At 45.0% G+C, this 72,089-nt stretch overlaps 1 protein-coding gene across 1 annotated transcript in view; it reads left to right on the forward strand.

The window, feature by feature from the left end:
- Nucleotides 1-1,589, forward strand: part of pja2 (praja ring finger ubiquitin ligase 2) — a 281,791-nt gene extending 280,202 nt beyond the window's left edge. Inside the window, exon 13 of the transcript XR_011593692.1 lies at nucleotides 1-1,589. This exon is cut by the window's left edge and continues 442 nt beyond it. The gene's annotated coding sequence lies outside the window, so the exon portion shown is untranslated.
- Nucleotides 1,590-72,089: the final 70,500 nt, after the last annotated feature.

The raw sequence follows: 72,089 nt of genomic DNA on the forward strand, positions 1-72,089 counted from the left end.
AAGGTTACAGTGTGAATACTTCATGACTCAGCAGGTGCAAAGCACATAAATCTAAGCAGAGCAAACCTACAATCTTATGCATAAAATACCAGGTCAGTTGTGGAATGTAATTTTGTGATGCTGAGGAAGAGATGGAGGTGTCTGAATGGGTCTGGTGGCACCTTATTATAACCAGCCAATTTGTTGGGAATGTCTTGAGCAAAATCTTTGTAATATACCATATATTACATCATCTAATATTAAGCAGGAGTGTCCAACCAGACTGATGAAAAGTGGATGCCTGCCCAGGAGGTGATATCCTGGAATTGACTAATAAAAGAATGCTTAATCAAGTGACTGAAACTATATCTTCTAGTTTAATAATTTATCCTTTATGTGCTGTTTAGTAATATGGTACTGTTCATAACAATATGTTCACAATGTTTATAAAGTGCTTATCTTGGGTTATATGAAATAACTTCATAGAATTGCCATCATACAAAGATGAACTTAGTGCCCAAGTAACTTGTACAAAAATGAAAATATTTGGACATAGTTCGTTCACTATACACTATGAAGGAACATTTCCATGGGGGTTTGTCTGCCACAACTTTGGCAGCAGAGCCATGGAACCCAAAAAAATAACATAAACATTACCCTGTTTTCCTGGGAATTCTGCTGGTCTTATGCTGAAGCCACGATAGAAGATCAGGAGAACCCCTGCAGAAATTTACATCATTAATACATAGCTTGAGGATTTAGCACATTTATAATTGACGCTACTGTGAAGATTAAAAGCAAAACTTTTATTTACAAATTTATTTTCAAAATGATGTAGTGGTTTATATCTTCCTCTTGTTACTATGGAATATCTCACACTAGTGGATGATTGAGAGCCTTCTAATAGCAGCACTGCTTAAGGAAGGAATTATGTGAACAGGTTGAGGATTCCTCAACAATACACAAAGTTGTACAACAATCAGGGCAAGAGATGGCTTGGGGCATCTGCGTGAAGGATGAGTGCCTTATTGATGAAGTTCTATAAATATAGAAGGTGAAATTCTGCAGGAGTTCTCTCTATCTCATCCGTTGTAACTTAAGTGAATGAGCTGCAGAAACATTAAAAAAAGGCATACCAGGTACTTGGGCCAGCTGTAGCTAGCACCCAATTGCTGTTCAGCTGAAATCAGGCAATTTAATGTAGAATCTGAACTAAAATTAGGTCCTTTTGGTCTGAATATTTTTGCAGTACACTTTGGCCTGGCTCTACATACTGAGCCATTCGTTGGTTAAATAATAATCCTTTGCTGTTCTCATTGCCTATCATGGAAGAATAATGATGATTATGTTCTCTATATATCCTGAGAACAAAAATGCATTAGAGGCACTGAATGAAGTACTTGAGGGGTCTTTGGTGTTTTGTTTGGACGTTACTAAGCAGTCTGTTTCCTGGATTGAATAATTAGTACTAGAAATGAACAGAGAACAATATTGGTATTGCTGTTAATTTAGGAATTAGTTGCTCGCCATGAACTACTAAATGTTATTGACACATTTGTTTGTCCTGTACCCAGCAACCTGTTTCATTATTATCAATTATAATACAAATCATTGCATCATTGCTTGAGGATATTTCCTTGATTATTTTTTTTGTTATTATGCAATTTTGCCGTCTGATTCCTACACCTCAGCAATTTGTTGTTAAATTGTTATTGAATATTTTTATCATCTGCAATTAACTTACTGATTTGATTTTGACTAATCAGATATTTATGTTTTCAATTCTTATTTATTATAAATGTCTCATTTTAGCTGCTCGTTTGTTCTTAAGTAGGGGTTAATTTGAACTGTTTTGGGCTTTTTTCTGCTTTTGCTAATGTTATGTTTTTCAGTGATTCACACATTGTTGAGTATTTCTACATTTTATTTATTTAGAGCATTTAAGGATGATTATTCACATAGAATTATGATATATGTTTCTTTGTAAAGAGTTACCAATGTTATGCATGAGGTTTTTAACTTATTTTATGATTTTATTTAAGCTCTCTACACTCGAAAATATGCCACACATTTACCATTTTATTACAGTATTCTATGGCATGAATAAACTAATGGTTACTTGCTATATCGCTAGAATCACTGGATTCTCTGGGAATTAAGTGGAAAGGCCATAGTCAAGAATATTGTAATGTGAAAGGAGCTATTTCCTGTAACACCAGGGAAAATAGAATATCCAATTATATATAACCTATTTTTCTTCAAATGAAAGGGTAATCACTTACTTAGGTAGCCCCTGCAATTAAGAAGCGTAGTTTCATGCATTGACTACTTGATCTTTCATCCTGACAGTTCTGAATACTCCAACAAGATCAGAAAACAGGGGACTTGACCATGATCGGAATATCACGAAACACATGTTCCTGTGATTTCACATTCCCAAAACGTAACTTATAAAGTCAAACCACCTCAGTGAATGGTTTCATTGAGCAAGAAATGCACTGGGAATAATGGATTTCTCGACTGCATTTGCCCTTTTCAGCCAAAATCTATTTGATATATGGCTCTTATTAAGAGAACTGCCAGGAAAAACTGTAAAGGACTGCAACTTAATTTATAGTGGATAGTCCAAGATCAAAATATTCCAGTGTGTGTGTTACAAATGTTGTCCTTCACAAGATTTTTTCTCAGGTTCAGCATTACTGGTCTCTCCTGTAAATGGACCGACATCCCTTTACATTCAAAAGTTTATCTTTATTGTCCAATATCTAGTCTTATGATAGTATGAACAAGGGCTCATAACAATGAAACTCCTCATTGTGTGAATTGAACACTATAATCTCATACGTGACCCTACATACATTCCTCTTACCTTCTGGAAGGTGTACTGAGGAACTCTCTAATGAGCCAAGGCCAATTGTAAATCAACAAAGACTTATTTTAATATATGAATTAACAGGATACAGTTTACGGTATATTTCAATCTATTTCCTAATACTCATAATAAAAAACACAAGCACACCATCTTTGTTGGCAGGTTGGCCTTACTATTTAATATGCAAAGCAGGTCCTTCTCCACTGCTGGGAGAGAAGTCAGATTAAGCTGCAACTGTCAAAAGGCCAAAAGGCAATACAAGTGTTAAGAACACAGAGACCGAAGAACCCAGCGAGAGGAGAATGCAAAAGGTGGACTAGCAGTGGGGGTGGTTAAGGCCCCAAGTTTTTCTGCAGCTTCTGTGGAGGTGATGTTGACAGAGATAAGGATAATAGGGCAAGACTATTTGGTACTGAAGAGAGGGAACCCCAGAAAAGGGAGCAGGCAGTCAGCATCACATCAATCATCCACAAACGAATATAGTACGGAAATGTTTTAATGAGCTAAGATTAGTGAAGCCAAGAGAATCCACACACGTCATGAAATAATGCTGGAAGCATGACACCTCCACACCATCCATGTCCACAAAGAACAAAGAAAAAGATAAATGAGACAGTTAATATGCGCTGGATTCCTCTCCAATTCCTCCCTCCCCTCCAGTCACACATCCCTCTATCACCAGTCCACTGTTTACTGACTCACTTTTCAAGACCAAGGGTGATGGTGTTTAAGTGAAAGGTAAAGAGCTTGCAATATAGCCTGCACCTGAAACCATAATCACAATGGAATGTCTCTAGTGAAATTCAATTTTGAATTAATCCTTAGCCATTCTATGTATCCATTTATTTGCAAAGGAAAAGGTTGCCAAAATCAATGGCAATGAAATGCACAGGCTTTAGAATAGCATCCATCAGGACCTTGATAGGCATGATGAGGCAACTCTGCAAATATACCAGTGCGGTGGTAGGAGGTAGAGAAGTTGGAGAAGAGTTGTCGGTTCAGATTAGTAATGGAGGATCACATACTGAGTGTTTATAGTCTTCAGACATTCTAATTTATTGAAAAGCCTCTTATCATTGCTCAGTCACTTCTGAATCACAAATAAGAATATACCATCCTAAAATGGATGCCCTTTGCATCCCTCACAAGTGCTGACCCTTTACAGAAAGATCTGATGAGCAGCCACAGCAGCCAATCCTGCATCTGATTCATTGACTCTGCCATGGCACAGTATTCAAGCATCAATCTACATACACCCACCTAAGATGATGTAAAGTGTAACACAGCATTGGTGAACAGAAGGAGCTGGGAGGGAATGATGAAGAAGCAGCCATCTCTCCCCGGGGTGGCAGAAATGACTGAGCCAGTGACCCAGAACTCAGCGATCCAGTCTTCAAAAGGTGTGTGATTCAGGAGCATAGGCAGTGAAGACCATCTCCTGTCTTGGAGATAATGGATAAATTGAAAAGATACACAACCTGCTTCTGCAACATGATGCAGGGCCTGGAGAATACTCTAGTGAGGGAGGCAGTCCAGAAGATATATGCAGCAACAAGACATCAGGAGGAGGTTCTAAGGATGATCATTGTTTCCAGAGTGGTAGTCACAATTGCTTCCACAGATTCCTTTATAGACCAACTGAGTCGTGTCCAGCCCAAGTGGGCTGCAAGGAGTGAGCACAGATGCTGACGTTTTCATAACAGTGACAATGTGGCTGCATCAATCTAGCCCCCTACAATGCCAGGTGTTGTAACGGCTGTCTTGCTCTTTTCGTTTCGTTGCTTTAAACGTTGAATTACGCGCACACTCAGTTGTGGTAAAGGCAGGATCGGGTCTTTTATTCAGACATTCATATGAGCCACAAAACACAAGCCAACTCTCTGCTTGCAAAGGCAGCTCTACAAGAAGTGACACACCTTTCAAGATTCCAGTGTCACTGGTGTCTCTGTGTGTGTGACAAAAGCCAGTTCCATCCCTTATACCTAAAAAGCCTTTGAACTCTGATTTCTTTGCATTTAGACAATCATGGCTAACTGCTTTCTGAATTGTTTAACATACAGATGATGTCATCAAATAGCAACAAGATACACTTAAATACAGACAATTACATGAATTACTACTACTAGTCGCATAGTAACAAGGTACACTCAAATACAGACAATGACATGAATTACTATTATTATTTGCATAGTAACAAGTTATACTCAAATACTTAACATACAGGCAAAGACCAGCCACCAAGCTCATGGTCTACAGGGCCATAGTAATACCTGCCCTCCTGTATGGCTCAGAGACATAGACCATGTACAGTAGACACCTCAAGTTGCTGGAGAAATATCACCAACGATGTCTCCGCAAGATCCTACAAATCCCCTGGGAGGACAAGCGCACCAACATCAGCGTCCTCACTCAGGCTAGCATCCCCAGCATTGAAGCACTGCCCACACTCGATCAGCTCCGCTGGGCAGGCCACATAGTCCGCATGACAGACACGAGACTCCCAAAGCAAGTGCTCTACTCGGAGCTCCTTCATGGCAAACGAGCCAAAGGTGGGCAGCGGAAGCCTCCCTGATAAAGTGCAACATCCCCACTGACACCTGGGAGTTTCTGGCCCAAGACCGTCCTAAGTGGAGAAAGTGCATCCGAGAGGGCGCTGAGCACCTCGAGTCTCAACGGTGAGAGCATGCAGAAATCAAGCGCAGACAGCGGAAAGAGTGTGTAGCAAACCAGTCCCACCCACTCCTTCCCTCAACTACTATCTGTCCCATCTGTGACAGAGTCTGCGGCTCTCATATTGGACTGTTCAGCCACCAAAGAACTCACTTCAGGAGTGGAAGCAAGTCTTCCTCGATTCCGAGGGACTGCCTATGATGACTCTTTATCCCAAAGTCAAGTCTCACTGCCATAAATCGACTTTCACCATGAAGTACTGTAAACATACAGGTGATCAGAACATCTCATTTGAATGGCTAGGTGGCTCCGATTATCTAGCAGCCTCTTTCGATCTTCCTGCTTCAATCTTCCAACTTTTAACCCTTTCAATCTCCAGACCGCGCTGAAGCAAAGAGTTCAGAAATGTGGGCTTGCGCTCCCACACCAGGTCTAGAGGGAACTTATGGTCTGTGCCAGGTATGCATTGAATGCACAAGTGACATGATAAAGGGAGCAGGTCCTGCAAGGATATTAGCATTACTAAGGTAAATGCCACCTCAGTCCTTGATGGTTCCACCAGTACTGAGTGTAATGTATCCACGTTTGCCGACGATACAAAGCTAGGTGGGAAAGTAAGCAGAGGAGGAAATAAAGAGTCTACAAAGGGATGCAGACAGGTTAAGGAGTGGGCAAGGTGGTGGCAGATGGATTATAATGTGGGGAAATGTGAGGTTATTCACTTTGGTACGAAGAATAAAAAAACAGAATATTTTTAAAGTGGCGAAGGGTCATCGACCTGAAATGTTAACTTTGTTTCTCTCTCCACAGATGCTGCCAGACCCACTGAAATTTCCAGCATTTCATATATTAAATGTTGGTGTTCACAGGGATTTGGGTGTCCATGTACACCAAACACAGAAAGTTAACATGCAGGAACAGCAAGCAATTAGGAAGGCAAATGGCATGTTGACCTTTATTGCAAGGGGGTTGGAGTACAGGAGTAAGGAAGTCTTGCTGCAATTGTACATGGCTTTGGTGAGACCACACCTGGAGTACTGCGTACAGTTTTGGTCTCCGTACCCAAGGAAGAATATATTAGAGGGGGTGCAATGAAGATTCACTAGATTGATTCCTGGGATGAGAGGGTTGTCCTAGGAGGAGAGATTGTGTAGATTAGGCCTATAATCTCTGGAGTTTAGAAGAATGAGAGGTGATCTAATTGAAACATAAGATTCTGAAAGGGCTTGACAGAGTAGATGCTGAGAGGCTGTTTACCCTGGCTGGAGAGACTAGAATTAGGAGCATATACTCAGGATAAGGGATCAGCCATTTAGGACGGAGATGAGGAGAAATTCTTCACTCAGAGGGTTGGGATGTTCAGACATTGAGTATATTCAAGGCTGAGATCGATAGACTTTTAAACACGAAGGGAATCAAGGGATATGGGAATTGGGTGGGAAAGTGGATTGGGGTTGAAGATCAGCCATGATCTTATTGAATGGTGGTGCAGGCTCAAGGGGCAATATGGCCTACACCTGCTCCTATTTCTTATGTTCTTATGTACAGTCCCAGCCACCAACCCTGCAACCTCCTGACACGGTGATAACAGGAGTAAGAGGTTAGGGTCATATACGGAAAATTTCATCAACTTTGCTTCCAATTTCCATCCTTCCCTCGCCTTCACATGTTCCATCTCCAACTCTTCCCTTTCCTTCCTCAATTTCTCTGTCTCCACTTCTGGGGATAGGCTATCGGCCAATATCCACTATGAGCCCACTGACTCCCACAGTTACCTTGACTACACTTCCTCCCATCCCGCTTCCTGTAAGAACACTATTCCATTCTCCCAGTTTCTCCATCTCCGTCGCATCTGTTCCGTCGATCCTACCTTCCATATCAGTGCTTCCGATATGTCGTCCTTTTTCCTCAAACGATGATTCTCCTCCACTGTGGTTGACATCCTGACCCCCTACCCCCACACCAGAACCACCTTGTTCTCACCTTCCACAACACCAGCCTTCACATTCAACAGATCATTTTCAACCACCTCCAATGTGATCCCACCACCAAACACATCTTCCCTTCCCCTCCCTTCCACTTTTAGCATTCCGATGGGACTGTTCCCTCAACGACACCTTTTGTCCACTCCCCTATCACCCCCAGCACCCACTCCCCTTCCCACAGCACCTTCCCATGCATCCGCAGGAGATGCTCTTTTACCTCCTCCCTCTGTCCAGGTCCCCAAACACTCTCTCTATTGGGGAAGCAAATGCAGATTGGGTAACCACTTTGTGTTCAGTTTGCAAGCATGACCCCGAGCTTCCAGTCACCTGTCATTTTAATTCTCCGCCCCACTCCCTCTCTGACCTCTCTGTCGTCGGCCTCCTACACTGTTCCACTGAAGCACAGCAAAGAGAACAGCACCTCATCTTTCTATTAGGCACTTTACAGCTTTCCAGACTCAACATTGAGTTCAACAATTTCAGATCATAACCTCTGCCCCATTTTTTCAGACGGCAGCTGTTGCTGATGATTCTGACACATAGATCTGTAGTGTGGGCACATTCTGATTGTCAAAGAAAAAAATTCATGACAGCTTCCAGGGGAACATGCATTCACATACAGAATGATTTGGCTGGCACTACTTACAAACTGCACATTTACAAAATGAAAACCCTTCCCTTGATAACATTTATGGCATCAATGGAACTCTGTACTTGGAGAATTTAAGTGCTTGGTGTCTCCCTGCTCCGGAGTGGATCCATGGGGAAGAATATGAAATCTCTAGCCCATCTGAGCAGACCATCTGTCACCTGTTTAATGCAATGGTTGACTGCTGATTGCCAATGACAAATTTATTTTAGAACTGTAGGGTCACTGTCGAAAGGCTACAGGTGTGGTAGCAACACCTGGATTATTGTAGCATAGTGGTTAAATTATGTGACTGGTAATCCAGAGACATGAGTTCAAATCCCACCACGGCAGCTGTGCAATTTAAATTCAGTTTATTATTTTTTTTAAAATCTGGAATAAAAGGCTAGTGTTAGTAATGGTGACCATGAAACTATCGATTGTCATAAAAACTCATCTGGTTCACTAGTGTCCATTAGCTAAGGAAATCTGCCGTCCTTACCTGATCTGGCCGATATGTGACTCCAGACCCACAGCAATCTGGTTGACTCTGAAATGGCCTAACAAGCCACTCAGTTGTATAAAAAATGCTACAAGAAACAATAAGAGGAATAAAACCGGACGAACCACCCGGCATCGACCTCGGCACCGACTATGAACACGACAACGGCACACCCAGCCCAGTCAACCCTGCAAAGTCCACTTCACCAATATCTAAGGACTTATGCCACAGCATGACATAGTTATACTCACAGAATCATATCTTTCAGCCAATGTCCCAAACTCCTCCATCACCATCCCGGGGTATGTCCTGTCCCACTGGCAGGACAGACACACCAGAGGTGGCGACACAGTGGTATACAGTCGGGAGGGAGTGGCCCTGGGACTCCTCAACATTGACGCCGGACCCCATGAAGTCTCATGGCTTCAGGTCAAGTATGGGCAAGGAAACCTCCTGCTGATTACCACCTACTGCCCACTGGCAGCTGATGAATCAGTACTCAAACATGTTTAACACCACTTGAACGAAGCACTGAGAGTAGCAAGGGCACAGAATGTACTCTGGGTCGGGGACTTCATTGTCCATCACCAAGAGTGGCTCGGTAGCACCACTACTGACTGAGCTAGCCGAGTCCTGAAGGACATAACTGACAGACTGGGCCTGCGACAGGTGGTAAGAGAACCAACACGAGGGAAAAACCTACTTGACCTCGTCCTCACCAATCTATTGCCGCAGATGCACCTGTCCATGACAGCACTGGTAGCAGTGACCACCGCACAATCATTGTGGAGATGAAGTCCCGTCTTCACACTGAGGACACCTGCTATTGTGTTGTGTGGCACTGCCACCGTACTAAATGGGATAGATTCAGAACAGATCTAGCAACTCAAAACCGGCCATCCATGAGGCATTGTGGGCCATCAGCAGCAGCAGAATTGTATTGCACCACAACCTGTAACCTCTTGCCCTGGCATATCCCTCATTCTACCATTACGATCAAGCCAGGCGACCAACCCTTATTCAATGAGGAATGTAGAAGAGCATGCCAGGAGTAGCACCAGGCGTACATAAAAATGAGGTGCCAACCTAGGGAAGCTGCAACACCGGAATACGTGCATGCTAAACAGTATGCAATAGACAAGGCTAAGCAATCCCACAATCAACGGATCAAATCAAAGCTCTGCAGTCTTGTCACATTCAGTCGTGTATGATGGTGGATCATTAAACAACTAACGGGAGGAGGAGGCTCCATGAATATCCACATCCTCGATGATGGTGGAACCCAGCACGTGAGTGCAAAAGACAAGGCTGAAACATTTGTAACCATTTTCAGCCAGAAGTGCTGAGTGGATGATCTGTATCGGCCTCCTCCTGAGGTCCCCACCATCACAGAAGCCAGTCTTCAGCCAATTCGATTCACTCCACATGATACCAAGAAATGGCTGAGCGCACTGGATACAGCAAAGGCTATGGGCCTCAAACAACATCCCAGCTATTGTGCTGAAAAATTGTGCTCCAGCCTCTAGCCAAACTATTCCAGTACAGCTACAACACTGGCATCTATCCGACAATGTGGAAAACTGCCCAGGTATGTCCTGTCCACAAAAAGCAGGACAAATCCAATCCAGCCAATTTCCACCCCATCAGTCTACTCTCAATCATCAGCAAAGTGATGGAAGGTGTCATCGACAGTGCTATCAAGCGGCACTTACTCACCAATAATCTGCTCACCGAGGCCCAGTTTGAGTTCCGCAAGGATCACTTGGCTCCAGACCTCATTACGGCCTTGATCCAAACATGGACAAAAGAGCTGCATTCCTGAGGTGAGGTGAGTGTGACTGCCCTTCACATCAAGGCAGCATTTGACTGAGTGTGGCATCCAGGAGCCCTAGTAAAACTGAAGTCAATGGGAATCAGGGAGAAAACTCTCCATTGGTTGGAGTCATACCTAGCACAAAGAAAGATGCTTGAGGTGGTTGGAGGTCAATCATCACAGCCCCAGGACATTGCTGCAGCAGTTCCTCAGGGCAGTGTTCTCGGCCCAACCATCTTCAGCTGCTTCATCAATGACCTTCCCTCCATCATAAGGTCAGAAGTGGGGATGTTCACTGATGATTGCACTGTGTTCAGTGCCATTTGCAACTCCTCAGATAATGAAGCAGTCCATGCCCACATGCAGGAAGAGCTGGATGACATTCAGATTTAGGGTGATAAGTGGCAAGTAACATTTGCCAGGCAAGTGTCAGGCAATGACTCTCTCCAAAAAGCAAGTATCTAACCACCGCCCCTTGACATTCAACAGCATTACCATCGCCGAATCCCCCACCATCAAAATCCTGGGGGTCACCATTGACCAGAAACTTAACTGAACCAGCTGGGTATTCTGCGGCAAGTGTCTCATCTCCTAACTCTGCAAAGTCTTTCCACCATCTACAAGGCATGAGTCAGGAGTGTGATTGAATAGTCTCCACTTACCTGGATGAGTGCAGCTCCAACAACACTCAAGAAGCTCGACATCATTCGGGACAAAGCAGCCCGCTTGATTGGCACCCCATCCACCACCTTAAACATTCACTCCCTCCACCACTGGCACATCATGGTTGCAGTGTGTACCATCAAGATGCACTGCAGCAACTCACCAAGGCTTCTTCGGCAGCACCTCCCAATCCTGCGACTTCTACCACCTAAAAGGACAAGGCGCATGGGAAGACCACCACCTCCAAGTTCCCGTCCAAGTCACACACCATCCTGATTTGGAAATATATCACCATTCCTTCATTGTTGCTGGGTCAAAATCCTGGAACTCCCTCCCTAACAGCACTGTGGGAGTACCTCCACCTCACGGATTGCAGCGGTTCAAGAAGGCGGCTCATCACCACCTTCTCAAGGGCAATTAAGGATGGGCAGTAAATGCTGACCTTGCCATCAACACACACATCCCAAGAATGAATAAAAAGAACCTCATTGTCTTATTGTGGAGGAAACTGTAAACTTCTCACACACTGCCATTTGGAGAAACCCATATATGACCTCCTTTGTCTGTGGACCTTCATGTGTGGTTGCTTATGTTGGCTGGTGCCTTTGTACATGATGCCGAACTCTCAGGGCTTCCCTTCTCTCCTCCTCCATGTTTTCATCAATCTCAGCATCAAAGCGCAGGAACAATGTAATTCCTAGGAGGGAAAACTATTATTTATTGGTACGGTTTATCCTGACCCTAAATTGTTTCCAAATAGGAGCTACTATTTTTAAATCCTGATTCTTCACTATTGTGGTGTAATGGAAGTTGCTTCCAGTCTACACAGGCCTGCAGGAATGCTGTGTTTAGTGACCTCTAGCCTTCATGGTGTTTTATCTGCAGTATTTTGCTTTTGTATTGGTGTTTTATCACCTCTGGGGCTCCATTCTGGTCCCTGTACCAACACGTTTTATACTGGCAGTTTCCAAGGGGCGGCCCAAACACAGGGCAATAGTAGGAACTATAAAGCCGTGCCTCTTCACTTTCATCTATATGTGCGAGGACAGTCTCAAGGCAAGCAGATCTGAATTATGGTGGGGTCAACAGAGGAAAACTGGACCAGCCATTTTTTGGAGCTGGGTGGCAGCAAAAGGCCTTTACAACCCATTTCCCTTACCAGACCACCACTGTACTACTCATATTCTGGCAGGTTTGTCCAGGAAAACTCAGGCCAATATCTGTGTATGTTTACTGGACTGGCTTAATGGCCTCTCTTGTCTCAAGCTGATGTGATATGCAAAAATGTCCTGAATAGATGCTTAAACTGGATCTAATTTTATTGCCAGAATTTGTGTGTTCTGTGGATTTAATCTCTCATAAGCTAAATATAACTAAAACTAACAATATCTTAATATAAATTGCCCCAAATTTCTCCAAAGTCAACTAGACAAAATGTCAAAGTAGGTAATAGATATCTTTATTCTACGCAGTTAAACATTTTCCTTTTTTTAAAGGGTAAAGAGACACTGGAAGGCTAAGAACCTGTGCCAAATGGTATTGTTTGAGGGAAATCTGAGAGGCATGAACTCCATCAAATTCAGATGTACAAATAAGGTACAACACTCTCAAGCCTACTGGCTAAGATTTTAGTAAAACTATTGCAATCTGTATAAATAAAAGAGGTTCTAGTCTCTCCAGTGGTCCAAGCAGGTCCTGTTCACAAAAACCCTTCACTGCCAAGTTTAGCTTGCTCTCACCTTGAACAACTTCTCCTTTTACTCCACTCACTTCCTCCAGATAAAAGCTGTTGCTGTAAGTGCCTCAGGTCCCAACAATGCATGCCTTTTTGTAGGATATGCGAAACACATTTTATTCCAATTCTACTCAGGGCCACTATCTAACCTCTTCCTGCGTTACATTGATGACTGTATTGGTACTTCTCGCTGTCACTCCAATCTGGAGAATTTCATTTAACATGCATCAAATTTCTACCCATTCCTGACCTTCACAAGTCTCATCTCTGACTCTTACCTTTCCTTCCTGAAGTTCTCATTCTCTGTCTCTATTGATGGACTTTCCACTAACATCCATGACTCCAAGAAAAAGGGGGGTGATATGTCCTTACTATACAGTACAAGTGCACACGAGACCCATGCTTGAGAGAAAGTCATTCTGTGACCAGCAACTTTTATTCCAGCACTGAAGTGATGAAGGTGGGTGGAGTTTTCCCTTTTATACCTGAAAGACCAGGTTAGGAGTGTCTCCCACAAGTTCACCACCTAGTGGTCAATGTTCTCACAGTGTACAACTAGTCAGTTTATACATGGGTTACAATGACAGTTAAATACATGACATCACCTCCCCGCCAAAGTCTTATTGGGATCACAGGTTAAGTCTCTCTGGTGGTTTACGCTCCCTTGTAGAGCACCTGAGTTGGGGCTCCGGTTGTTGGGTGCTGGCCTGAGTATCTGCTGTTTGCGGTGCCTCAGGCCTGACCGGACTGCCCACAGTGACTGGGCTCTCCTCCACTTGGTTCCAGTTCGGCCACTTGTGGAGGAGTGAACTTTACATCGTGTTCTTCCTCTGCTTCTTCTATGGGATTGCTGAACCTCCTTTTTGTTTGATCCACGTGTTTGCGGCAGATTTGTCCACTGGTAAGTTTAACTACCAGAATTCTATTCCCCTCTTTGGCAATCACAGTGCCTGTGAGCCATTTAGGCCCTACAGCGTAGTTGAGAACAAAGACAGGGTCATTGACATCAATACATCGCGCCCTCGCATTCCCGTCGTGGCAGTCACATTGTGACCGGCGCCTGCTCTCAACAATTTCTTTCATGGTGGGGTGTATAAGGGATAACCTGGTTTTGAGCATCCTTTTCATTAGCAGCTCTGCGGGTGGGACCCCTGTGAGCAAGTGTGGCCGGGATCTATTGGCCAACAGGAGGCGTGATAAGCGGCTTTGTAGGGAACCCCCTTGCATTTTGAGCATCCCCTGTTTGATTATCTGCACTGCTCGTTCCGCCTGGCCGTTTGAGGCCGGCTTGAACGGTGCCGTTCTGACATGGTTGATACCATTTCCTGCCATGAAGTCCTGGAAGTCAATGCTTGTAAAGCATGGCCCATTGTCACTGACCAAGACGTCAGGTAGACCATGGGTGGCGAACATTGCCTGTAGACTTTCTACCGTGGCCGAGGATGTGCTTGAATTGAGAATGTCACACTCGATCCATTTGGAGTAGGCGTCTACTACAACCAAAAACATTTTTCCCATGAAAGGACCTGCGTAGTCCACATGGATGCGTGACCATGGTTTGGCGGGCCAAGACCAGGGGCTATGGGGGGCTTCCCTGGGTGCATTGCCCAGCTGGGCGCACGTGTTGCACCTGCAAACACAAAGGTCTGCATCTATCCCTGGCCACCAAACGTGTGACCTGGCAATTGCCTTCATCATGACAATGCCCGGGTGCTCATTGTGGCGTTCTTTGATGAACTTCTCTCTACCCATCTGGGGCATGACTACTCGGTTTCCCCATAGTAGGCAATTGGCCTGAATCGAGAGTTCATCCTTGCGCCTGTGAAATGGTATGAATTCCTCAGGGCATGCCCCGTATGTGGCTGCCCAGTCCCTATTAAGGAGACATTTCTTGACTAAAGACAGTCGCGGGTCTCTATTTGTCCAGACTTTGATCTGACGGGCTATCACGGGTGAGCCTTCGCTTTCGAAAGCTTCCACAGCCATGACCTTCTCAGCAGCATGCTCAGTTGCCCCCTCGGTGATGGCTAGTGGGAGCCTGCTGAGTGCATCGGCGCAGTTTTCAGTGCCCGGTCTATGCCGAATTGTATCGTCATAGACGGCTAACGTGAGTGCCCACCTCTGTATGCGAGCCGATGCATTTGCATTTATGGCCTTGTTGTCGGCCAAAAGGGACGTTAGAGGTTTGTGATCTGTCTCCAGCTCAAATTTCCTGCCGAACAGGTATTAGTGCTTTTTTTTTACAGCATATACACACACAAGCGCTTCTTTTTCTACCATCCCGTAGCCCCGTTCTGCCTGGGACAGATTTCTGGAGGCATAAGCTACCGGCTGTAATTGACCCTTGGCATTAACATGCTGCAACACACACACGACTCCATAGGACATAAGAACATAAGAAAATAAGAATTAGGAACAGGAGTAGGCCATCTAGACCCTCAAGCCTGCTCCGCCATTCAATAAGATCATGGCTGATCTGGTCGTGGACTCAGCTCCACTTACCCGCCCTCTCCCCGTAACCCTTAATTCCCTTATTGCTTAAAAATCTATTTATCTTTGACGATGTGTCGCACGTTAAAACAAGTTTCTTACATGGGTCATATAGCGTTAACAGATTGTTGGAGCATAACAAATTTTGTGCTCTATCAAAAGCCCTTTTCTGGCTGCTCCCCCAGACCCTTTCACGACCTTTGCGTAGGAGCACGTGTAGCGGCCCTAACAGCGTGCTCAATTTGGGAAGAAAGTTACCAAAATAGTTCAGGAGCCCGAGGAACGAATGCAGCTCCGTTGTGTTACGGGGTCTGGGTGCTCTCTGGATTGCTTCTGTTTTGGATGCAGTAGGTTTGATCCCGTCTGCTGCTACCCTCATCCCCAGGAATTCTACCTCTGGAGCTAGGAAGGCACACTTCACCTTTTTTAGTCGCAGACCTTCCCGGTCCAGTCTGCGTAGCACCTCCTCCAGGTTGCGGAGGTGTTCTTCAGTATCACAACCCGTGATGAGGATATCGTCTTGAAAAACCACTGTCCTTGGAATCGACTTGAGAAGGCTTTCCATATTGCGTTGAAAGATCGCGGCGGCCGAGTGAATCCCAAACGGACATCTGTTGTACTCAAACAACCCCTTGTGTGTCGTGATGGTGGTCAGCTTCTTCGACTCACTCACCAGCTCCTGGGTCATGTAAGCTGAGGTTAGGTCCAATTTTGAAGGAAGTTTGCCACCGGATAGCGTCGCGAAGAGGTCCTCCGCTCTCGATAGCGGGTACTGGTCTTGGAGTGACACCCGAGTGACACCCTTGTAATCACCACATATCCTGACCGACCCATCCACCTTGAGCATCGGCATAATCGGGCTCACTGAATTCAACTGGTGAGATGATGCCTTCCTTCAGCAGGCGGTCCAATTCGCCTTCTATCTTTTCCCGCATCATGTACGGCACTGCTCTGGCCTTGTGGTGTACTGGCCTGGCGTCCGGGTTTATGTGAATCACTACCTTCGTCCCCATGAAAGTGCCAATACTGGGTTGAAATAGTGAGTCAAATTTGTCTAGGACCTGTGAGCATGATATTCGTTCCACAGAAGAAATTGCATTGACATCACCCCATTTCCAGTTCATGACAGCCAGCCAACTCCTCCCCATCAGTGCGGGACCATCCCCCGGAACAATCCAGAGTGGCAACCTGTTCTCCGAATCTTTGTGGATCACGACTACCGTGGCGCTGCCTAGCACCGGAATGATCTCATTTGTGTATGTCCATAGCTGTGCATCAATTAGCCTTGGACGCCCACAACTTGTTGAACTGTTTGATACTTATCAGGGACTGGCTGGCCCCTGTGTCTACTCCATTGATACTGGGATGCCATTGAGGAGCACTTTCATCATTATCGGTGGCGTCCTGATGTGTGAACTATATATGTGCTCCACATGAACTCGCTGAACTTCAGCTTCCAGCGATTTCCCCCAGTGTCCATTTGGCCTCATAGGGCTTACATCATCCCCGTCCTCCTCGTACATCAACCTGGCTGCAGGCTTCCTGCACATACGCGCCAAGTGACTGCTTACATTGCAATTTCTGCAGGTGTATTGCTGATACCTGCAAGCTCTGGTTGTGTGTTTGCCTCCACACCTCCAACATGAGCCGTTGTTGGAAACAAAAGGCCCATTACCAGTCGATCGTCTCTGACTGTCTATGTAACTGTTTTTAAGCACACCATTAACAGGTGTTGATGGCCCCATTACTGGCCGCATTGTCCCTTGCGATGGCGTGAATTGCCGTTCAGCTAGCCATTGTCTCTGTTGAATTCCCCCTTTGGGTTCGACTACATGCTCGGGCATGTCTGATTGCCACTGTCTGCCTGGGGAACTGTGTGCTGCATTAACAATGTTGACTCCCTGTCCATTTGCTGCATTTAAACCAAGATTTTTGTCAAACATCATTCTGGTCTCTTCCTCCCCTGAGATAAATGTCTGGGCCATCAAAGCTGCTGTTTCCAGGGTCAAGTCTTTGGTCTCGATCAGTTTCCTGAAAACCCCAGCGTGCCCGATGCCCTCAGTAGAAAAGTCTCGCAGCATCTCCGCTCTGCATGCATCTGGGAACTTACATAGGCTCGCCAGTCACCCGAGGTCTGCCACGAAGTCTGGAACGCTTTGCCCTTCTCGCCGCCGGTGCGTATAAAACCGGTGTCTCGCCATGTGCATGCGGCTCGCCGGTTTAAAGTGCTCCCTGATCAACTTACTGAGCTCTTCAAAAGTCTTGTCTGCCGGCTTCTCTGGCGCTAGAAGGTCCTTCATCAGGGAGTACGTCCTGGACCCACTAACCGTCAGGAGATGAGCCCTGCGTTTGTCGGCCGAATCCTGTCCCAGCCATTCCTTAGTGACGAAGCTTTGCTGTAGTCTCTCAATAAAGTCGTCCCAATCATCACCAACACAGTACCTCTCATCTGTGCTACTAGCGGCCATGCATGGTTTAAATCCCAGTTTCTTGTCGCCAATGATATGTCCTTATTATACAGTACAAATGCACACGAGGCCCATGCTTGAGAGAAGGTCACTCTGTGACCAGCAACTTTTATTCCAGCACTGGAGCTTCCCCTTTTATACCTGAAAGACCAGGTTAGGAGTGTCTCCCACAAGTTCACCACCTAGTGGTCAATGTTCTCACAGTGTACAGCTGGTCAGTTTATACATGGATTACAATGACAGTTAAATACATGACAGGGGGTTTGACAGAATTTACTCTCAACAAGGGAGCTGTCCAAAGACAGACCTTGTCACAGCATGAGAGGGCTGCTTTAAGCAGAGAATGTCAAGAGATGGCTGGTCATAGAACATCAACAAGATCTCGCATTGACTTGGACAGGACAAAAATGGAGCGTGATGAAAAGGATATGGACACCATTCAAAATATGGTTAATCCTTTTGACCCTTCCTTGGAGACAGATCAGTTGTATCACATTACATCAGGTCAAGTTGCATCAGCACCTGTAGTCAAAAATCTTACAGAGGCCGAGGAGAAGGGAGAGCAAGCGTTCATGATTTTTTGTCAGAAGGGACTACAAAACCAAGATGTCAGCTTTCATGATCTTGTCAAGAAGATTAAACTGAAAACTTTCAAGGACTCAGGAAAATCTACCATAATGAAAGTAAAGGGTAGAGAGATTGCTCTGAAAGCAGTTCGGAACTTATTTGCCAGACTCATAGTTGTTGGAACAGTGAGAAAAGTGCACAACGACGAGATGCTGGTTCATATATTAGGACCATTGCCCTTGCTTCTAGCTAATCGTGATGGATCCCTCATCAAGACAAACAAAGCCAAGCCCTTACAGTTTCACGAGTGGTCAGTCAACCCACTCCCTTCCACTGATGGGATCCCAAATGACACAACATGGGTGTGGGATGCTATGGCATTGATTCAAGTCAGGAAACCACAATTGAAGAGCAAGTTATTATTATTTAAATGGAGAAAGATTGCAAAGTGCCGCAGTACAGCTGGACCTGGGAGTACTTGTGTATGAAACACAAAAGGATAGTATGCAGGTACAGCAAGTGATCAGGAAGGCCAATGGTATCTTGGCCTTTATTGCAAAGGGGATGGAGTATAAAAGCAGGGAAGTCTTGCTACGGCTATACAAGGTATTGGTGAGGCCACACCTGGAATTGCAGTTTTGGTTTCCATATTTATGAAAGTATATACTTGCTTTGGAGGCAGTTCAACGAAGGTTCACTAGGTTGATTCTGAGGATGAGGGGTTGACTTATGAGGAAAGGTTGAGTAAGTTGGGCCTCGACTCATTGGAATTTAGAAGAATGAGAAGTGATTTTATCGAAACGTATAAGATTATGAGGGGGCTTGACAAGGTGGATGCAGAGAGGATGTTTCCACTGATGGGGAGACTAGAACTAGAGGGCATGATCTTAGAATAAAGGGCCGCCCATTTAATACAGAGATGAGGAGGAATTTCTTCTCTCAGAGGGTTGTAAATCTGTGGAAGTCGCTGCCTCAGAGAACTGTGGAAGCTGGGACATTGAATAAATTTAAGACAGAAATAGACAGTTTCTTAAACGATAAGGGGATAAGGGATTATGGGGAGCGGGCGGGGAAGTGGAGCTGAGTCCATGATCAGATCAGCCATGATCGTATTGAATGGCGGAGCAGGCTCGAGGGGCCATATAGCCTACTCCTGTTCCTATTTCTTATGTTCTTATGTTCTTATGTTCCACATTTGGAAGTTGGTGAGAGGGGAGCGACCTATCAAAAGCCCAGCGGGAGATCGAGAGCCAGCGGCAGTTGGTGAGAGGGGAGCGACCTATCAAAAGCCCAGCGGGAGATCGAGAGCCAGCGGCAGTTGGTGAGAGGGGAGCGACCTATCAAAAGCCCAGCGGGAGATCGAGAGCCAGCGGCAGTTGGTGAGAGGGGAGCGACCTATCAAAAGCCCAGCGGGAGATCGAGAGCCAGCGGCAGTTGGTGAGAGGGGAGCGACCTATCAAAAGCCCAGCGGGAGATCGAGAGCCAGCGGCAGTTGGTGAGAGGGGAGCGACCTATCAAAAGCGTACCGGTGCAGCTACAGCGGGAGAGAAAGCAAAATAGAAGTAGAAAGTAATCAAAAAGTGACGTCACAGCCAATGGGGTAAGTGATTGGCTGGTGATTGGTGAGTAGCTTTTCTTTTCTTTTTTATATCAGTAAGTGAACTGTAACATTGTTATTACCAATTTAAGGGTATCTAAGGTTAAGACATGGCAGGAGAGCTCGGCCATGTGATATGCTCCTCCTGTACCATGTGGAAACTCGGGGACACTTCCGGTGTCCCTGGGCGCTACGTGTGTAGGAAGTGTATCCGCCTCGAGCTCTTGACGGTCCGCGTTGCAGAATTGGAGCTGAGGGTGGATTCACTCTGGAGCATCCACGATGCTGAGAATGACGTGAGTATCACGTGTAGTGAGTTGGTCTTACCGCAGGAGAAGGGTCCACAGCCAGATAGGGAATGGAAGACCAGCAGGAAGAGCAGTGCAAGAAAGATAGTGCAGGGGTCCCCTGTGGTCATCCCCCTGCAAAACAGATACACTGCTTTGAGTACTGTTGGGGAGGATGACTCATCAGGGGAGGGCAGCAGCAGCCAAGTTCATGGCACCGTAGGTGGCTCTGCTGCAAAGGAGGGCAGGAAAAAGAGTGGGAGCGCGATAGTGATAGGGGATTCGATGGTGAGGGGAATAGATAGGCGTTTCTGCGGACGCAACCGAGACTCCAGGATGGTATGTTGCCTCCCTGGTGCAAGGGTCAAGGATGTCTCGGAGCGGGTGCAGGACATTCTGAAATGGGAGGGAGAACAGCCAGTTGTCGTGGTGCACATTGGTACCAACGACATAGGTAAAAAAAGGGATGAGGTCCTACGAAAAGAATTTAAGGAGCTAGGAGCTAAATTAAAAAGTAGGACCTCAAAAGTAGTAATCTCGGGATTGCTACCAGTGCCACGTGCTAGTCAGAGTAGGAATCGCAGGATAGCGCAGATGAATACATGGCTTGAGCAGTGGTGCAGCAGGGAGGGATTCAAATTCTTGGGGCATTGGAACCGGTTCTGGGGGAGGTGGGACCAGTACAAACCGGACGGTCTGCACCTGGGCAGGTCCGGAACCAATGTCCTAGGGGGAGTGTTTGCTAGTGCTGTTGAGGAGGAGTTAAACTAATATTGCAGGGGGATGGGAACCTATACAGGGAGACAGAGGGAGACAAAAAGGAGGCAAAAGCAAAAGACAGAAAGGAGATGAGGAAAAGTGGAGGGCAGAGAAACCCAAGGCAAAGAACAAAAAGGGCCACTGTACAGCAAAATTCTAAAAGGACAAAGGGTGTTAAAAAAGCAAGCCTGAAGGCTTTGTGTCTTAATGCAAGGAGTATCCGCAATAAGGTGGATGAATTAACTGTGCAAATAGATGTTAACAAATATGATGTGATTGGGATTACGGAGACGTGGCTCCAGGATGATCAGGGCTGGGAACTCAACATCCAGGGGTATTCAACATTCAGGAAGGATAGAATAAAAGGAAAAGGAGGTGGGGTAGCATTGCTGGTTAAAGAGGAGATTAATGCAATAGTTAGGAAAGACATTAGCTTGGATGATGTGGAATCTATATGGGTAGAGCTGCAGAACACTAAAGGGCAAAAATCGTTAGTGGGAGTTGTGTACAGACCTCCAAACAGTAGTAGTGATGTTGGGGAGGGCATCAAACAGGAAATTAGGAGTGCATGCAATAAAGGTGCAGCAGTTATAATGGGTGACTTTAATATGCACATAGATTGGGCTAGCCAAACTGGAAGCAATACGGTGGAGGAGGATTTCCTGGAATGCATAAGGGATGGTTTTCTAGACCAATATGTCGAGGAACCAACTAGGGGGGAGGCCATCTTAGACTGGGTGTTGTGTAATGAGAGAGGATTAATTAGCAATCTCATTGTGCGAGGCCCCTTGGGGAAGAGTGACCATAATATGGTGGAATTCTGCATTGGGATGGAGAATGAAACAGTTAATTCAGAGACCATGGTCCAGAACTTAAAGAAGGGTAACTTTGAAGGTATGAGGCATGAATTGGCTAAGATAGATTGGCTAATGATACTTAAGGGGTTGACTGTGGATGGGCAATGGCAGACATTTAGAGAATGCATGGATGAATTACAACAATTGTACATTCCTGTCTGGCGTAAAAATAAAAAAGGGAAGGTGGCTCAACCGTGGCTATCTAGGGAAATCAGGGATAGTATTAAAGCCAAGGAAATGGCATACAAATTGGCCAGAAATAGCAGCGAACCTGGGGACTGGGAGAAATTTAGAACTCAGCAGAGGAGGACAAAGGGTTTGATTAGGGCAGGGAAAATGGAGTACGAGAAGAAGCTTGCAGGGAACATTAAGGCGGATTGCAAAAGTTTCTATAGGTATGTAAAGAGAAAAAGGTTAGTAAAGACAAACGTAGGTCCCCTGCAGTCAGAATCAGGGGAAGTCATAACGGGGAACAAAGAAATGGCAGACCAATTGAACAAGTACTTTGGTTCAGTATTCACTAAGGAGGACACAAACAACCTTCCGGATATAAAAGTGGTCAGAGGGTCTATTAAGGAGGAGGAACTGAGGGAAATCTTTATTAGTCGGGAAATTGTGTTGGGGAAATTGATGGGATTGAAGGCCGATAAATCCCCAGGGCCTGATGGACTGCATCCCAGAGTACTTAAGGAGGTGGCCTTGGAAATAGCGGATGCATTGACAGTCATTTTCCAACATTCCATTGACTCTGGATCAGTTCCTATCGAGTGGAGGGTAGCCAATGTAACCCCACTTTTTAAAAAAGGAGGGAGAGAGAAAGCAGGGAATTATAGACCAGTCAGCCTGACCTCAGTAGTGGGTAAAATGATGGAATCAATTATTAAGGATGTCATAGCAGCGCATTTGGAAAATGGTGACATGATAGGTCCAAGTCAGCATGGATTTGTGAAAGGGAGATCATGCTTGACAAATCTTCTGGAATTTTTTGAGGATGTTTCCAATAAAGTGGACAAAGGAGTACCAGTTGATGTGGTATATTTGGACTTTCAGAAGGCTTTCGACAAGGTCCCACACAGGAGATTAATGTGCAAAGTTAAAGCACATGGGATTGGGGGTAGTGTGCTGACGTGGATTGAGAACTGGTTGTCAGACAGGAAGCAAAGAGTAGGAGTAAATGGGTACTTTTCGGAATGGCAGGCAGTGACTAGTGGGGTACCGCAGGGTTCTGTGCTGGGGCCCCAGCTGTTTACATTGTACATTAATGATTTAGACGAGGGGATTAAATGTAGTATCTCCAAATTTGCGGATGACACTAAGTTGGGTGGCAGTGTGAGCTGCGAGGAGGATGCTATGAGGCTACAGAGTGACTTGGATAGGTTAGGTGAGTGGGCAAATGCGTGGCAGATGAAGTATAATGTGGATAAATGTGAGGTTATCCACTTTGGTGGTAAAAACAGAGAGACAGACTATTATCTGAATGGTGACAGATTAGGAAAAGGGAAGGTGCAACGAGACCTGGGTGTCATGGTACATTAGTCATTGAAGGTTGGCATGCAGGTACAGCAGGCGGTTAAGAAAGCAAATGGCATGTTGGCCTTCATAGCGAGGGGATTTGAGTACAGGGGCAGGGAGGTATTGCTACAGTTGTACAGGGCCTTGGTGAGGCCACACCTGGAGTATTGTGTACAGTTTTGGTCTCCTAACTTGAGGAAGGACATACTTGCTATTGAGGGAGTGCAGCGAAGATTCACCAGACTGATTCCCGGGATGGTGGGACTGACCTATCAAGAAAGACTGGATCAGCTGGGCTTGTATTCACTGGAGTTCAGAAGAGTGAGAGGGGACCTCATAGAAACGTTTAAAATTCTGACGGGTTTGGACAGGTTGGATGCAGGAAGAATGTTCCCAATGTTGGGGAAGTCCAGAACCAGGGGTCACAGTCTAAGGATAAGGGGTAAGCCATTTAGGACCGAGATAAGGAGAAACTTCTTCACCCAGAGAGTGGTGAACCTGTGGAATTCTCTACCACAGGAAGTAGTTGAGGCCAATTCACTAAATATATTCAAAAGGGAGTTAGATGAAGTCCTTACTACTCGGGGGATCAAGGGGTATGGCGTGAAAGCAGGAAGTGGGTACTGAAGTTTCATGTTCAGCCATGAACTCGTTGAATGGCGGTGCAGGCTAGAAGGGCTGAATGGCCTGCTCCTGCACCTATTTTCTATGTTTCTATGTTTCTATGGACAGTTTGCTGACCAAGTACTGAAAGTTCTTGAGACAATCAAAGATGGCAAAGTCCAGAGTGATCCAGTGTTTCAGACAGATACAAGCCCAAATCATCAAAAGTGGTGAAAGGGGACGGAGGTCAGTTGGAGCAACGCAAATCACCAAAATCTTCTCTTCTGACCACAAAATTACAAAGCAGTGGACAAAATTTAGGCCTTGTGGTGACAAGGAAAATCTTCTCCAGTCCATCTATGAAAGATGGTGCCAGTCTGCAAAGGAGATTATTGATGGTGTAACACTCTTTGTTGGACACGGAAGTGAGTGTCCTGCTAGAAGTCAGAATGACAGCAAAACAGATCTGGAGGTGGTCCCAATCCAAGCACTGTTCTCCAACCAGGAAGAAGCCGACACAGGACTACTGCCTCACAGTACATTTGCAGCCAGTTCCAGTGAGCATGACATCATAAACAGTCCTGACACTGATGTCTTTGTACTGTGCTTGGTGTTCTGCAAGGACATTGATGTCAGGGGCTCTACTTTCGCACAGGAAGAGGAAACAACATGTGTACAATAGATGTTCATCGCATCTTTGATCATTTTGGAAAGATGTATGTGCTGCTCTGATTGGGTTTCACTGTTTTTCAGGATGTGAGTCAGTGAGTGCTCTGTATGGAATGGGGAAGGTGAAATCAGCGAAAGTCCCGATCGACAGCAAAGAGCACGGTTTGACAGTTGAGAAGTTAGGAACCTCATTTGCTATTTCACATTCCCTTTGCAAACTCTATGGGCAAAGCGGATGCAGAGAGGTCAACCAGGCCAGATGTCAAATGTTCTAGACTGGAAGTTATGCAGAGAAGTGCTTGCCACCAAATAAAGATCCATTGTACAAGCATACACAGCGTGCCAATTACTACTCTGCAATTCACAAGCGATGTCTTGAGAACATGCCGGATATCCTATCTCCAAAGGACCATGGGTGGAAATTTGAAGATGATGTACTTGTCATAGACTGGATGACACTTTGTCCAGCACCAGCAAGTGCAATGGAGCTTGCACATTGTTCATGTGAAAAGACCCAGTGTGCATAAGGAAGGTGCTCTTGTCTTCTCAACAAGGTACCTTGCACAAACACCTGCTTGTGTGTAGGTTGTGAGAATGTTGCATCTTTGCCCGAGATTTCTAGGGCCGAGAAAACAAATACCCTTAATTCTAATGATGATTCATAGATTTGCATTCCTTTCCTGCCTCTAACTTTCTTTCAGATCTATTTTGTTTTTTCAGTACTTCTATCTTTAAAAAATAGTCAATACTATTACTTTTATTATAATTATAATTATAATTATAATTATGTGATCCATCTGAAATGTCAGTAAATGTTTATAAAATAAATGGTTGCTTTGGTAGATTTCTTCCTTAGCATGATATGAAAACAAAACTTAGATTTATGTAAAGCTGCACCATATGATGCCTCCACATCTCAGACATCCTCAGTAACCTCTTTTTACCAATTCTTACACTATCCATGCGTAAAATTTAGCAAATACTGATACGTCACCATTGCTAGGGAAAAGAAAGCCCATAGCAACCATTTTCATATTTTTCTTTGTTTTTGTCCATTTCTTGGTAACACTCAATTTTCAGACTTGGGAACATTTGTTTTTTTGCTTCAGATACATATGTTTAACATATGTTCTAGGTACTTCCCACATGGAGACTACGGAACTAAAAATCTAGGCAGAAAACAGGCATCGGCGCACGGTCTACTAGATTGCATTACAAACAATTATTTATTTAGAGAATGCTGTTCTCCACCTCCCATAACACACACATTGGCCGCGATTTCGCTAATCTCGGCATGGCTGGTGTAGGTGGCAGATCCCGACCTCGCAGCTGGCACTTGCCCACTCTGTAGAAATGATTTTCCGTTGATTGGGCTTGTTAAGCCCACCCAGCGTGTTTCCGGCCAATTGAAGGAAGTGGGTCTGATGATGTCATTTGAAGACACATCATCAGGTGGTTTCCTTAAGGGACCTTTGACAAATTGATTATGACAGTTCTGCTGTCAGTGTTCTACAGCATTGAGGTGCTGCAAACACATGGAGGGAGTCACAAAATGCAGGGAGATCCTCTTCCCTTCCAATGGGCAGAAGAGACCTCCCCAGGAGATCAATGCAGCCTCGTTGTACGTTGCACAGGAGGACACAAGCAGAGATGGCATCAGAAGGATCTGGCTGCAGTGGCACAAACCTTTCAATGATCTCAGTGGATCATGAAACGTTACTGCAAAGCCACACTCAACCTCATCCTGCTGCGCCACTCATCACATCCCCATTACTCTGCCTTCCCTACCCTACCCTGCATGTCCTTACTCACACCAACTTACCTTGCACCTCCACCCATCACTTCCCCATATCATTAGCCGCCCCTCAAACTCATGCTCATCGTAGTCCAATCATACCAACTAACAACACACAAGGGTAGGTACTAGGGTGTTTTAGCCAATGTTCATGTAAAGTTTCTGTTAATGTGCTGTCAAACATTGAAACCTTTATTTTCAATACTTTGCATTCTTGGGCAGATTTGGAAGTGGCTTAGTGAGTTGCAATGATTGGTGAGATATAACGGTACCCTCCCCCCACCCCCACCCCCGTGCAATGGCAATCAGCGTGAAAGGAATGGCTTGGGTATTGTAGGGATGCTTTATGGGGGTGATGTGGGGTGGTGCTAACCTGGCGCATCTTGTGGCAGCCAGAGTGTACAGCGTCAAGTGAAGTAAATCTGGCCATGGTGAGGCCATCCCTGGCGACTCAGGCAGCGTAATGTGTCCTGTACAGCATCAGTTGATTGCAGAGTTGCAGAGATGGTTGGTGTTGTTCTTGGTACTGCTGGTGTGCTCGGTGCTGCTCATATTGGGGCTGATTGTGGTGGGATTCTGAGGACCAAGGTGAAATAGTTTCAAGAGCACCGATGCTAATGTAGTAGATGGCAGGTGAACTTGAGATGACAGAAGTGATCTGTCAATGGTGAGAGAGGTTGTTTCAATGAGGTGACACTGGATAGAGAGATTGCTCCAAAGACTTGCAACCTGCATAAAGCTCAATGTGCCTTCCAAATGCAGGAGCTTTTGATCTTGGAAAATGAACAGCTGTGAGATGGGAGCTTTTATAGCACAATTGCAGCTGTCAGGTAAAGAAATGAATTCATGGTCACACAACTTCCGACACTCTTACCTGACGTGATCCCTGAGTAGCATGAACCTCATGGACAGCCGAGTAAAATGCTAAGTTCAGCTCAAAATTATTTTTAATAGGCTCTTAACAAGATCATAATGAGCTAAATTGCCTCTCCCGTCACTGCATATATGGTCTGTTCAGCGTTGACAGACCCAATATCTGGGAAAGTAGTGTGGTGGCGGGTTGACAGCGTAGTCCCGACCCGCTGACAATCATTTAAATTAACAGCTGACCTGCCACCGATCCTGTCCTCTGAGTGTCGGCAAAATACCAGCCATTGTGTTTATCATTAAAAACATTATGCAACATGACATTACAACTACAGGACTCAGCTGGTTGAATATAAATCACCTATTAACAACTGTGGTTAAAAAATAATAGGAACATACACTAATTCACTGTGAATGTGAAGGAGTCTCCGCCATTGCTCTTGCACTGTGAGTTACCTGATACATCTTGGCAAAACCTCATTCAAAACTTACAATATTATTTAATGTAGAAAATACAAAACAGAATTAAAATCTCTTAAATCAATTATACCATTTTCTATTAAAATTGATGCATTTTGCTGCTCAAAGAACCAAAATCATCATAGTTAAGTCAATATAAAAAAAATAATTTAATGCTCGTTGTGCCATATTTACAAGAACATAATTAAGAAAACTAACAACAATTTGCATTTATATAGAAAGAACTTGTATTTATATGGCATCTTTCACAGCCTCAGGGTGTCCCAATGCGCTTTATAGCCAATTAAGTATCTTTTAAATGTAGTCACTGCAGTAATGTAGCCCTGTAATGGAGAGTGCCTCAAGGTGCTTTACAGAAGACAAAATATGTGGCCATTGAGTCTTTGTGGGAGGTTTAGGAGAGGTGAGGCAAATTGCACAGATGATCTTAAATCTTGAATGAAAACATTTGCGAGTTACTCAACATTAGGTGATGGTGGAAGAGATGGGGATTTGAAGAGGTAAATTGACATGCAGAAAAGGAATCACAAATTTGTCTTTTAGGAAGGTCGGAACAGGAGTAGGCCATTCAGTGCCTCGAGCCTGTTCTGCCATTCAATCAGATCATGGCTGATGCAGGAGCTACAAGTATAGAGCTCTTCACAAATCAGTCACAAAAGAGAGTTGTCAAGAAAAGCTTCGAGTATATTACTGGGAGAAGTCAAAGCCAGCAAAGAGTGTGCTCATCATACACGGTTGCTTCCATCACTCTTTCACAAATTAACATCAGTGTATTTCATTTACAGGCCTAGTCTGCCTATAATTGCAGTGAAGCCTCAAAGCAGTAAAGGACCAAACATGACACATAGTTCTCTCATGAATGCTGTGGCTTTTTATTCATCCCTGGAATGTGGGCATCGCTGGCAAGGCCAGCATTTAGTGCCCATCCCAAATTGCCCTTGAGAAGGTGGTGGTGAACCGCCGCCTTGAACCACTGCAGTCCTTATGGTGAAGGTACTCCCACAGTGCTGTTAGGGAGGGTGTTCCAGGATTTTGACCCAGCGACGATGAAGGAACGGCAAGATATTTCCAAGTCAGGATGGTGTGTGACTTGGAGGGGAACTTGCAGGTGATGGTGTTCCCATGCGCCTGCTGCCCTTGTCCATCTAGCTGGTAGAGAGGCTGCCGAAGAAGCCTTGGCGAGTTGCTGCAGTGCATTTTGCAGATGGTACACACTGCAGCCACGGTATGTCGGTGGTGGAGGGAGTGAATGATTAAGATGGTGGATGGGGTGCCAATCAAGCAAGTTGCTTTGTCCTGGATGGTGTCTAGCTTTTTGAGTGTTGTTGGAGCTGTACTCATCCAGGCAAGTGGAGAGTATTCCATCACACTCCTGACTTGTGCCTTGCAGATGGTGGAAAGGCTTTGGGGAGTCAGGAGGTGAGACACTCACCGCAGAATACCCAGCCTCTGACCTGCTCTTGTTGCCACAGTACTAATGTGGCTGGTCCAATAAAGTTTCTGGTCAATGGTGACCCCCAGGATGTTGATGGTGGGGGATTCGGCGATGGTAATGCCATTGAATATCAAGGAGCGGTAGTTAGACTCCCACTTGCTGGAGATGGTCATTGCCTGGCACTTGTGTGGCACGAATGTTACTTGCCACTTATCAGTCCAAGCCTGAATGTTGTCCAGGTCTTGCTGCATGTGGGCATGGATTGCTTCATTATCTGAGGAGTTGCGAATGGAACTGAACACAGTGCAATCATCAGCGAACATCCCCACTTCTGACCTTATGATGGAGGGAAGGACGCAGCAGCTGAAGATGGTTGGGCCTATGACACTGCCCTGAGGAACTCCTGCAGCGATGCCCTGGGGCTGTGAAGATTGACCTCCAACAACCACAACCATCTTCCTCTCTGCTAGGTATGACTCCAGCCAGTGGAGAGTTTTACCCCTGATTCCCATTGACTTCAGTTTTACTCGGGCTCCTTGATGCTATACTCGGTCAAATGCTGCCTAGATGTCAAGGGCAGTCATTCTTACCTCATCTCTGGAATTCAGCTCTTTTGTCCATGGTTAGACCAAGGATGTAATGAGATCTGGAGCCGAGTGGTCCTGGCAGAACCCAAACTGGTCATCAGTGAGCAGGTTATTGGTAAGTGCCGCTTGATAGCACTGTCATCGACACATTTCATCACTTTGTTGATGATTGAGAGTAGACTGATGTAGCGGTAATTGGCCGGATTGGATTTGTCCAGCTTTTTGTGGACAGGACATACCTGGGCAGTTTTCCACATTGTCGGATAGATGCCAGTATTGTATCTGTACTGGAATAGCTTTGCTAGAGGCACGGCTAGTTCTGGAACACAACAGCCAGGATGTTGTCCAGGCCCGTAGCCTTTGCTGTGCCCAGTGCTCTCAGCCATTTCTTGATATCATGTGGAGTGAATCGAATTGGCTGAAGACTGACTTCCATGATGGACGGACCTCTGGCATGCAATCAAAGAAACTCCTCTGCCGATCACCTGGTTTGTGTACAGTCATTCATGACATTGTCTGTATATTAATTATCTGTATGTACTATGCAAGGAAATGAGAGTTCAAAGGTTGGTTTGATATAAGAGATGAGAGGGAAGGCTGTTTGGGACACTAGACACGAGATACTGGAAATTCAAAAGGTGTGTGTCTCACAAGCAGCCACTGGAAATTGGAACCAGCAGAGAAAGCTGGCCTTGTGTAGCGTCTCAGTAACTTTCATACTTGCTTTGTATAGTATGAATGTTTAAATAAAAGACCTAAGTGGAGGAAGTGCATCCGGGAGGGCGCTGAGCACCTCAAGTCTCATCGCCGAGAGCATGCAGAAATCAAGCGCAGGCAGTGGAAAGAGTATGCGGCAAACCAGTCCCACCCACCCCTTCCCTCAGCGACTGTCTGTCCCACCTGTGACAGGGATTGTGGCTCTCGTATTGGACTGTTCAGCCACCTAAGGACTCATTTTAAGAGTGGAAGCAAGTCTTCCTCGATTCCAAGGGACTGCCTATGATGATGATGATGATGATCATTGTGTTCATCACACCAGTGGTCATCGGGTTCCATCCGAACAACCACTCCCAGCAGCTTACATGTCCAATCTGATCCAAAGTCATGCAAAAGTTCTCAATTTCCGCAGTGTGATGGTTAAATGTCCACAACAATTGCTTGATTCAAACTGCTATTGAAATCTTGTACTCCATTTCTGCTTCTTCTTCTGAATAGCAGCACAATTAGGGTCAAAGTAGGGTTGCTGCAGACTCAGATTCTCAGGATAGCATTTTAAAGTCCGTTGGTCAGTGATCACCTTGTGTCAATAGAATTGTAAATGATCACACTCCACAATAGAAGGGATCGATTAGAGCAATAAGATCCAACTTCCAGACACATATATATTTGTTGTAACAACATAACCAAAACAAGGACGCACATTATGTACACATAATCGGCTAAACTCCATATCCACAATTATAAATTTGTTTAACCGCCGAACTTCAACATTGCATGAGCGAGATTGTTCCATACAAGATGTTAAATTACCATACCATTTTCCCTTAAGCCAACTTTCAATTTTTGAAGTTTTCTGCTGAATTCCATGCTGTTTACATTCAGAAATGTAAACTCGCAATTGGTGTCTTTGAACAAGTCTGTTGCCCTCTGCACAGTTTTTAACAATTTTCTCTGCTTTATGGGAGAAGTGTAACAACATGGAGTAAAGGATGACGGAAATGCTGAATAGTCCCAGTCCTTCTCTCAGTTCACCCTTCGGAACTGCTGTAGTTTCCTCTCTCAACATTTGCAACATCCAACTTCTATTTCACATCCCTTTAGATCATGTTTAGAACTCCCACATTTGAGCTTTTCACTTAACATCTCATCAGTTCTGAGACAGCCTATTTCTACAGAAACTTTAAATGCTTCTGAACAAGCTTCTCCCACTGCTTTCATCTCTGACTGTTCAGTAACTGCTCCTGGTGCATCTGGGGTGATGGGGTACTGTCTCTGAAGAGGGGAATCCCCTTCCCCCAGCAGCACCTCAACCTTCATTTGTCCGGTGGACCTTGTGTCAATTTCCCGCTGCCCTTCCACACATGCCTCGATAAGGTTATGGCCACCCTTCCCCTTCTCCTGAAATAAGGGTCCTAAAGAAATGACATGTGTGGTTGAGGCACGGCACCCCTATAGCAATCCTCCCTCACCTGCGGAATCTATCCCCGACCTCACCAACTGAACCGAGGTATCATTCCTGTCTGTGACTCTAGCTTCTCTTTCCTGATTCTTCAACTTTTCTTTTAATTTTTCTAATTCTTTAGCCAGTCTATCCCTGTCCTCTATCAACTGACAGGTCGGGATCCAGGCACCACCTGGTCCTACTCCTTTTATGCGACTCCTCGTGGGATTCATCCACTCAGGCCCTTCTGCCTTCCATCGCTGTAACCCGTCTTACTTCCATAACTGAAATTCCTGCAGCTCTCTGATACAAGCTTTCTACCCTTGCCAACCATTTATCAAAACTATCATCCCCGCCCCAGGCATCTACTTCCAGAACTACTGAAAGGCGTAGAAGAGTCAGAATAATCTCTCGATGTGTATCATCCCCGTAATGACTGATAGCAATCCAATTAATTCCAAAATGTTTACATAACTGGAATATACGCTCCCCCGCTTCCCTGGGTCCTACCCCTGGTAATAATGCAAGCTGCTTTATTAACTGTGGCCCTGAACGAGCACCAAAGATTGCAGCTATTATTCTACCAAGCAGGGCCCTGGAAGTTGTTTCAAAACCTAGTACCTTCCCCCGGTGATTCCCTAAAGCTCGCAGAACCATGTGAACCCTCTGTTTCTCTGATATGTTCCCTGACTGCCACCATCCCAGAATATTACACCACCATTGGGCAAACTTATTAAGATCCTGAAGCGGTGCAAGGTCCCACTTCACTAAGGATAGCTCTCATGTCCTATAACTTTACCCTCCCTCGTTCATACCAGGAATCCCCAAAACCACTTAAGGTAGTGTTCCCTTCATGAGCTCCATAGGCAGTAGAGGAATCATGATCCTGCTCTCGCCTTGCTCGCCTGAACGTGCTTCCCCCACTCTCCGCATTACCGGAAGGTCATGTGTAATGTTTCTGGGTGTGAAGTGTTTGAGGTACCGAAGAGGCATCTCACTGTTCCACCTCCATACCTAACGTTGCCATGCGAACCACATCGATTCAAGGCTCCGAAGTCAGAGAAGACAAAGGAGTTGTGGATGGGATCGGTGGGCATTCTCCCTGTCCCTTAATCCCCTTTTCAACTCTCAGACCTGGGGAATGCTCCAAATACCATCCGGCTTTATCAATTGCTGTCCCTAATACCACCATCTGCTGCAGCTCAGGTATTTCTTTGTCTAGATTTTGATTGCGGTTCTGTTCATCAGCAAGATGCTGATCCAGCGTCAGAACAGACCTGGCTGCCTCGAATGCCTGAAATCGCCAATTCGCTACTTCTTTACTCACTGCTGTTAGCTGCTCTCTGAGTTCTTAAACTTCCCTATTTCTAGCCTCAGCCTCTTCTCCTAACTTTTGAATCCCCAGCATTAGACACTGCAACACTAATGCTTTTCTCTTTTTTTTAATCACTTTTTAACCCTAACACTTTAATCTTTTTTAACTGGACACTCTTTACTAAGGACTGCCGTGTCTCTCTCCATCCTCCTGTCATCGTTTCCTGCCCTATCCCATAAGGTCTCCCTTTCAACTCAATCCACTCATTAAGTAATGACTGGACCTCATCTGGAATATTCCCTGATCCTCCCATTACTAACTGGAGATCCCTTTAAGTCACAACAACTAAGAGAATGCTCACCCCTCGAACTGATGTGTGGGAAACACTTCTTCGAACAACTCAGCCAAAGAACTTCTGAAAATTACGTCGGGGTCACCAAGATTTCTTGCTCTTTTCGCTTCGTTGCTTTAAACGTCGAATTACACACACACTCAGTTGTAGTAATGGCAGGATCAGGACAAAGCAAGTATGAAAGTTACTGAGATACTTCACAAGGCCAGCTTTCTGTTTGTTCTGATTTCCAGTGGCTGCTTGTGAGACACACACCTTTTGAATTTCCAGTGTCTAGTGTCCTAAACAGCCTTCCCACTCATCTCTTATATCAAACCAGCCTTTGAACTCTCATTTCCTTGCATAGTACATACAGATAATTAACATACAGATAAATGACCAGCTAACCATTATCCTGGAATCAAGTCTCACTGCTTCAATCGACTCCCACCATGAAATACTGTAAGCACACAGGTGATCAGAGAGTCACGGTTCAATGGCTCCATATCGTCTAGCAGCATGTTTTGATCCAAACATCCATCTTCAACTTTTAACCCTTTCAATTTCTCCAGATTGTGCCGAAGCAAAGCGTTGCAACAATGCGCACTTTCGCTCCCACAGAGACCAAGCTCTGCTACGCCATCCCTGGGCCCTGACCCCGCTGTAGTTATATGCTGTGCCACTCCTTCGCTCCTCTACTCCGACTCCGCTGCTCCCGGGCCACAATATCATTGATCCTCCATTGCTCACCGACTTTAATCGCCGCTCCCCGCTGGGCTCGATCTCTGGGCCTCACTGCTCCTCCTCCCCCTGGGTCCCGACCCCATCGCTGGTCTCGTTCCTCTCCAATGGATTGCCTGGACTCCGATGACGTTAATCCAGTCGCCCTCCTAGAATCTGTCGCACTCCTGGACCAGTTCGCGCTGCTCCCTACAGTGGTTGGCTCCACCTTTTATCCCTGGCCTGTTGCAATGGTGTTCTCAGCACTTACAACCCTGGAATACGTGGGCCTCTATACATGCCTTCACATAAGGGCCCAGGACCGCAAATCTCCGAACTACCAGGTAGATTTGTAGACATCTTTCAGGTCGGAAACCTCCAACCGCAATTTCTGGACCAATATTATACTGCGACTTTTCTACTGGATCAGAAAAGGCAAAAAGATATTTATTGGCCCTTTTAAAAATTATTATGGGTTTTGATGGGGTGAATAGAAAAATACTATTCTATCTGATTGGGAATCGTGTGATAAGGGATGAATAATTTAAAAATGTCACCAGGAGAGAGAGCTTTGGAGGAACTTATTTGCACTGAGTGTTCTTGGTGCAAAAGCAGCGCGAGACCGGCAGGAGTTAAACGCAGCGCGAGACCGGCGGGAGTTAAAAGAACTAGCCTGGAGCAGCACCAACAGACCTGTGAGAGGAGAGAAATCAAAGTGTGATGTCACATGAAAGTATGTAAGTGATTGGTGGGTCAGTATTTCTCTCTTTTCTTTTCTTGGGCATTGCTTTAAGTTAAGAGTCGAGATTAAAAATTAAACATAGATAATTGATATTTCCAAACTTTATAAACTTAATTAACTAAATAAAATATATTAAAGATGGCAGGCGATGTGTTGCAGCTGCAGCATGTGGAAGCTGGTGGACACCAGCGTGATCCACGGCGACCATATCTGCAGTAAGTGTTGGCGGCTCGATGAACTTCGGCTCTGCTTTGATGAGCTGGAGAGTGAGCTTCAGACACTGCGACATACCAGGGAGGGGGCAGAGTTAACTGGACTAAAAACAGAAAATGCTGGAAATCTCAGTAGGTCAGGCAACATCTGTGGAGAGAAAGCAGAGTTAATGTTTCGGGTCGATGACCATTCATCAGATTACCTGGATGCTGTGTTCCAGCAGAGAATCATAGCCCTTAAGTTAAATAATTCAAATTTGGTCTGTGATCAGGGACTATGAGCGAGGCAGGTATGGATGTAGTGATGGAAGAGCCTAGCCCTTGCTCTTGTCCAACAAATACGAGGTTCCTGCTCCCTGTGTGGACGAAGGCAGAGACTGCAGGGAGGATGAGCAAACTGACCACAGCACCATGGTACAGGGGGTCATTGAAGTGGGGGGGGAGTATGAGAAATGTTGTAGTGGTAGGGGTCAGTATAGTTAAAAGGATAGACACTGTTCTCTGCAGCCGAGAGCATGAGTCCCCAAGGCTGTGTTGCCTGCGACACCCCCCCGACCTGCGAGAGAACACCATCGCAGCAGGTCGGGGATAAAAGGAGGAGCCCGTCCTTCCCTCACTAGCCTGCCACTAAAGTTGGTTCTTCCATTAGGGAAGCACTTCATCACAGTGAAAGGGTAGAAAGGAGAACTAAGACATTAGGACTCCGAGAATATAGGGATTAACTTGGGAGACAACAATAAATCCATCTCATTTTCATTGCTGGTTACACGTGTTATGCTTTTTGAGATGTGGGATGCAATGGTTTCTGAATAATAATATGAAGCAGAAGCTGAGCAATTCAGTTCCAGTTCATGGAATATGTACCACCTTCCTGGTAGTTAGAATATATTGGCTTTAATTGGTGAAGGTTTAATATGTGTGATTAGTAGTAACACATATTTTACGTGTTATTACTAATCACAAGAGGTTAAGAAAGCCCATTTGGCACACCTTAATTAATTCATCCAGAATAACCTTACACTCCCCCTATTGGTGCATCTAATTGTTTTTTTTATATTATTCCAAGGTTTTTGCCTCCACTAACGTGCCAATAAGTCCACTGCAAGTATAGATCATTCTCTACATTAAACACAGTGGACTAGTTTTCTTGTTATAGGATTAATCTATCCCAATTCAAACTTAGGCTTTCCTTGCCTTTCTCTTATTTTGATATCAAAGCTATAACCATGATGTAAATATAAGCTGCCTATCATCTTCCCTACCCAATTTACCCAATCATGGTGCATTGAGGTATGGATGGAGTCACATCATTAGTGATAGCTACATATTGGAACTATTAAACCAAGATTTTTGTGGCTGGAGGAACTGTGGCTAATTTCTACATGTCTCAAGTTGTTGGCAGCTATAAAACAATTGATTAGAGATTGAATACAACCCAAGCCCTCTGCTGGGCAATATTTTAATTCCCTGTGCTTCTCGGGTAAGCATATAAAAAGCCTGTGTTTATTTGCAACAACAGCGGGTTGGATCATATTTCTGATTGGTACCCTTGGAGGAGAAGACACACCCAACAATTTGTCTGCAATGTGTAATTTGATCCTGCCTGCTGTAGATAATCCGGCAATCTGCAATTTGATCCAGTCTTGTCAGACAACCTACAGAAAGTGGAACTGTAGTTAGCTTTGTGAAGATCCACTGTTGTCTAGTATTCTGCAATTGTAATTATCATTGTCCTTGGCTGGTAAAATAAAATACTTTATACTCTAATTAGTGGGTTAGTTACTGCTTTAGAGTTTTGTTTGTTTTTTCTTTTGGAAGTGTTAAAAATTATTTAATTCAGAATGAAGGGACCACGGTTAAGACGACAACTTTAAGAAATGCTTATTAACCGGAAGTGGGTGGGTTTGAGACGGGTTGGGTTCCTGTTTCAGATTTTTTCAATTTTAACCTCTGACATGACCCCAACTCACCCATTTTTTGGGGTGAAGATTGAGCCTAGAGTCTGTCTTGCGAGAGTGAGGCCAGGCTGATCAAGTTTGATTGGTAGAAAAGCGGCAAGGCCTTCAGGCACAGGGGTCATTCTAATTGATTAAATGAATGTCAGGAGACTTCCCTTTAAAATTAAGATATAAATTAGAGGGCTTTTATACCCCTTCAGTGTAGAGAATTTGTAATCATCTTTTCTCATCATCATAGGCAGTCCCTCGAGTCGGGGATGACTTGCTTCCACGCCAAAAAGTTCACAAGTGTTTCAATGAAGGACCTAATATTCCAGGTCCCGAACTAAATCTTGAAGGTTGGAAGATGCCTGTGCATGGATTTTTTTTAACGTGTGGTGGCACATCAACCATCACACGGGCTTGACAGAGCTAGGTCTTGGTCCAGTGGCAAGGATTAACCAAGATGACTGGAGACCAGCTCTGCTGCACAGACCTAGTGCGCACACATATTGCAGTGTGGGCTGGCCCGTGCTGCCCCTGGGCCCTCGCCTCTTCAGGGCCCCGAACTCGCGCCCCTCCTGGGCCCCGATCACGTCCCTCTACAATCTCTCACCGCTCCTGCTGTACCTGCCCACGCTCCAATCAGCGACCTGGATCTGTACGTGGGTCATCTTTTCAAGAAGTCAGTAGAGTAGCAAGAGCAAAAGCTCTCTGTCTTTATTAGACTTGAAGATGTAATTTTCTTGTTAGATTGGAGATTCTTTTGTGTTTGCTAGTCTCCTTTAAGCAACTTTTACCTAGCAGATTTACAAAGCGCATTTTTACAAGTGCATTCAGTGAGTTATCAAAGTCAAATGAAATGGTTATACCAGGCAGTTACAGATAGAGACATAAGAGTGAGTGTCATTTAATTGCAAGTAGTCTGAGATCAGAAAAGGCGAGAATGCAGCCAACTCAGATAATGTCACTCCTGCATATGGTGAGTTCAGTTGAAAATGAAGACCCAAATGGAACAGATAACAATGCAACCATAAGCTGGCTCACTAACTCACTGCTCCAGGAGCTAACTCCTGGGTCCCAGGGAAGTAAGAAAATTGACTCAGCCACACCACTCATAAAGATGGTCGTGTAAGCTTTCAGACATTAGTAACCATCAAAATCACCTGCAACAGCTTCTCTTCCTGCTCCCGCATCAAGGGGATGGAGTATAAAAGCAGGGAAGTCTTGCTACAGTTGTACAGGGTATTGGTGAGGCCACACCTGGAATACTGCGTGCAGTTTTGGTTTCCATATTTACGAAAGGATATATTGCTTTGGAGGCAGTTCAGAGAGGGTTCACTAGGTTGATTCCGGGGATGAGGGGGTTGACTTATGAGGAAAGGTTGAGTAGGTTGGGCCTCTACACATTGGAATTCAGATGAATGAGAGATGATCTTTCAAAACGTATAAGATTATGAGGGGGCCTGACAAGGTGGATGCAGAGAGGATCTTTCCGCTGATAGGGGAGACTAGAACTAGAGGGCATAATCTTATTCTAAGGGACCGCCCATTTAAAACTGAGTTGAGGAGAAATTTCTTCTCTCAGAGGATTGTGGATCTGTGGAATTCGCTGCCTCAGAGAGCTGTGGAAGCTGGGACATTGAATAAATTTAAGACAGAAATAGACAGTTTCTGAAACGATAAGGGAATAAGGGGTTATGGGGAGCGGGCGGGGAAGTGGACCTGAGTCCATGATTGGATCAGCCATGATTGTATTAAATGGCAGAGCAGGCTCGAGGGGCCGTATGGCCTACTCCTGCTCCTATTTCTTATGTTCTTATGTTCTTATTACCTCTGGTGTCCCCCAAGGATCTATTATTGGTCCTCTCCTATTTCTCATCCACATGTCGTCCCTTGGCGACATCATGTGAAAACACAGCATCAGTTTCCACATGTCCGCTGATGACACCCAGCTCTACCTCACCACCACTTCTCTCGACCCCTCCACAGCCTCTAAATTGTCAGACTGCTTGTCTGACATCCAGTTCTGGATGAGCAGAAATTTTCTCCAATTGAATATTGGGAAGACCGAAGCCATTGTTTTCGGTCTCAGCCACAAACTCCATTCCCTAGACATTGCGTCCATCCCTCTCCCCAACTCCTGTCTGAGGCTGAAACACACTGTTTGCAACCTTGGTGTCATATTAGACCCTGAAATGAGCTTTCGACCATATATCTCCAGCATAACTAGGACTGCCTATTTCCACATCCGTAACATTGCCCGTCTCCACCCTTGCCTCAGCTCATCCGCTACTGAAACCTTCATCCATGCCTTTCTTACCTCTAGACTTGACTATTCCACCATACTCCTGGCTGGCTTCCCACATTCTATCCTACGTAAACTTGAGGTGATCCAAAACTCGGCTACCCATGTCCTAACCTGCACCATCCTGCTCACCCATCACCCCTATGCTCGCTGACCTGCATTGGCTCCCAGTTAAGCAATGCCTTGATTTCAAAATTTTCATCCTTGTTTTCAAATCCCTCCAGTGCCTCGTGCCTCCCTATCTCTGTAATCTCCTTTAGACCCATAACCTCCCCCCCCGAGATGTCTGCACTCCTGTAATTCTGGCCTCTTGAGCATCCCTGATTATAATCGTTCAACCATTGGTGGCCATGCCTTTTATTGCCTAGACCCTAAGCTCTGGAATTCCCTGCCTAATCCTCACTGCCTCTCTACCTCTCTTTCCTCCTTAAAATCTACCTCCTTGACCAAGCTTTTGGTTACCTGCCCTAATTTTTCCCTATGTGGTTCGGTGTCAAATTTTGTCTCTTAATACTCGTGTAAAGCGCTTTGGGATGTTTTACTATGTTAAAGGCGTTATATAAATAGTTGTTGTTATAGACAATAATCTATCCAATAGACTGGCTAACCAAGCTGTTAACTATTTAACCCTAAAATAACCTCACCCAACTGTAATAGTGTCAGACTCCAACCAACACTGTAACTAATTCCCAGCGTCCGTTAATTCTGATTTATGGTGATGCACTGAATCGCCTGTGTTAATTTCACTATTAATTTTGTTAAGTAACTCTGTCCATTAAGGATTTCCTATTGAAATTGTGAAATAACTCTGACTACATCTATCCATTTTAAATAAGACTTTGTGTACCACAAATTTTACTTTGAGTTATATGTTACAAATAAATCACCGTAGTATATGACTGATTGACTGCCTGACTCTGTCCTTGACAACTGTCTCATCCTTGTTTACATATCCCTCCATGGCATCATCCCTCCCTATCTGTCACCTTCTCTAACCATATAACCCTCCGAGATATCTGCGCCCTCTAATTCTGGCCTCTTGCGCATCCTCAATTTTAATCGATCTTTTAGCTGCCGAGACCCTAAGCTCTGGAATTCCCCTCTTTAAACCTCTCTGCCTTTCTACCTCTCTTTCCTTCTTTATGATACCTCTTTAACCAAGCTTTTGATCATCCCTTCTAATATCCCCTTATGCAGCTCGGTGTCAAATTTCGTTTGATTTAAAAAGAAAATGTTTTTGGGTGCGCAGCCCATTCAAAATATTGCGCATGTGTGGATTTTCCTATTTAAAAGTCAGTTGCATGGGAGCTGCAGAATAAAGGGAACATTGCTTGGGATGTTTTACTGCGTTAAAGGCGCTATACAAATGCAAGTTGTTGTTGATTTGACAAGAAAGAGATCATTCTTCCACTTAGTTTGTGAGTATCCTAATCGAAGGTTGAAATTAAAACTTAAATTTAATTCGAACTGATTCATGTTGGACAGTTTGGCAAACAGACTCTGGCACCACTCACATCAAACAGTTCCTTAGTGAGGAGAAAGGTGAGGGGGTTTTGTATTTGTCTGGTTCCTGGACATATATTTTAGAATGCCAAAACCCATAAAACAATCTCTCTTTGAACAGTTAAGTTTGCAGAATGTAGAACTTGCTCATAGAACTTGTGTATTAATTGGAATGGTCATTGTAAAGTATGGAAGAACTCCACAAGACTGAGTACTGTGAGCTAAAACTGACGTGACCTTAGTCTCTTTAATACAACTCTAGAGTGCCTAAGCAGCATGGCAGAGAACCGTTTATACTCCCTTGCACGAGGTGTGCAGGTGACCCTTGGGCCTGCAACAGTTGGACCCTCTGGTGGCAAGTCTTACGCAGTTACAATGTTTACATACATAACAGCACTCCCCCCAAAGTCTGAGATACAAATTATTTACAAGTTGAGACGACCCGGGGCCCTACGCTCCCTGGTTGATCATCTGAGTTCAAACTCTGGCATGGGTGAGCTGGTCAGACCATTGCTGCACTGCGGCGCGGCTGGTCTGACAGGACTGTTGGGAATGGTGGGTTCATCCTCGTGATTGACAGCGAGGTCGATTGCTGGTTGAGTGTGTGTTGGTGGATCGATGATGGTGATCCTGGTTGTTCCTGGTTGTCGGTGAACCGCAGTTTGGTCTGATCCAAATGCTTTCTGCACATTTGTCCATTCAATAATTTGACTATAAATACTCTTATTTCCTTCCTTGGCCAAGAAAGTGCCAGAAATCATTTAGGACCATGACCGTAATTAAGGACAAACACAGGGTCGTTAACATCAATGTCACACGATACAGTCTCGCGATTGTGGTACATGTTTTGCCAGTGATGCCAGGTTTCCACATAATCATTTAGATCCGGGTGGACTAGGGAGAGCCTGGTTTTGAGTGCTCTCTTCATTAACAATTCTGCAGGGGCATCCCCAGTGAGCGAGTGGGGTCGCGTCTGGTAGCTGAGCAGAACCTGAGATAAGCGGGTCTGCAAGGAGCCTTCCATCACGCGTTTCAAGCTCTGCTTGATAGTTTGGACTGCTCGTTCCACTTGACCGTTGGATGCGGGCTTAAACGGGGCAGACCTGACATGCTTGATGCCATTGTGGGTCATAAACTCGTTGAATTCCGAGCTGGTGAAACACGGTCCATTGTCACTGAAAAGGACATCAGGCAAGCCATGGGTGGCGAACATAGCCCGGAGGCTTTCAATGGTGGCAGTGGATGTGCTGGATGACATGATTACGCATTCAATCCATTTAGAGTAAGCATCCACTACAACTAAAAACATCTTTCCGAGAAAGGGGCCAGCAAAATCTACGTGGATCCTGGACCACGGTTTGGAGGGCCATGACCACAGACTCAATGGAACTTCCCTCGGTGCATTGCTCAGTTGTGAGCACGTGTTGCACTGGTATACACATGACTCTAAGTCCGAGTCAATGCCGGGCCACCAAACATGCGACCTGGCTATAGCCTTCATCATGACTATGCCTGGGTGGGCATTGTGTAGATCGCATATAAATGTTTCCCTGCCTTTTTTTGGCAAAACCACGCGATTACCCCATAAGAGACAATCCGACTGGATGGACATTTCATCTTTGCATCGGTGAAACGGCTTAATTTCATCTTGCATTTCCCCGGGAACCATCTCCCATTGAGGACGCAACTTTTTACAAGTGATAGCACCAGATCCTGGCTGGTTCAGGTCTTGATCTGGCGAGCAGTGACGTGTGACCCCTCGCTCTCAAAAGCATCCATGACCAGAAGCAAGTCTGCGGACTGCGTCATTTCCACCCCAGTAGTGGGCAATGGTAGCCGACTGAGGGCATCAGCACAGTTCTCCGTGCCTGGTCTGTGGCAGATAACATAGTCATAGGCGGACAATGTTAGTGCCCATCTTTGGATGCGGGACGAAGCCTTGGTGTTTATAACTTTGCTTTCTAAAAACAGCGAAATGAGCGGTTTGTGGTCGGTTTCGAGCTCAAACCGAAGTCCAGATAGGTATTGGTGCATTTTCTTAACCCCATATACACATGCTAATGCCTCTTTCTCGACCATACTGTAAGTTCTTTCAGCCTTAGACAGACTTCTAGATGCGTATGCAACCGGTTGAAGTTTGCCCGATACATTGGTTTGCTGTAACACACAGCCGACCCCGTAAGAAGATACATCACAAGCTAGCACTAATCGTTTACAGGGGTCATATATCACAAGTAACTTATTAGAACAAAGTAGGTTTCTGGCCTCCTGAAAAGCTGTCTCTTGAGATTTACCCCAAACCCAGTCATCACCCTTACGTAGCAACATGTGCAACGGTTCCAGCAAAGTGCTTAACCCGGGTAGAAAGTTACCAACTAGTTGAGGAGTCCCAGGAATGAACGCAGCTCCATCACATTCTATGGTCTGGGTGCATTCTTGATGGCCTCTGTCTTTGAGTCCATGGGTCTGATGCTGTCTGCCGCAATCTTTCTCCCCAAAAATTCGACCTCTGGCGCCAGGTAAACACACTTGGAGTGTTTCAGCCTGAGTCCCACTCTGTCTAGTCGACTTAGAACCTCTTCCAGGTTGTGCAGGTGTTTGGTGGTGACATGACCGGTGATCAGGATGTCGTCTTGAAACACAACGGTGCGCAGAACCGATTTCAGCAGACTCTCCATGTTCCTCTGGCAGCAACCGAGCGAATCCCAAAAGGGCACCTGTGGTATATAAACAGTCCTTTGTGCGTGTTGATGCATGTCAATCTTTTTGAAGATTCAGCCAGCTCCTGTGTCATCTAGGCGGAGGTTAGGTCCAACTTGGTGAACGACTTCCCCCCTGCTAACGTTGCGAACAGGTCATCCGCCTTGGGTAGCGGGTACTGGTCCTGTAACGAGACTCTGTGGATTGTTACCTTGTAGTTTCCACAGATTCTGACTGTGCCATCGCTTTTCAACACCGGAACAATCGGACTGGCCCATTCGTTGAACTCAACTGGCGATATGGTGCCCTCTCGTTGAAGTCTGTCCAGTTCGATCTCGACTTTCTCCCTCATTATATATGGAATCGCTCGAGCCTTGTGATGAACGGGCCTTGCATCGGGGACTAGATGGATCTGCACCTTGGCACCTGTGAAGTTTCCGATGCCTGGTTCAAATAGCGAGGGAAAGTTGCTCAGCACTTGGGCGCACGACGCATCATCCGCTGAAGATAGTGCTTTGATGTCGTCCCAGTTCCATCGAATCTTTCCCAGCCAGCTTCTGCCGAATAGCGTTGGGCCATCACCTGGTACAATCCACAATGAAAAATCATGCATAGCTCCATTGTACGATAACTTAACTGCCACACTGCCAATGACTGGTATGAGCTCTTTGGTGTAGGTGCGCAGCTTTGTCTGAATCGGGCTCAGTTTGGGCCTTTGTGCCTTGTTGCCCCACAGTTTCTCAAAAGCCTTCTGGCTCATAATTGACTGACTCGCCCCTGTGTCCAACTCCATTGATACTGGAATACCGTTCAATTTGACTTTCAGCATAATAGGTGGTGGTGAAGGTGTGTACCCCATACACTTCTTCCTTGAGTTGAGTTGCCTCTCTTGCGTGATCCACGCCGGATCGATCATCCTCTGCCGACTCTGCCACGTGCTGAGTCGCAGCACTCTTACACATTCGCTGGAGGTGCCCCATTGTTTTGCAGCCTTTGCACACACAGTGCTTGAATCGACATTGATGGGCTCGATGATTACCCCCGCAGTGCCAACATGATGCTAATGGATTTGCATTCACGCCCGATGGTGGACTCTGAGTCATCTTAGGTCTTGCAGCTGCAGACGTGTAGGCCCTGCCATATGCAGTTCTGCCTGCTAGCGATGTTATTTTATGCACAGTACTTGCCGGTGAGCTTCGATGCTGGGAAGATATCTCTGGTATTATCGCTCGTGGATATGAATGCCTAGGCTATCATGATGGCCTTGCTCAGGTCTAGGGATTCGGCGGACAGCAGCTTGCGAAGAATGACCTCGTGACCGATGCCAAGCATAAAAAAGTCCTGCAGCATTTCCCCCAAAAATCCAGCAAATTCGCAAGTTCCCACAAGGCGTCTCAGGTCGGCGACATACCTCGCCACGTCCTGGCCCTTGGAGCGGTGGTGCGTGTAGAAGCGATACCTGGCCATTAAGACACTCTCCTTTAGCTTGAGGTGTTCCCGAACCAGCGTACACAACTCTGTATATGTCTTCTCCGTTGGTTTCTCCGGTGCTAGCAGATTCTTGATGTGGCCCTATTTTGTGGACCCACACACGGTGAGGAGAATCGTCCTGCGCTTGATCGCTTTATCGTTCCCATCCAGCTCATTGGCCACGAAGTACTGGTCGAGACGCTCAACGAAGTCTTCCCAATCATCACCCTCTACAAATCTCTCTAAAATACCAACGGCAGCCATGACCGCGTGAAAGTTCGTAATCTGTTACTCGTCACCAATTGTTAAGTATGGAAGAACTCCACAAGACTGAGTACTGTGAGCTAAAACTGATGTGACCTTAGTCTCTTTAATAGAACTCCAGAGTGCCCAAGCAGCATGGCAGACAACCTTTTATACTCCCTTACACAAGGTGTACAGATGACCCTTGGGCCTCCAACAGTTGCGCCCTCTGGAGGCAAGTCTTACACAGTTACAATGTTTACATACATAACAGTCATCACATACTCGAGCAGTACTGAAAATAAATCAGAATACTTGCTGAATTCTGCATCATGCTGCAGTTGGATGTAGTTTGCGACCAGTAATCCCTCAGAGCGTTCACTGATCTGGGCCTTATATCAAGGAAGGTGGCAAGTAGACGTACTTTCTTATCGGGATGAAGGAGAAATCAAATGGTTAGTCAAAATGAGCCCCTATCATAAATCACCTGGGACCAGGCTTAAGAGCAACACTGATAGAGACCTTGGCGCTGACAGAGACATTGCCCATTCTGTTTACTGGGAATAGCGTATGATATGGGGTTTGATAGTGCTTGTTTGATGTTTACAGATGCAGTGAGTGCATACAGGCCAATATTTCCTCTATCTGTCTGTGTGTAGTGAAAGCCAGGTATTGTTTTTGAGAAGAGGCACTGCAGAGAGGACTAGCCTTTAATATATTCTGAGAAAAAAAAGTAATTTAATTCAGTTTTTCAGCTGAATATTTCCTTAAATTGGTGGCATTAGCACAGATATTCTACTTATAAACAATTAGAAGGGATACAATAGAATGGTTTCTAACTTAATAGCTGTTTACTGCCAGCAGATTTTTATAATCTAGTTGCCTCTTGTGGCCACCAAGGAGTTGTACAACTATATACCAACAATAGCAACAGGTAGGTATTGCAATATTTGAAAATATATCCCCTACCCCAAACATATAATATCATGTTATAATAGCCACAGTGTGAAAAGTTAAACAACAGTCACTTCAAACCAACAATATTTCAGGGACTTTGGTGGCAATTTTGGTTTCTGAGTGTTAAACGAGTTGGAGTAGTGGGGCAGGAGCAGGAACGACCTCAAGGAGTTAATGGGGGATCCATCATAATTTCTGGGTCGTCCCTCATTAGCATGGTTGAAGTGAGCTGCCAGCATGATACATACTTTCCATAGCAGCTCAGAGCCGGGAATTCGAGCACTGCCCTGGATTCGGGGGAAGACTGCAATCTGAAAATCCTGCTCTTATCAGATGTACATAAGGAAAATGATCAATGTGTTTGCTCCAGCAAATAAGGCATCAGTCACCTGCTAAATGCAGACAGGAAAAGAGAACATAGGAAAGCATAAAGGGAGGACATTGATGGCAAGGGAATAAACAGAGTTATGGAACAGGAGTCTAAAAAGATGCTTAAACATAAAGTGAGAGGAAATCCTATTAAAATTAGTTCAACTGTCTGTACAGCAATGCACACAGTGACCGTAATAAAACAGGGGAGCTGGAGGCAATCATGCATTGCGAGGAACCAGTAGTAGGGATTACTGAGACTTGGCTACAGAAAAATCAGGGCTGGGAATTAAACATTGCAGGGTCTAACGTATTTAGAAAAGAGAAAGAGGGAAAAAGGGTAGCTGCACTTATTAGGGATAACATAATGGCAGCAGAAAAAAATGACGTAACTATCAGCAAGACAAAAATTGAACCCATATGGATAGAGATAAAAGATAATAAAGGATCAATCACACTACTAGGTGTTGTCTACGGACCACAGTGGAAGGGAGGTGGAGGTAAAATGAGTTTAAAAAAAAAATAGAATAATAATCATGGGGGATTTTAACTACCCTGAATGGTGTTCCTACAATGTGTACAGTACTCCTTTCTAAAAAATATGTAAAAAGCCCAACAAGGGAGGATTCACTACTGGATCTAGTAATGGGGAATGAACCAGAGAAGATAATAGAAGTAAATATAGGCAATAGTGACCATAATATAATACACTTTAAGATGATAATTGAGAAGGACATAAGTATGTCGAAAACCAGGTTAATAGATTGGAGAAAAGCTGATTTTGAGGGGCTAAGAAAAGAATTTGGGAAAATAAAATGGGCAACAATATTGGCAAACCACAATGTAGAACAGAAGTAACAACGACAACTTTTATTTATATAGCACCTTTAACGTAGTAAGACGTTCCAAGACGCTTCACAGCAGTGTTATAAGACAATTTGATAAATTTGACACCAAGCCACAGAAGATGAAATTATGGCAGGCTTGGTCAAAGAGGTAGGTTTTAAGGAGCGTCTTAAAGGAGAAAAGAGAGTTAGAGAGGTGGAGAGGTTTAGGGAGGGGGTTCCAGAGCTTAGGTCCCAAGCAGCTGAAGGCACGGCCACCGATGGTTGAGCAATTATAATCAGGGATTCTCAAGAGGGCAGAATTTGAGGAGCGCAGAGGAAGGGCTGTGAGGTTGAAGGAGATTATAGAGTTAGGAAATGGGAATCATTTACATCGGTGTTCAACAGAGTGCAGGAAAAATATATTCTGCTAAAAGGAAAGAACAAACTAAACACTGATGAGACTCCATGGATGAATAAAGCCATAAGGGAACAATTGAGGGTAAGGAAAGTACATAGACAGTAGGGGAGTGCATGATAAGGGAGAATACAAAGAGGTAAGGAGAGAAGTAAAAAGAAAACAATTAGGATGGCAAAGAGGAACTATAAAATTAAATTATCAAGGAACATAAAACAAAATAGTAAAATATTTTACAGGCACATCAATAAAAAAAGGAAAGTTGGGATGGGAATAGGGCTAGACAGGATAATGCCATAGGTAACAATAGAGAGATGGCAGAAATATTAAGCAATTATTTTGCTTTAGACTAACAGTCACTTAAATAGGGTTGGAATAATTAAGGAAAGCCAGCACTGATTTGTTAAAAGGCAAATCGTGTTTAGAAACATAGAAACATGGAAATTAGGTGCAGGATCTGGCCATTCGGCCCTTCGAGCCTGTACCGCCATTCAATAAGATCATGGCTGATCATTCAACCTCAGTACTCCTTTCCTGTTTTCTCTCCATACCCCTTGATTCCTTTGGCTGTAAGGGCCATATCTAACTCCCTTTTGAATATATCTAACGAACTGGCCTCAACAACCTTCTGCGGTAGAGAATTCCACAGGTTAACCACTCTCTGAGTGAAGAAGTTTCTCCTCATCTTGGTCCTAAATGGCTTACCCCTTATTCTTAGACTGTGACCCCTGGTTCTGGAACTCCCCAGCAACGGGAACATTCTTCCTGTCTCTAACCTGTCCAATTCCATCAGAATTTTATATGTTTCTATGAGATCCCCTCTCACTCTTCTAAACTCCAGTGGATACAAGCCCAGTCTCTCCTCATATGTCAGTCCTGCCATCCTGGGAATCAATCTGGTGAATCTTCGCTGTACTCCCTCAATAGCAAGAACGTCCTTCCTCAGATTAGGAGACCAAAACTGAACACAATATTCCAGGTGGGGCCTCACCAAGGCCCTGTACAACTGCAGTAAGACCTCCCTGCTCCTATACTCAAATCCTCTAGCTATGAAGGCTATATACCATTTGCCTTCTTCACCGCCTGCTGCACCTGCATGCCAAACCTGATCGAGTTTTTGGTGAGGCAACAGAGAGGATTGATAAGGGCAATGCGGTTGACGTAGTGTACATGGATTTCCAAAAGGCATTTGACAAAGTGCCACATAATAGGCTTGCCAGCAAAATTGAAGCCCATGGAATAAAAGGGATAGTGGCGACATCAATACAAAATTGGCTAAGTGACAGGAAACAGAGAGTGGGGTTAACGGTTGTTTTTCAGACTGGAGGGAGGGGTCAGTTCTAGGACCACTGCTTTTCTTGATATATATTAATGACAGGGCACAATTCCAAAATTTGCAGATGATACAAAAGTATAGTGAACAGTGAGGAGGAGAGTGATGGACTTCAGGAAGACATAGATAGGCTGGTGAAATGGGTGCACAGGTGGCAGACGAAATTTAATGCAGAAAAGTGTGAAGTGATGCAATTTGGTAGAAAGAATGAGGAGAGGATGTATAAACTAAATGGTACAATCCTTAAGCGAGTGCACAAACAGAGAGACTGGGGTTATGCGTGCATAAATCGTTGAAAGTGGCAGGGCAGGTTGAGAAAGCAGTTAAAAAGGCTTACGGGATCCTGGGCTTCACAAACAGAGGTATAGAGTGCAAAAGTGTGGAAATTATGATGAACCTGTATAAAACACTGGTTCGGCCTCAACTGGTGTATTGTGTCCAATTCTGGGCACCACACTTTAGGAAGGATGTGAAGGTCTTTGAGAAGGTGCAGAAAATAGTTATCAGAATGATTCAAGGAATGAGGGACTTCAGTTACATTGATAAACTGGAGAAGCTGGGGTTGTTCTCCTTGGAGCAGAGAAGATTGAGAGAAGATTTGATAAAGGTGTTCAAAATCATGAGGGGTCTGGACAGAGTAGAGAGAAACGGTTCTTATTGACAGAAGGATCGAGAACCAGAGGACACAAATGTAAGGTAGTTGGCAAAAGAACTAAAGGCGACGTAAGAAAAAACTTTTTACGCAGCGAGTGGTTAAGATCTGGAATGTACTGCCTAAAAGGGTGATGGAGGCAGACTCAATTTTATCTTTCAAAAGAGAGTTGGAAAAGTACCTGAAGGAAAAAAGTTTGCAGGGCTACGGGGAAAGGGCAGAGGAGTGGGACTAGCTGAGAGTCGGCAAGGGCTGAATGGCCTTCTTCCAGCTGTAACCATTCTATGATTTACCAGGGAGATAGAACAGGTGGACATGACATTGGATGATGAGATTAGTAATGAGATAAGTGCATTTAAAATAAAAAGACGGGATATATTAAATAAGCTAATCAAACTCAAAGAGGATAAAATCCCTGGCCCGGATAGATTTCAACCACGCATTTTAAAAGAATCAAATGAAGAGATAGCAGAGGCATTACTACACATATTTAATCTTTCATTAGAAAAAGGTATCGTGGCAAAACACTGGCAGATAGCTAACATAATATCTATATTTAAGAAAAGGGATAGAACATGTCCAGGGAATTATAGACCAGTCAGCTTAACATCGGTGGTTGGAAAAATGATGGAATGTCTACTAAAGGAGAAAATAGAAGAATATCTAGAAACCAAAAATATAATAATGGATAGTCAGCATGGATTTCAAAAGGGCAAGTCTTGCTTGACCAACCTCATTGAATTTTTTGAAGAGGTAACAGAGAGAGTAGACAATGGTAATGCAGTAGATGTCACTTACCTAGATTTTTAAAAGGCCTTCGATAAGGTACCCCATAATAGACTGATGAACAAGGTCAGAGAATGTGGAGTCAGGGGACAAGTAGCAGAATGGATAGCTAGCTGGCTTCAAGACAGAAAGCAGAGAGTAGGGGTAAAGGGTAGCTATTCACCGTGGCAGAAGGTAGGTAGAAGTGTTCCACATAGATCAGTGCTGGGACCACTGTAGTTCACATTTGCAGATGACACCAAATTGGTGTGGGGGCAAGGGGGGTTAGTCAATGCTGAGGAGGATTGCAACAAATTACAGGAGGACATTAATAAACTTGCAGAATAGGCATATAATTGGCAAATGAAGTTCAACACAGATAAATGTGAGGTGCAGGTACGACCTCCCAAATCCGAGTTCCAAAATCCGGAATGTTCCAAAATCCGGACATCGCACAGATCGGTGGCGGGGTCATCCGAAATCCGTAAAAATGTTCCAAAATCCGGACATTTGTTTTACAATAGTAAACAATTCCCCTGCCCCCCCACCCTCGCCCCCCACGACATGCACAGGCACACACACACACCAAAAAAAAAATTTAAAAATCACAAAACGTTCACAAGACATTTAACTATTGAATTGCTGCAAAACAATTAAAAAATAAAAACTTTAACTTCATACCTACCGCTGTCCCAAAGGCTGCAACGCAGGTTTTTCCCGGGCGGTTTTTTTCTTACTAACTACGGGTCACCGCTGAGCCAAATAGGTTTCCAGATTCAGGGCGCCAGATTTCATCTCGGAAATCGGGAAATACCCAAACCTTGGCCCAGGCGTTTCCAGATTCTGGATGTCGGAAATATGTTCCGAAATCCGGAAATATCTGAAATCAGGAATGGCCTCGGTTCTGAGGTTTCCGGATTTGGAAGGTCGTGCCTGCATTGCATTTTTGTGGGAAGAATAGGGAGGTTAGCAAGGCCATAATAAAAGCAAACCAAGCACCAGTGTTTATTTCTAGAGGTATATAATTGAAAAGTAGGGAAGTTATGTTAAATCTGTTTCGAACCTTGGTTAGACCACACTTAGAGTACTGTGTACAGTTCTGGTCGCCATATTATAAAAAGGATTTAGAGGCATCAGAGAGGGTGCAGAGAAGATTTACAAGGATGATACCAGAAATATGAGGGTATATATAATCAAGAAAGGATGTACAGCCTGGCTCTCTTTTCTCTGAAAAAAGAAAGCTGAGAAGTAACCTAATAGAGGTCTTTAAAATTATGAAAGGTTTTGATAGAGTGGATACTGTTCAGCTCATTACAAAGTAATGCAACTGAGTGAGTACTGTAGACAATGAATAAGGGTGACCTTAGCTCCTTTAATTAAACTCCGGAGTGCCCGTACAGCATTGGAGACCTGCTTATATACAGTGTTCCCAAGGGTTGCTGGGATCCCTTGGGACTCCAACAGGTATGCCCTCTGGTGGCGGTATGATACAGGTTGCCTAGGGTTGCATACATAACAGATACAGAGATAATGTTTCCACATGGGGAAGAGCATAACCAGAGGCCATCAATATAAGATAGCCATCAAAAAATCCAATAGGGAATTCAGAAAAAACTCCTTTACCCAAAGAGTGGTGAGAATGCAGAACTCGCTACCACAGGAAGTGGTTGAAGCGAATAGTATCGATGCATTTAAGGGGAGACTAGACAAGCATATGAGGGAGAAGGGAATAGAGGATTATGCTGATAGATTTAGATGAGGAAAGACAGGAGGAGGCTCGAGTGGAGTACAAACGACGACGTGGACTGGTTGGGCCGAATGGCCTGTTTCTGTGCCGTATATCCTATGTAAGCATGGACTACAGATGGATGGAGGCTGCTGATGTCTCCTGTAGAAGACTGGTAGGATCTGGAGGCAAAGAGGTTCAGGTCTGCAGTGACCTTGACTGCAACAGGCAGTGTGAGCGGCAGCAGTTAGTTGCAAGTATTCTTGTAAGATGCAACACAACTCTGTCACTGCCTCCATAGAGAAACAGTTCTCAGAGAACTGCAGTTATGCCGTTCCGGGCCAAAGGATTCCTGCAAATACACTTCTTTCTATTTTCTCTCCCTCCAGCTGCAGTTCTGTTTGCTCCTCCTTTTTCTCCTCCGCCCAGAGTGAGATTCATATAAGAATGCCAAATGTCTTCGCTCAGAGGGTTGTGAATCTTTGGAATTCTCTACCCCAGTGGACAGTGGATGCTCAGGACTGCGAGTGATAGATTTTTGGGCACTAAAGGAACCAAGGGATAAGGGAATGTGGTGGGAATGTGATTTAGAAATTCAGTCATGATTTTATTGAATGGCAGAGCAGACCCGAGGGGCTGTATGGCCTACTCCAGTAATATTTCTTATGCTTTTACGGTCATAAATTCCACAAGCTGCTGCAAGAAATATATTTCCAAAAAGCACGACACAGCTTTACCTGAGAGCAGCTGAAGATCCTTTGAAATAGCTGCCTCAGGATTAGCACCATCCAAGGTTGGTGGGCAGGAGCAGGAAGTGGTGCTACTCAGACTGTGAGGATAGAAATGGTGTTGGTATCATAATGACATCACTTGACTGGTACTTGAATTTATGTATGAGACTCCTGCCTGTTTCAAGTCGGAGCGCTAGCCGCTGGAAAATATGAGCAGCCTTAAAAGCAGTTATAAGTGGGTGAGATGAGCACTTGCTTTAGTTTCCATCCTCTATTGTCCCGTGTTTGAGTGCAAATAGGGCAGTCAAAAGACTAAAGTCACCCTCCCCACCCACCTTTCTTCTGCTCAATAATTTTGAAAACTTCTTTTCATGTGTAAATATTCAAAGAATTTTACGCTCATCTCGAAGAGGAATATTTTCCATTGGAAATGAAGTGTAGTGAACAAATAGCAATGGTCCCATCTGCCTGTTGGGGTGAATATAAAACGCCCCACTGCACTAATTAAAAAGGAGCAGGGAGTTCTTCCAGTCTCCTGACCAACATTCCTCCTTCAACCAACATCACCATAACAGGTTATCTGGTCATCTGTCTCATTGCTATTTGTGGGATGTTGCAGCGCACAAAATGGCTGTTGTTCCTTACATAATAATAGTACTGGACTTCAAAAGTATTTCATTGGAATTTTGGGATGCCTTGAGGATGCTATATAAATGCAAGTTACCATTTATTTATTTCTGAAATTGTGAGTTGTCTAGTCTTTATTGTTAAAGGACTGAAGGGCAATTAACAAAGAAAAATATTTTTTTAAATGTGCCAAACAATTGTTAAAATTACAATGTTCATGGATTCTAAATGCATTCATTTCAATGAGTATTGATTCATAACTTTAACAAATGGAGCCTTGAAGCTTTTAATCAATCACTCTTAATTTGGAGACCATAGACAAATATGGAAAATAAAACAAATTGTGGTCTGAATGGACAATGAGACACAACACAGATGATAACGGTTCTAATATTACAAGAGATTAATCATTACATTGGAGGATTTCATGAGTATTTCCGACATTTATGGAAGCTGGGAAGATAGCAATATTTGCTGGACCAGTTTAATATCGCCTTCTGTGCTCACTGCAGCGGTGTCTAAATTATACACCTCCCTATGCTGAGGGTAAACATTTGGTTTGGAACATGATTACATACAGTACCTGACTGGCCATAGAATCAGTAACAACAACAACTTGTATTTATTTGGTATTTTCGCACAGAAACATATCTCAAAGTGCTTTATAGAGGCGTAGTAAAAAACATGAATGCTGAGACAAAGTAAGAGATAACCAGAAGCTTAATAAAAATTTAGTTTTTAAGGAGGGTCTGAAAGGAGGAGAGAGATGGAGAGGTTTTGGGAGGGTGCAACTGAAAGCACAGGCAACAATAGTGGGTGAAGGGCTGCACAAGAGACCATAGGCAGAGAGTTTGGGAGGGGTGGGAAAGTAGGGTGGGGAGCGGTGGAAATAGAAAAGGCTGCGGAAGGGCAAGGCCATGAAGGATTTGCACACAAGAATGTGAATTTTCACTTTTGAGGCCTTGCAAGAACAGGAGACAATTTACGTCAGCGAGGACAAGGTGGATGGGTGAGTGGAAGTGGTATGGGATATGAGATGGGGATGGGATATGAGATGGGTATGGGATATGATACAGGTATGGTTATGGTATATGATATGATATGGGGATGGGATATGATATGGGTATGGGTATGGGATGATATGGGTATGGGATATGATAGGGGTACTGAATTAGAATTAGAGAAAAATTACACCACAGGAGGCCATTCGGCCCATCGTGTCCGTGTGAGTATGGGATATATGATATGGGTATGGGATATGATAGGGGTATGGGTTATGATAGGGGCCCTGCAGTTTTGGATGAGCTAACATTAACAAAGGCTTAAGGATAGGAGGCAGCCAGCAAAGCATTAGAATAATCGCATCGGCAGGTGGCGAGGCCATATCCTTTGTCCCCAAGCATCCAGCATTGACCTTGTGGCTGATTGTTAAACAAGTCAGATAAAATGCTCTCACGCAGGATGTGAGCATCATGGATGCTGCCCGAAAATTGAGCATTCACTGCCAGTATAATTTGCTGGTGGTCGACAACCAGTTGGACATTCAGGGAGTGGAATCCCTTGTGCTCCCTGAAAACCTCAGCATCCTGAAAAGGTGCCCGCCTCGTGATGTGCTTACAGTCTATTGCTCCTTGCACCTTGGGGAAGTTAGCAATTCTGGAGAATCCTATGTGATGTGAGGCATGCTGAGAAAGTTCACAAATGTTGCCAGCTGTGGCCTGAAAAGAACCCGAGGCGTAGAATGACAGTGCCACGGTGACTTTGAACTCGACGGACAGTGCGGTACTGATGCTGTTGGCAGGCTGCAGATCTGCCCTGATAGAGAATTCAAACAGGCTGCATTTAGACAGACTGTGAAAATTCACAGACCCCCAAGTCAAGGCTGCTACGTGCAGTTCAGCATGTTGCATTAAGTCATCAATCAACTTGACATTTTAGGACTTTGGGTAGCGAGCCAATTAAAAGGTTAAAAGACTATTAATTGAGCCAATAAGGTCAAAGAAGGCGAGTTCTTTTCTGTAAATTGATCCAGGTATAAGTTAAGCCATTTTGACCATGTGATCTCAGAAGGACAAAGACCTGGCTTAAAGCCAAGAGTTTGTTGCTGTCTGCCAGAAATAAAGTTACATTAAAACTACAATCGGAGTTCGTATTTCATTGGAAATTAAGAGATCTAACAATTTTGGCGTCACGAACACGATCGCTGAGGAAAGAAACTGAATTTTGGACATCGGACCTACATACTGAGGTAAGGACTCCTCTTTATAAAAGTCCTCAGTCAAAAGTCTAAATTCGCCTCTCCTTCTACGCGATTCCAAAAGCCTCCGGTTTGCGAACCCTCCGGTTGGTAGTCGGCTCGAGGTCCCACAGATGTCTAAACTTCGGCGGTGTGTTAGTTAATTAATCACCGACCTATTGATCGGCTGGAAAGCCTACGACCCGAGACCCCAGTAAAGAAATCAGTATTATGGCAGCAGGAGATAAGAGCAAAGAATTGCCTACAACTGTTAAAGGTGGGCGGGCACCACCTGAGGTTTCGCTAGATTTAATTCTCGAACATTTGAAAGAATACATTGAGCAACAATTCAACTTATCTAAAACCTGTATTAAGATCGAACAAAAGTACGGAACCTCCAAAGGACAATGGTCCTTGGATGAGATTAAAAGGGTCTGGGGAAAAACGACCCGTATGAAAAATAAAGAGCGAACTAGATGGTCCCTAGTGGTTATGGGCCAGATCCGAAAGCGGAATGAAATTATAATGCGTTCCCAACATGATCGAGAACTGACCAGTACAAAGGTCAATTGCAAGCTGTTTGTGCACAGCTGCGACAGAAAAAACTTGAACTTGAAAAGCTGGAAGCGGAAGTTAAAGATCTTAAAGGTGAAATTAAAGAATGGAAAAAATCATTAGGTCAAGAGACAGTAATAGGAAAAGGAAAATGTATCGGTCAATTCCCAGGGTACCCATGTTTGGATAAACCCGAAGACACGACCAAGGAATAGATACGAATTCTGAATGCTCCGACGATACAGGGTCGAAGGATAAAGAATTAGGGGTGCGCTTTGCCCCATTTAAAAAAAGACAAGTTGTAGTCAAATCAGAAGAGACTGCGGATGAGGGCGGAACCAAAAAAACGAGGAAAAGGGTGTACGAAAAATACTTATTTCATGATCCGGCAGACCCAGAGAAAATTGATAAATGGTCCAAGGAATTGCCCAATCCAAAGAAAGGGGGAGTGAAAACGTGGGACCAATTGGACTGCTTAAGAAATATATATCAACCTCATCCCTGGGACGGAGTGCAAATTTTGACCATAATGGTGCCAAAAACACAGAGAAGAAAATTGCACGACAAGGGAGAAGAAGCGTTGGGGCAGGATGAGCAAGAATTAGACGCAGGATGGGAGGCCATTAAACACTGGCTGCAAGCCTTCAGTCCAGCTAAGACAGACTGGGGAAAAATTGCAGCCTGCCAACAGAAAGGAACAGAGGAGGTCCTGGAGTATGACAAGCAGTTTAGATGCACGTGGCTAGAACATTCGGGTATGAATAATACAGATGAGGAAATGGATGAACAAGTGTTTGGACCCCTGAAAGCAGCTTTCGTGGCAGGTCTAAAGCCAGAACTGTCCAAAATGCTTAAGGTAGTGTTACCGGACTGGGAAGGTAGAGGAACTACCTTTGCAGTATTGGTGGATCGATGTAACCAATTAGATCGGGATATGGGAGCTAAAGTCCGAGCTGTACAGGCTATGGGATGGAAATCCCAGGATTCCGATAAACAGTTATTCGGAAAATTACCCGGAAAATGTCATTATTGTGGGAAAGAAGGTCACTGGGCCAAGACGTGCAGGGCAAAACAGCAAGGTCGTGGCCGGGGAAGAGAACGCAGCCAGGGATACAATTCAGCCAACAAACCAGGCTTGTCACAAGATAACGACCTCATAGAAGCATTTAAGCGACTGACAATACAACAACAGAAGGAGTTACTTGGGATAGCAAAAAACGGTTAGAGCCCACCCTGGCCCCCCTCCTCGCACTAATACAACAGAGGGAAGATGGGCTATATATAACTGTGAGGGTGGGCGATGAGGATGTGGACTGTCTTTTAGACACAGGGGCGGAATTAACATGCTTACCCCTACAATATGGAGACTTTTTGCCATTGGATGGTAGGGCACGTACAGCCTATGGAGTTGGGGGCCATAAAATGGAAATTAAAAGGACAACACCGGTACTTATAGGGCTGGGTCCACATGAACTAACCACGCCGGACTGGATAGGCCCAGTAGATCAACCCCTTTTGGGAATGGACGTTCTAATCCAAATAGATTCATCGTTGCATTTTGAGGATGTTCGGGTGACATGGTCAATTAGAACTTTGAAGAAAGAAGAGTTGAAGGAACACCCGATATGGGCTAAAGATAAGAACGATTGTGGCCTACTCCAGATGGAGCCTGCGTCATTTACCGGGACCAAGCCTCCATGCACTAAACAGTATCCCATCAGTCTAACTGCCATCGCGGGAATCTTACCGGTTATTCAGCAATTGGAGAAACAAGGGGTGCTTATTAAAACGCATAGCTCCTCCAAAGCCCCGTGTGGCCGGTACAGAAATCTAATGAGACTTGGCATTTGACTGTCAATTATAGGAAAGCTAACCAGTGTATTGATCAAAAAGCTCCTTTGGTCGCAGATCCCTCCACCATTTTTAATGCCCTCAAACCGGATCATAAATATTTCTCGGTTATAGATATGGCCAACGGATTTTGGTCGGTGCCTCTGGCACTGGAGGTTCGACAGTGGTTTGCTTTCACGGTCCAAGGACAACAGTACATTTGGACCCGGTTACCGCAGGGTTTTCACAACAGCCCTACGGTATTCCACTTGGCTTTACAAAGCCATTTGCAAGAATTATCTCCCCTGTCATCCGCAGTCATCCAATATGTAGACGATATCTTGCTAGCTTCAAACACGGAAGAACAGCATCAACAAGATTTACGAGCTTTGCTGGACCACCTTTGGCTGAAAGGACATAAAGCCAGCATCGACAAAGCACAAATATCCCAAGAAGAGGTTGTATACCTGGGACAAAAGATTTCACAAGGAAAGAGAGAACTTACCCAGGATAGAACTGCAGCCATTCGGGCTGCTAAAAAACCCACCACTATTCAGGAACTAAGGTCTTTTTTGGGATTGCTCAGCCATTGAATGATATTTTAAAGGGGAAACGTGCCTCTAAAGAAGCCATCACCCTCACTAAGGAACAGCAAGAGGCCTTCCTGAGTTTGAAAAAGGCACCGGCTCTGGGAATCCCCGACAGTGGTAAGCCATTTACCCTGTTTGTCCATGAGAAAGAAGGATATATGACAGCTATACTGACACAAGAACATGGGGATCGGCAATGACCTATTGGCTATTATTCGGCAAAACTGGATGCGGTAGCCCTCAGATGGGGAAGTTGCTTAAGGGCCATGGAAGCTACATGTCAAGCGGTAATGACCACTGCGGGTCCAGTCCTCGACCAAAAGCTGATTGTCAAGTGTCAAGTGTCCCCACACCGTACATGCTTTGCTGTCTATGACTAGAATGTCTCAGGTGACGGCAGCTAGATGGACCCGCTGGACAGCAGTTTTGGAAGCTCCTAATCTCCATATCGTCCGGGCCAGCCCAGTTAATCCCGCAACTATGCACCCGATGTCAGAATCGAGGGAGCAAGAGGGGGGAGAATGTGAAGAGCATGACTGCGTGGAGATTTTAAAAGAAACAGAAGAAGCAGCCTTAGCAGCAGAGGAGCCTCTGCACAATCCAGACCTCATCCTGTTTACAGATGGTTCCTCCTTTGTTGACAATGGTACCAGAAAAGCAGGATGGGCAGTTACAACCTTATATGAGGTAGTGGCAAAAGAATGTTTACCCTCAGGAACGTCAGCACAACAGGCCGAGTTACGGGCCCTGTCAGAAGCATGTCGAATAGCAGAAGGACAGACAGCTAACGTCTACACAGATTCGCGTTATGCTTTTGGAGTCGCTCACGACTTTGGTCTGTTATGGCGTAAAAGAGGATTCCTCACTGCTGCTGGTACACCTATCCGAAATGGAAAAGAAGTCCGAGACTTACTAGAGGCCATACAATTACCTCAGGAAGTGTCCATCCTGAAGTGTAAGGCCCATACCAAGGAAAATACTACAAAAGCACAGGGAAATGCCCTAGCCGACCAGGCAGCTAAAGATGCCGCCTCACAGGGCGTTCCTCCAGAAGAACCAACACAGATGTGCAGATTGAAAGCACTCAGGACTCTGACACGAAACCTTCAAACAATGCAAGGCGAGTGCTCCAGAGAGGAAAAATGGACATGGATTGAGGCAGGAATTAAGCTATGAAGATGGTGTCTGGAGACAAAGCGTTACCGACAAGCCAGTCGCGCCACAAGCGCTTATGCCTTTTTTAGCCCAACAGATCCACTCGTGGGGACACTTGGCCTCACAACAGATGATGGCACGGTTCCAGAAAAGCTGGTGGGGCCGGGGATTTAAAAAACATGCCCAGCTGGTAACAGACCGCTGTGTGGTCTGCCAGAAAAATAATTCTGGACCCATCACGGTAATGCCCCAACTGAGGCCCCCTGCCCCTGTCGGACCATTCCAGCATCTGCAGGTTGATTATAGATCTCTTCCTTCATGCCAAGGATACACTAACATTCTTGTCATGATCGACAGATTCTCTAGATGGGTAGAAGCTGTCCCAACTAAAAGAGCCACAGCCAATCACACTGCAAAGGTCTTGTGTCAGGATTACATTCCCTGATGGGGAGTCCCGAGTAGCATTGACTCAGATCAGGGAACACACTTCACAGGTGCTGTCTGCCAAGAAGTCTGTAGGTTACTGAACATTACGTGGGATTTACACTGTCCTTATCATCCACAATCATCAGGACAAGTAGAACGAATGAATCGAACTCTGAAACAACGGCTTGCCAAATATCACCAAGAAGGAACACCATGGCCCCAGGCACTACCAATAGTGCTATGTAGCATTAGGGCAACCCCGAACAGAACTACAGGTCTAAGCCCATTTGAAATTATAACAGGAAGACCCATGTCGCTGCCAGGAACTATCGATTTACGGAAAGCTGATGTTCACTTAATGAGTGACACTTTGTTATCATACTGTCAGAACCTAACCAATGCTATTAGTTCTGTTTCCCAACAGGTATCGGCAGCTTGGGGTAATCCACCCGAAGGAGGACATGACATCATCCCGGGAGTCTGGGTGTATGTGAAAAAGTTGCATAAAGAACCTTTGGGTGCCAAGTGGGAGGGACCTTACCAAGTGTTATTGACCACCCAGGCAGCTGTTAAAGTCCAAGGAAAGAAAGCCTGAATCCACGCTTCACACGTTAAACGAGCACCCATAACTGAAGCTGAAATCTAATAAGGACAATTACTTTTTGCCAAAATGTATAAATTTACTGTATTATTGATTGTAGGTATTCTAGGCATTTGCCTACTTCTTACTAGCCGACCTTCTGCACCAAAGGGAAATAGTAGGGTAGCAAGGGAATTACAAGTAAATATCTTTTTATATATGTCATACATTTATGCCAAACAAGGTAACATTTCTAGTTGTTGGGTGTGTGCGCATATTCCTATTCACTCAAAGGGAGGGATTCCCTTGAGGCCAGTTCCCTTGACTATCTCGGAAATGGCTGCGTGGATAATTAATCAAAACAAAACAGGCAATGCGTTTCAGGATACGGAAAACTGGGCACGTAAATGGAAGTCAGCAGGTTACAATCTGACTACCTTTGAAGGGGGATACCAACCATGCTACAATAATTCCAAACGCCCCCCATTTTTTGTTATCACTAACACAACGGGAATAGGAAGACCGGGGGAATCAGTCTGTCTGATTAGAAACATCAAAGGAGGCCAAAATATGGGGTATAGTAACTGCTCCCGGAATTATAATATAATCAAGCCACGGAACCGTCCAAACTGGGCCGATGTGGGAATTCTTAATGTAACGGGGATTCTGAATAAAACAGATGGAAAAGCCTGGACAGGCCCCGGAGTGTTGCTGACAAAGAAACAGCTAACCTTCATTGCCTATTGGGTGTGTGGCCACAAGGCCTACCCTTGGCTGCCCCAGAATTGGACGGGATCCTGCTATTTAGCCTACATTGTGCCTTATATGTATCATATAAAGTCACTGTCGGTACATTTACACTGTCCTAAGAGAGCTATCACAGAAGAGAGGTTCTTTGCCATTCTGATCCCCAGGTATGGGACTGCCAGACTGGCAAGGGAATCCATTAACATGGCATCCGTTGTGGAACGGGTAGCCAATGATACCGCAGAGGCCCTAGTTAAAATCAATGCAGAAATGGTAGCAATTCGCACAGTAGCCCTACAGAATAGACTGGCCCTTGATTACATCCTGGCTGAAAAGGGAGGTACTTGCACCCTACTCGGAACTGAGTGTTGCCCATATATCCCAGATAGCTCCGAAGAAATTACCCACTTAGCGGAGCATATCCAAAAGGAGGTAGAAAAACTTAAGCAACCCCCATCATTCACTTTGTGGAGTGGAGCCACTGAATGGCTAGGTTCAATAGGATCTTCATTGGTGGAAGGTTTAATTCTATTTGTTGTAATTGTTTTACTTTTATATTGTTTGTTTATGTTGATTAAATGTTGTTGCGACCAGGCGGCTGTAGCTGCTGTCCCGCAGGTGAGACACCTTGCAGGTCCCAGCAGACCGTCTGTACATGGCACAGGGGTATGTTATGTTTAAGGGAAGGTTGTTTACTGGTTGAACTAAGATATTGATTTGGATTAAATTGGAATAAGGTTAATTAACCTACTAAAACCAGACTTCCATTGTGGCCACGATGGAAATCGGGTTGGTGTAAATTTGTGTGGAAGCTACTAGTCCGGACATGTGGTGAAACACATCAACAGATTTTAGAAGGAAACTCTATTAACATGTTTGCAATTATTTTGTAGAATGTTTAACCAGTGATACCTGATGTTTTATGATTCAGTTTGTGAAAGAATCAAAGGGGGGATTGATAGAGAATTCAAACAGGCTGCATTTAGACAGACTGTGAAAATTCACAGACCCCCAAGTCAAGGCTGCTACGTGCAGTTCAGCATGTTGCATTAAGTCATCAATCAACTTGACATTTAAGGACTTTGGGTAGCGAGCCAATTAAAAGGTTAAAAGACTATTAATTGAGCCAATAAGGTCAAAGAAGGCGAGTTCTTTTCTGTAAATTGATCCAGGTATAAGTACAGCCATTTTGACCATGTGGTCTCAGAAGGACAAAGACCTGCCTTAAAGCCAAGAGTTTGTTGCTGTCTGCCAGAAATAAAGTTACATTAAAACTACAATCGGAGTTCGTATTTCATTGAAAATTAAGAGATCTAACATGCCCTTTTCAGCTGGAGTACCTCAGTGATAACCTCTTTATGGAAACGCAGTCTCCGAAGACAGGTGGTGTCGGGCAAGTCGAGGTAAGAATACTTCTCCTTGTACTTGTGGAGAATGTAACCTCCTCACCTGTCTGTCACATCTTACATTGGGCACATAATGCAGTGGAGCGTTCCTTCGGCGATGTCGAGTCTGCTGCATATACTTGGTCACCAAGAGAGGGTGAGAAAGGACAGGCCCCATTGCAGTAGCTCTCTGTTTTCCACCGATTGGTCACAAACAAGGAATGTCCCGACGAAGACACCTATTGAATTCCAATCGGTCACTGTATGGTCAAGATGTTTTTACAGATGTTTACATCAACTCCAATGACCTGCAGAGTACATCCGAACTCCGCCGAGGTTGAAGCACAGCAGCCTTTTAAAGGATGCGACATGTGATCTAGAACATGGCGTCCATAACGCTGTGATTAGTTCCGGTTAGTTCCACTTTTTCTGGGCGTTTTTTTTCAGCGAGCGATATTGTGGGCGATATGTGTGGTTGACACTGGGCGATCTCATGGCCGCTAGTTTCGGTAAATATGCTCTTTATGACAGGCATTAATATTGAATTTCGCCGTTAAATCCATGCAGAAAGTAACGCTGGGCGATATTATGGGCGTTGAATTCGCTCATTCTGCTGATTCCGCCCAAAAAAAGTGGGCGGACGATAATATTTTTTCTCGGCGTTAAGCACATGGGGAAAGTAACACTCGGCGATAAGTTTCCGAAAAATGCCCGTCAGTTTCCATTTTGTGCCAAAATGGGAGATATATGGGCGTTATACGTCATTTCAGCGGTAAACGGGGCGTTAAGTGGGCATTAAGCATGCAAAAAAGTGGAGGTTCTAGCCCTGATAAACTGAGGTTACAAACAGTGATTGATTGCCTTTGATATCAAGGCAGCATTTGACCTATTGTGGAATCAAGGAGCCCTAGTGAAACTGAAGTCAATGGGAATAAGGGGGAAAACTCTCCACTGGCTGGAGTCATAAAATTGATTCGTTAAATTGATGGAGTTGCTATTCAAGCACTCAGGAAAGGAAATTTATCTGCAATTTAAGGAGATAATCAAATCTTATTTTTTGAAAAGGTCCAGTCTATGTGGTTCCATTTAAACTGTGTTAAAATAGAATTTTTGGGGGGGAGAAGGGGAAGACTGTTGTGTTACTTAACATCCCTCATCTAGCAGACTGAATTGCTCTCTGGAATGAAGAGGTTATATGGTAATTTAACATCTTGTATGGAACAATCTCGCTCATGCAATGTTGAAGTTCGGCGGTTAAACAAATCTATAATTGTGGATATGGGGTTTGGCCGATTATGCGTACACAATGTGTGTCCTTGTAACGGTTTTGTTGTTACTAATAACCAACAACAAATATATATGCGTCTGGAAGTTGGATCTTATTGCTCTAATCGATCCCTTCTATTGTGGAGTGTGATAATTTACAATTCTATTGACACAAGGTGATCACTGACCAACAGACTTTAAAATGCCATCCTGAGAATCTGAGTCTGCAGCAACCCTACTTCGACCCTAATCGTGCTGCTATTCGGAAAAAGGAGATGCAGAAATGGAGTACAAGATTTCAAACAGCTACAGAGTTTGAATCAAGCAATTGTTGTGGACATTAACCATCACACTACGGAAATTGAGAACGTTTGCACAACTTTGGATCAGATTGTACATGTAAGCTGGTGGGAGTCGTTGTTCGGATGGAGCTCGACAGCAACTGGTGTGATAAACACAATAATACACCCTTGTCCTTATGCTGCTGCCGTTTGAGTTAATTGTGCTGGTCATTTTGATTTACTACGGATGGTGTGTTCGAAAACAAGGACCACAACTGGAAAATGCTGTTGAACGAGCTAAAATGACTGTACAAATGTTACTTAGATAAGGCCTGGCAGAGAGACAACTTTAGAATTTCCACTTAGCCTGCCCAGTTACCACCCGTTTACCGCCCGAAAATGGCCAATATGGAAATTTCCGCCCGTTACCGCCCGAATATCGGCAGCGGTAATTTTGGCATTCAATTACCGCTAGCTTTGCTGGAGATTTACTGCCACTTCTACTGCCCAAAAAACGCACAAACTTCACCCCCAGCGTGAAATTTACCAAATCGCCTGTTTTTACCATCCGCTAGCGCCTGCTATCGCTGGAGAAATGTACCACCCATTTTTTACATACTTAACATGCCTTACCCCAGCGTTATGACTCCATCTTTGAACATCTTTGAAAATCATCCTTTTTGGAGGAAAAGGCTGCGTCAAGTTGCCAGCAGCCTGAAATTGATTTTTGAGTGATTTCTGGAGTAGTTTATAAGAGATTTTGATTATATGTAGGATAATAATAGCATTGACATTAATTCAAACAAATTTTGTGGACATCTCAACATTTTTGAGTACATTAAAAGAAATGGGGCCTGTACTTCCACTGCCAATATTGCTAACTACTTACTTGATGCAGAATAGAGTTGGAAGAAGGTTTGTTGAAGAGCACCATGTGCCCAATCAAATAGGACACAGACTCTTGAGGAGGAGGAGACCTTACCCTCAATGAAATTACAGGGAGCACCACTCGTACCTGCACCTGACCGATACGCAGTGCGTTAGAAGGCAGCGCTTCCGAAAAGAGGTCATCACTGAGATATGTCAGCTCATTAAGGCAGATGAGCAACCTACCAGCACCATCAACACCGCACTGCCTGTCGAGGTGAAGGTGACTGTGGCACTTTCTTTCTAAGCATCTGGTTCATTTCAGGCATCAGCTGGTGACATATGCAGAATCTCTCAGCACGTCACACATCGCTGCATTCGGCAGGTGACTGATGTGCTTTAGGCACACAGGATGGATTTTATTAACTTTCCAATGACCAGGGAGGCACAGAGTGAGAGAGCTTTGGGTTTTTTGAGAATAGTAAACTTCCCCAAGGTCCAGGGTGCAATAGACTGCATGCACATCGCCCTGCAAACATCTTTAGAGGAAGCGGGGGTGTACCGAAACCGAAAGGGATCCTACTCCCTGAACGTGCAGCTTGTTGTCGACCACAAGCAAATAATCCTGGCAGTAAATGCAAACTTTCCAGGGAGCATCCATAACGCATACATCTTGCGTGAGAGCACTGTCTCTGACCTGTTTAAGAATCAGCCACAAGGTCACTGCTGGATGCTGGGGGACAAAGGCCTTGCCAGCCGGTTCATGTCACCCCTGTGAAAGACTCAGACAGAAGCCGAGAAGCGCTACAACGAAAGCCATATAGCCACACGCAATATCGTCGAAAACACAATTGGAGTGCTGAAGCAATGCTTCCGATGTCTGGACCACTCCAGAGGCAGCCTGTAATACCACCCTGAGCAGGTCGCTGAGTTCGTTGTGCAACATGCAAACACACCACAACTTAGTCGTCAAGAGGGGACAGGAATTGCCAGATGGGACTGCCGGACCACCTCAGGAGAGGGGTGGAGGAAGAAGATGAGGAGGAAGACAGGGACATCGAGGAGGACGAGGTCAAGGAGCCTGGCGATGAACCCGTGTCACCACCATCACACAGGGGAAGCCTCGTGGTGCTTTAGCAACTGAAAAACATTACGTCAGCAGCTCATAAATGACGCTTTGTTTGAACGTCGAGAGTTACGTTTCACCCTTGTATGGCCATGTATGTAACCCTTACAATGATTGTTACTCTTCATTTTCCAAAAGTGAGTGAGACACTGTACAAGATTGCTTTAGTTTAATATATTTTTTTTTATAAATGTTGTAATTTGAAATTCTAATTTAACAAGTTTAAATAAAAAATAAAACAATAAATAATTGTTTTTCAATGAAATTTTTACAAACCAAAACATTGTCAACAACAAACAATAACAACAACAGTAAAAACAGCACCCCCCCCACCCCCCCACCCCCCAAGGATTCTACCTGCAGCCAGCTTTCCCAACGCCTTTCCTCCTCAATCCCCCCTGATCCTTGGACCTGTCCTCTCCTCCCGCTATTAATACCCCTGGCCCTGCCCACGTCAGGACCAGGACATTATGAAGCAGAGCACCTCGCGCACGGCTGCTGAGGTGGGGGGGGCCACAATGGCAGTGCTAAGTGCTATACTCATAATAAAGGATAAAACTGAGTACTGTGTACAATGAGCAAGTGTGACCTTAGCTGTCCCAAGGGATGATGGTAGGCCCTCTGATGGGAGTTCAATACAGGTCACAAGGGGTTAAATACATAAAATCACTCCCCCGTAAAGTCAAGAGTACACTTATTTACAAGGTGAGATGATCTGGGGCTTTTCGTCCCTTGTCGATCGTCTCAGTACAAATGTGGGTGTGGGTGAGTTGGTTAGTTCTTCACTGAGCTGCTGGGCAGCCGGTCTTACCGGGCTGCTAGGGATGGTGAGTTCGGCTTCGTGGTCAACCGTGATGTCTGTTATGTATGAATAAAGAGTCTGACTGGATACTGTGAGCACAAAGTAAAGTGTGACCTTAGTCTTTTATTGCAGGTCTCCAGCGTGCCTCTCCAGCCTGTGAGGCCTCCTTAAGTACCTGTGCTCCCAAGGGATTGTGGGATCCCTTGGGATTCCAAGGGATTAGCCCTCTGGTCACTGTACAAGGTATATACAAGTTTATATATATAACAACATGCCCCCCCTAAACTCAGCAGTGTAACTATTTACAAGGTGAGTCGATCTGGGGCTTTTCTTTCCCTGGTTGATCGTCTCGGTGCAAATGCTGGTTTTGGTCAATCGTTTGTTGGGTCCTCGCTGGGCTGCTGTGTAGCTGGCCTTGCTGGGCTGCCTGGTATGGTGAGTCATGCTGGGCAGTTGCAGGTGATGGGTTCGGCTCCGTGGCCAACCGCGGTGTCGGTTGCCACTGGTGTGTGTTGGAGGAGTCAAAGAAGGTAGGGTCCAATATGGGTTGCTCAGGATAGTCCGTGAATCTGAATTTGATTTGGTCCAAGTGTTTCCGGTGAATGAGTCCATTTGAAAGTTTGACCCGAAATACCCTGCTCCCCTCTTTGGCCACAACAGTGCTGGGAAGCCATTTGGGACCTTGTCCATAATTCAATACAAATACAGGATCATTGATTTCAATTTCGCGTGACACATTTGCGCTATCATGATATGTACTTTGTTGGGTGAATTAATGAGAGCCTTGTCTTGAGTGCCCTTTTCATGAGCAGTTCAGCAGGTGGAATCTCAGTGAGCGAGTGGGGTCTCATGCGGTAGCTAAGCAAGACTCAGGATAGGCGAGTCTGCAGTGAGCCTTCAGTTATCCTCTTCAAGCCTTGCTTGATAGTTTGCACTGCTCTCTCTGCTTGACCATTGGATGCTGGTTTGAACGGGGCAGATGTGACATGTTTGATCCTGTGACAGGTCATGAACTCTTTGAACATGGCCCATTGTCGCTCACAAGGACATCCGTGCATGGCAAACATGGCCCGCAGGCTTTCAGTGGTGGCAGCGGACGTACTTGCCGATATTATCTCACATTCAATCCATTTGGAGTATACGAATCTACAACCACAAGGAACATTTTACCCAAAAACAGGCCTGCATAGTCGACATAGACCCTGGACCACGGTTTGGAGGGCCAAGACCATAAACTTAGTGACGCCTCTCTGGGTGCATTGCTTAATTGCGAGCATGTGTTGCATCTGTGCACGCAGGACTCTAAGTCCACATCGATACCGGGCCACCACACGTGGGATCTGGCTATCGCTTTCATCATTACGATGCCTGGCTGAGTACTATGGAGGTCACTGATGAAAGTGTCTTTGCCCTTCTTGGGGAACACAACCCGATTGCCCCACAGAAGGCAGTCTGCCTGTATAGACATTTCATCTTTGCACCGCTGGTACGGCTTTATCTCTTCCTGCATTTCCACTGGGACACTGGACCAGCTCCCGTGAAGCACACAATTTTTTACTTGGGACAGTAAGGGGTCCTGGCTTGTCCAGGTTCTAATCTGTCGGGCTGTGATGGGTGATTGCTCACTCTCGAATGCTTCCATAACCATGACTAAATCTGCGGGCTGTTCCATTTCCACTCCCGTGGTGGGAAACGACAGCCTACTGAGAGCATCGGCACAGTTTTCTGCGCCTGGCCTGTGGCGGATGGCGTAATTGTATGCGGACAATGTGAGCGCCCATCTCTGGATGCGGGCCGATGCATTCGTATTGATCCCTTTACTCTCAGAAAACAGGGATATGAGTGGGTTATGATCAGTTTCCAATTCAAATTTTAGCCCAAACAGATAGTGATGCATTTTCTTTACACACGCTAACGCTTCTTTTTCAATCATGCTGTAGGCTCTCTCAGCCTTAGACAGACTTCTGGATGCATAAGCAACTAGTTGCAATTTCCCAGAATCAGTAGCTTGTTGCAATACACACCCGACGCCGTAAACATGCTGGTGCCAAACGCTTACATGGATCATACAACACAAGCAATTTGTTTGAGCATAACAATTTTCTCGCTTTTACAAAGGAATTTCTTGGCTTTTTCCCCATACCCATTTGTCTCCTTTACGCAGTAAGGTGTGCAGTGGTTCTAACAGTGTGCTGAGACCCGGTAAGAAGTTACCAAAGTAGTTCAGGAGTCCTAGAAACGACCACAGCTCCGTCACGTTCTGTGGCCTCGGTGCGTTCTCGATTGCCTCCGTCTTCGAATCGATGGGCTTGATGCCGTCCACCGCGATTCTTCTCCCCAGGAACTCCACTTCAGGCACCAGGAAAATGCATTTCGAGCATTTTAACCTGAGCCCCACGCGGTTGAGTCGACTAAAAACCTCCTCCAAGTTCTGCAGATGCTCGACTGTGTTCCGACCTGCAACCAAGATGTCGTCTTGGAAGCCCACCGTGCACGGGGCTGACTTCAGTAAGCTTTCCATGTTTCTCTGGAATATCACCGCGGCTGATCGAATTCCAAACAGGCATCTGTTATAACTGAAGAGACCTTTGTGCATAATGATGCAGGTGAGGCCCTTCGATGATTCCTCCAGCTCCTGCGTCATGTAGGCCAAGGTCAAGTCCAGCTTCGTGAATGTCTTTCCTTCCGCCAGCACCAGCTTTTGGTAGTGGGTATTAATCCTGCAGAGAGAAACAATTGATAGTTACTTTGTAATCACCACAGATTCTGATGGTGCCATCTCCCTTGAGGACTGGAACAATTGGACTGGCCCACTCGTTGAATTCGATCAGTGAAATGATGCCCTCTTTTTGCAGCCGGTTTAGCTCGATCTCTACCCTTTCTCTCATCATGTATGGTACTGCTCTTGCCTTGTGATGGATGGGTCGCGCCCCCGGAATTAGGTGGATCTGCACTTTTGCTCCTTGGAACTTCCCGATGCCCGGTTCGAACAGCGAAGGGAACTTGTTTAAGACCTGGGCACACGAAGTGTCATCAGCGGGCGATAGCGCTCGGACGTCGTCCCAGTTCCAGCGTATCTTTCCCAGCCAGCTCCTGCCGAGCAGCGTGGGACCATCGCCCGGTACCACCCAGAGTGGTAGCTTGTGCACCGCTCCATCGTAGGAGACCTGTTTAGTAGCACTGCCGATTACGGAAATCAGTTCCTTTGTGTAAGTTCTCAGTCTCGTGCGAATGGGAGTCAAGACTGGCCTTGAGGCCTTGCTGCACCACAATTTTTTGAAAGTATTTTTGCTCATAATGGACTGGCTCGTGCCCGTGTCGAGCTCCATTGACACCGGGAGTCCATTTAATTCAACCTTCAGCAGTATTGGGGAACACTTTGTTGTAAATGTGTGCACCCCACATAGCTCTGCCTCCTCGGTCTGAGGCTCTGGTTCGTCGTGATCTGCCATGGATCTGTCCTCCTCTGCAACATGGTGGATTAATAGGGTGTGCAGCTCGGAGGTGTCCCATTGTTCCACAGTCCTTGCAAATGTACCCTTTGAAGCGGTATGAATGGAAATGATGATCACCCCCACAGCACCAACAAAGTGTTAATGGCCTTGCATTCATCACCCTTGATGGGGGACTCTGAGACATCTGTGGACGTGCAGCTGCAGGCATGTGGGGCCTGCCTTGTACTTTGCAATTTGAAAACAACATCACTTTGTTCACAGTACTTGTAGCAGCACTCGTGTGCTGAGAGATTTGCTTAATATTGTCACTGGTGGCATTGAACGCCTGGGCTATCGCTATGGCCTTGACTCAAGGTTGGAGTCTCCATAGTCAAAAGTTTGCGAAGTATCATTTCATGGCCAATGCCAATACGAAGAAGTCTCTGAGTATGTGCTCCAAATGTCCTTCAAATTCGCAATGTCCTGCAAGGCATCTTAGCTCGGCGACATAACTCGCCACTTAATGATATAATTGGCATCACGGAGACATGGCTCCAGGGTGACCAAGGGTGGGAACTCAACATCCAGGGGTATTCAACATTCAGGAAGGAAAGGCAGAAAAGAAAAGGAGGTGGGGTAGCGTTTCTGGTTAAAGAAGAAATTAACACAATAGTAAGGAAGGACATTAGCTTGGATGATGTGGAATCGGTATGGGTGGAGCTGCGGAATATCAAAGGGCAGAAAACGCTAGTGGGAGTTGTGTACAGACCACCAAACAGTAGTAGTGAGGTTGGGGACAGCATCAAACAAGAAATTATGGATGTGTGCAATAAAGGTACAGCAGTTATCATGGGTGACTTTAATCTACATATAGATTGGGCTAACCAAACTGGTAGCAATTCGGTGGAGGAGGATTTCCTGGAGTGTATTAGGGATGATTTTCTC

This window comes from Pristiophorus japonicus, chromosome 1, assembly GCF_044704955.1.
Source record: "Pristiophorus japonicus isolate sPriJap1 chromosome 1, sPriJap1.hap1, whole genome shotgun sequence".
In the NCBI taxonomy this organism is placed as follows: domain Eukaryota; kingdom Metazoa; phylum Chordata; class Chondrichthyes; family Pristiophoridae; genus Pristiophorus; species Pristiophorus japonicus.